Genomic DNA, 71,230 nt, shown 5'->3' on the forward strand with positions numbered 1-71,230 from the left:
TTCGTTTTTATTTACTCCCATGTCAAAGTTCAGAGTGCTCTACCATGGTAACCCCAAGCTCTGGCTATTTCTCCCATGGCACTCAGGTGGTCCAAAGGTGGAGTGACGGGCACTTTAGGTGTGCAAAGGCCATTCTGTTTACTCTAAGTGGAAAGGCAGGAACCACAACTGCCTAGTGGCTTTTAATTTCATGTTATCAGTTGTTTAAATTAGAACTTAATTTCCTAAGAGGAAGTTGAAGTACTAGAGTTCATTGTTTGCCCAAGAACTAGAGTTGTGCTCAAAGGAAGCCGGATAAGCAGAGCACTGGGTTTCTTCCATCATGGCTCTTACGTGGGTAGCCCTAAGGCTACTAACCCTCCCACTGACGTTGAATATTAACCATCACTCTATAAAATGATTTTGTAAACATCTCTCATGCAGGTCACTAGGAAACACCCTGTTTCTGCTATGACGCTAGAGTTACATGCACATCTTTGTGGGGGAAGGTTTATGTATCGAAAAGATAGTCTCTCTGGGTCATATAAATAGCTAAATAATGGCCTTCGATAATTTAATTAATGCGATGTATTCATGAAAGGGATTGGGATTATGCAACACGACATTACCCTCAACTGTATTGCTTTTCATTCATACAAGGGAGCATATCAGAATTGAAGGATACAAAACATTATTAATGATTTAATCCAAGTGATGGATATAAGCCTCGTACTTTTAATTTGTCTTGTTTCTGTTTTGGAGACCATCTCACTCTGTGTCCAGGCTGGTCTTAAACTTGTGGCAATCCTCCTGCCTCAGCCCCCTCATTGCTGGAATTACAGGTATGTATCACCACACCTGGCTTAAAACTTGTTCTTTGTACTAGTCTTTGTGACAAATGTATTATGCTAATTTTATTATCATTTAATTTGAGGTGTTAGACTCAATAGAAATGCAATAGTACAGTATACTAGAGTTGAATATTGAGGTGATATTGAGTCTGTTTAATCTGAAATTTTCACAGTAATAAGACGCATTAATGTAAACATGCTTTTCACCAGAAACATCTTGCTTATGCTCTATAAACTGACAACCCAGGGCAACCCTGCTTTTTAAAGAGCCTCAATACCATGCTGTGTGCATATTAAATGATAGTTTAAGGACACTAGACAACAAGGAGACTGTGACTCCCAGAGGGGAAACAGACAGGTAAGCTGAACAAAAAACATGACTTGACCAGTGAATTTAAACATTAAGGGGGAAATAATGTCACTCCACACAAACATTTTATAGGAGAAAGTCATGAGATAACACTTTAGAGCATATTTTAAAAGGCCAGGATTCCTGTGATATCAGAACTGCAAAAAAGCACAATACAAAAAGAATGTTACTGTCCCACATGGTCAGTTACTTAGATGCAAAAGCCTAGAACTGCTTACCAAGCTGTATTCAGCACCACAGGAAAAGGACAACCATCATGATTAGATGGGTTGATTACAGGATGGCTACCTTAGCAGGATTTTAAATACGAACTGAGGCGATTTAAGAAGAGAATCATGATCCATATGTTTGTCTTGATAGATGCAAGAGAAACATCTGCTAAAATTCAAACATCTTAAAAGAAGAAGAGGAGGAAGAGAAGGAGGAGAAGGAGAAGGAGAAGGAGGAAACTAGTTGGGGCTGGGTATATAGCTCAGTGCTAGAGTTCTATAGTACGCACAAGTTCCTGATTCCAATCCTTAGCACCACACAGAATGAAATGTGGACACAGAATAGACTTGTGCATAAGTGTTCCTAGCAGTGTTATTCACGCTTAATACTCCAGGAGGAAAGTTACCCTTCAAAAACCTTATCCAGCTGGGAGTATAGCTCAGTGGTAGCTGGCATGTTTAGCAAGCATGAGGCCTAGAGTCCAAATCCCAACACGCACACATGTGCACATGCACTAAATCTTTCCCCCACTTTCCAACCTTGGCCTCAATAGAAATAACTTGAATGTTCATCAGAAAAGGATTAATCACCACATGAGCATGTCTTCTCAAATGAATGTCACTGAGAAATAACATCACAGAGCCGAGAGTCCTAATGCATATAACACATGGACAGACCTCAATCTCATTATACTGAGTAAGAGAAGACAGGGAAGAGTACGTACTGTATGTTTCCATTTTTATGAGGTTCTGGGCCAGGCAAAACTATGTCAGGGAGAAGAGGAATCGAGGATAACAGTGATGTCGGGATGGGAAGAAATGGTCTAGGGAGGGTATCTTAGGAGTGACAGCACACTCCTGGCATTGTGACAGCTTGTACTCAACATGCCTATCTTAAAAACAATGTGATGAGTGGGCCTGAATGTATACGTGAGTACCACAAGGCCAAGAAGAGGGCGTTGGATCCCTGGAACTGGAGTTGCAGGTGATTGTGAGTCACCATACGGGTGCTGTGAACCAAACTTGGGTCCTTTGTGAGAGCCACAGTCACTCTTAACCATTGAGCCACCTCTCCAGCCCCTCATTATGAATATATTAGTGAGACATGTGATACACAGGTGTATGCAGTTGTTGACTCTCATTCAGCTTGTTATTTCACTGAATAGAAGTGATTTTTCAATAACAATGGGGGAACTTAAAAAGAACCCAAACAGAAATCTCTGTAATAGGTGACACATATACAAAATCGAACAGATACTAGAGTGGGCTCTCCACCTTCTTTGAGTAATCATGTGTTAATATCAGTCATTGGCAATAGATTGTTTGAGCGCATGTCACAACTTGTTCCTGCGTGTTTTGAACCAAGAAGAGTTGTGTGTTTACTTTCTAATGAAAGACTTCTCCTGTCCCTCTCAGCAGTCCACATGATGTGAGAAATGGTGCCACTTTGTCTTTCTGGGGATGTCCCTGGAATGTCACAGCCTGGCCCACGGAGGTCTACTGAAATAAAATCTGGGTCATTTTCAAATATCAGAAAGGCTTTGAGTTGTAGGGCATTTTCAATCAGTGTTGTCTTTTAGAAGGGATCACTTTGCATTGATGCAATTATTTTAAAGTCAGCTTGATGGTTTTGCTCTCCCACCAAGGAAAAAGCTACAGAGGTGGTTACTGCAACCACCCTCCATTCAGTTTGGAAGATGAATGGATAGAAAGAATGAAGCAGACGGTGGAGAAACCTACAGTTCCTAAGTACTGTGTGATCACCAATGTAGCGCCTATGTCCACAACAGCAGGCATAAGTACTTCCACCCGAGAGCCTCTTGCCATGTGCTGGGAGCTCAGGCAATGTTAGCTGACCTTCCTTGACTCTTCATCAGAAAGCAGAAGGAAGAACACTGTGCTGACTAGCTTTGTGTCAACTTGCCACAAACTAGACTCATTTGGGAAAAGGAAACCCCAAAAGAGAAAATAAAAGAGAAAATGCCCCTATCAGACTGGCCTGTGGGCAAGTCTGTTGGGGCATTTTCTTGATCAACAGTTGTTGTGTGGTGGTCCACCTCGCTGTGCAGGGCACCACCCCTGGGCTGTTGGTCTTGGGTGTATAAGAAAACAGGCCACGTTAGTTTTGAAGAGCCAGTGAGCAGTGTTCCTCCATAGCGTGCATCAGCTCCTGCCTCCAGGTCCTTGCCTCAAGTTCCTGCCTGACTCTCTGGATGATGGACTACAAGTAGTAAGATGAAATAGACACTTTCCTCTAGAAATTACTTTTGGCCAGAATATTTTGTCACAGCAATAGAAACCCAAAGACATAGGAGAGCTAAGTTACTCAGAAATCTGGTCATTCTTTTTGGAAACTGTACACATCTGTTTGAACTGCTTCAGAATGATGTGGCAATGAACTGGAGGTGAGGTTGGGAGGAGTGGGATGTTCCCATTTTTATCAAGCTAGAGCAGCGGTTCTCAACCTTCCTAATGCTGTGGTCCTTTAATACAACTCCTCATGTCGTGGTGACCCCCAACCATAACATTATTTTCATTGCTACTTCAGAACTGTAATTTTGCTGCTGTTATGAATCAAAATGTAAATCTATGATATGCAGGGTATCTGATGTGACCTCTGTGAAAGGGTTGTTCAACCCTTAAAGGATCAAGACCCACAGGTTGAAAGCCGCTGTGTTAGAGCATCATAAAGGTTTCCTAACAGCAACTGATGCAAATCTTGTCACCATTTTCTATTTTTATCATGGGCTGAGTCCTTGCAACAAGCGCTCTTAACTCCTGAATCATCCCCCCAGCCCTGTTGAAATGACACTGTTTAAAGTAAGACCACCCAGAGTGGTTGTCCACTTCTGCACCAAGCTTGCTGGTTTTCTTCCCGTGTCTCCTCCATGCTGGAGCATAGCCAAGGAGACCTTTACCAGAGCTCAAACATGTGGGACTGCTCAGTCTTGAACTTTCAGCTTTCAAATTAGAAGCTACATATATCTTTTTTTCTTTATAAAGTGCCCAGCCTTAGCTATTTTGTTATATGCCAACAAAAATAGATGAATGTAAGACCTCCTACTTCATAATGAGGAAACTGGTGCTCACAGGGCTTATGTGCTTGCTTGATCTTGTGTAGAGGGCAAGGACCAAACCCAAGCCTTGAACCCTGGCCTCTTGGCTTTTCATCTTTCTCACTGGACTGGCCATCACGATCGGACACACCTTCAATTATTTTTGTAGCATTTCAGTGAAGTGGTCCAGCAGAACAAACTTGGGTACTCTCCCCTCAAGTACAGTCTGTGGTGAAGGGAAGTGAACATGAGGGAACCAGGGCTGAGATGACACACACAAATGTCCCAGCAATGGCTTGAAGGGCAGACATTCAACATGACACTTGTGGAGTCTCTTGATTGGATCATCTTCTCTGCATCTCCTTCTATGCTTGCCTCTCATCTCTAAACTGAGAACGCCAGGGAAGAGTGGAGCGTAGAGAAAAGCAGACACGCTTTCCCTTTCTAGAGCATATCAAGAGGGCTGCTGTCTTAGTCAGGGTTTGCTATTGCTGTGAAGAGACACCATGGCCACGACAACTCTTATAAAGAAAGCATTTAACTGAGGGTGGCTTCAGCGTACAGTTTCAGAGGTTCAGTCCATTGTGATCATGAAGAGGAGCATGGCAGCATGCACACGATGGAGTGCTGGAGCTGAGTGCTATATCTTACAGGCAACAGGAAATGGATCGACAGTCACATTGAGGGAAGCTTGAGAAAAAGAGACCTCAAAGCCTGCCCTCAGAGCGACACACTTCCTCCAACAAGGCCACAATTCCTAATAGTGCCACTCCCTTTGGGGGCCGTTTTCTTTCAAACCACCACAGCCACCAATCAAAGAAGAATTTCATAAATGTACGCATAGCACATCTCCACTCCCTTCTGTCTATAGATTAAAAACTAGAGTCTAGAAACAGAGAATGGTGGGTTGCCCGTGGCTGGGGGGGTGCTGGTTACAAGAAGTGGCATGATGGCCAAAGACTATAAAATTTCAATGATGTGGGATGAATCAACTCTTGTGATCCAGTATACAGCATGATGCCTGTAGTCAGTTACATGGTACATGTCCTTGAAATTGGCTGAGAGCAGATTTTAAATATTTTCACTACAAAAACAAAAAGTAGTATCTCTGTGAGGTGATGACTATGTGAACTAGCTTAACAAGAACAATTATTCCACAGTGCAAATATAGCCAAACATTGTGGCTTATACCTTAAGAATCCTTAAGAATATACCAATTTATTTGTCAATGATATCTCAATAAAGCTGGGGAAATATAGCCGGTCTTTGCACTAAATTGAGGCATCACAGCAATGTCTAATATGAATTTACCAGAGCTTTTAAATATATTGAGATTTTAATACCCATAATTAAATGCTTCAAAGCCAGGAAAATACAGCACTATGTCCCAGTGAGCACAGGGCTCACTCAGCGTGTGTGTGTGTGTGTGTGTGTGTGTGTGTGTGTGTGTGTTCAGTGTTGACCATCAAATGCTTTCCTAAGCAGAGACATTTTTCAATAAGCATTCCCCAACATTGCCTGCTTCCTGTTCTGAACTGCCCTTCCTCTTCTCAGGCCTGTCATTACAGGCAACAGGAGAGCTAACAATCAGCAGAAAATTAACTTGGCAGGGTACATGCTTAAAGACATCAGCTTCTGAGGGAAGGAAGCTTTTTCACTTTTTGTTTTGTTTTATCTTTCCTCTATAATGTTTCTCTTGTAATGTGCCTCCTGAAGGTAGAGATTAATTTAAAAAACAGAAACCTTCTGGTTTAGGCTAATTCTATGCCAGATCAAAGCAAGGAAGTAAACAAACAAAAACAAAACAAAACAAAAACAACCAACTAACAAAACAAAACACGAAACAACCCAAATGTAAAAGGCTCTAAAACTCACAAATTTTTGAGCATCAACATCATATCACAGTGGAAAATTCCACATTTGATATCTTGTCATAGGCAAATGCATGAACATTATATGGAATTACCTTCCAGTTATATGTGCTGGTTGCGTGAGATGTAAGTGAATTTTGCATTTAATCCTGGATCTTATCCCTAAGATAGCTCAGAGATATGCAAATGTTGCAGACATGAAAAAGCTTTTCAAAATTGAAAACATTTCTGCTACCATGAATTTTGGATAAGGCACACTCATTCTATGAGGAAAAATCTTCAGTGCATACCACTGAATGGAATGTTCAACATGTGCTTATTTTCAAATAAGGGGCCTTTTTGCTTCATTTTAAATGAGCTTACAAGAATAGGAAATATGCATAAAATGAAGAAATTAATTCTTGTGAACTAGGGCTCAAGTTTAAATTCTGAGTCCTTGAACATACAGTTAATACAGGAGCCACTGACTGTTAAGTGTAAAACAATCCCATAGCCAGTGGATTCTTCCACACCCAGTGGTCACCAGAACTTGGTTTTGCACTGCAGTGAGATGCACAGGGGTGGAGCAAAAGACCCCCCCCCCCCCAGCACAGCCAAGTGCAGACCATCTCAGACACCCGCACTCAGGCCCGTGGTCCTAATCATCCTCTCTATGCAGATCTGCTGAGTGAAGCTACAAGGAACCTGAAAACGGGTTCCCACATTTAGGTTGGGGCCTGAGAATCAGCATTTTAAACCAGCTCCCAAGTGGTGCTAGTGCATTTCTGAGCACACTTGGATTCATTTATCACATTTAAACAGGAAACTCCATGAGACCTTAGGAAGGTAACAAAACTCTCAAAGTTACTCTGCTTCCATCCCAGAAATCAACCCCCACCCAGCAGAAATGGGCAAGAACTTGACATATCGCTTGACTAGTGGGCTTTTGTTCACAAGCTGGCATGCCTACTTGTGACTAAGATATCAACTACACTCAGAAGGGCAGGGATGTTAAATCAGATGAGGGTTGGGTTATGGGAAAGCATTTTTAAAATGCGATTTTCTCCGCCCCCTTTCCTACCATCCGAGTTACTCTGGGAGCTTCTTCGATGCTTCTCCCTGTTTCCATCCTTGGCAGCAGCTGGAACTGTTCTGTTCCCATCATGTCAGGGAAGGGATGATGTAGTAGAGTCAAGAGAGCAAGAAGTCTACTTCCTGCCTCTCATGCATCAGAAGGACAGGCAAACCTGCTCGTGGGTTTGTGGCCACTGTAGGTGTTGGGGGTGCCACAATAAGAAGGGGTCCCGAGCTTCGGGTGAGACCTTGCAAATCATTATGATTATATCTTTGTGTGCTTGAGAAGTCCAGTGAAACAAGGCTGTGTGGTCCAAGGGCTTTGGGCCTTGGGGCCTGTGCACTCCTGTTCCCTACTGCCTTCTATGGTGGTTTCTTTCCCACTTGCTCCCCAAATTGTTGGACTACGTGCTGTGCCAGCTTAGGCCCAGTGCTGTTGTCACCCCCACAGCACCAGGGCACTGATACATGCAAGTGCAAGAAGTCTGCCTAGGCAGAACACTGCATCATGAAGAGAGCAGTACTGGTGTGGGTGCCTTGGCTGTTCGCTGGAATTCTCCAGCCTCACCCCAGGGACTGAATGTGTTCAGCCTGGAAGTAGACTTTTCTTTGAGATTACCTGCCTGCTGTGGGCTCATTGGAAGATTTCTCAATTTTCCATTTGCTTTAGGTCTGGAAGGTCTCGACACAGGCCCAAAAGAATCCACAGAGACTCCTGCAACCAAGAGCTACAAAGAAATGATGAACTGCCCTTGATAGTTTAACAAAGGTTCACTCTCCCCAGCATTGTGTGGGAACAAAAGCTTTCTCCTAGGCACCCTACAGAAAGTCAAGAATTGAGGGGAGAGTGAGGTGGAACTGGGAATCTCAGGCCTAGGATGACATAATGGTCACTGGGGGGCGGTGGTGGCACACACCTTTAATTCCAGCACTCGGGAGGCAGAGCCAGGCAGATTTCTGTGAGTTCGAGGCCAGCCTGGTCTCCAAAGCAAGATTCAGGAAAGGTGAAAAGCTACACAGAGAAACCCTGTCTTGGAAAAACCAAATAATAATAATAATAATAATAATAATAATAATAATAATAATATAAATAATGGTCACTGGGACAAGGTCTAAAGGGGAGAGGGGTAGGGATGCCTCAGGGGAGGCCTATATAAATAAATATATGGTGACTCAGGCCGAGTGGCCTGCAACCAGGAGTGTGTGTGTGTGTGTGTGAATCTTACAGTAGTGGATTAACCTCTTGTTATTGGGTGACATGAAGGCCTAAGTAGAAAATAAGTTAGGATATCAGAAAATAAAGAATATTAAATTTGTTGTATTATTGCATTTGTAGACTGAGATTCTTGTGTGTGTGCTATAGCTCAAAAATGACGTCTTTTTGGTTGTTGTTGTTTTTTTTTTTGTGGTACAGCTAAAAAAAAGGGGGAGAGTTGGAAGGGGGTTAGACTGTTCAAGCAGTGAGAGCTGGGCAGAATGGGAGAGACTGATTTTTGTCTGGCCAGCAACTGCTTTTCAAGGATGAAGAACATTCCAAAGTCAGCTACAAGTTCTTAAGGGTCAAGACATGCAGAGACTGAGGCTGATAGAAGGTACTGAAGAAACAGCCAGGATTTGTAAGGCCCAGCTTCCCAGGGGACTCTCCAGACTGTGTTTTCAAGACGTTTGTTTTTATCCTAGTACGGTGGAATAGGCCTGTAGTACCAGCCAGCCCTCAGGAGGCTAAGGCAGAAGTTCGTGAGTTTGAAGGCAGCCTGGGATATATGCTCCCATCTCACTTCCTCTCCCCCCCCACTCCTTGTACTTGAATGTTCCTTTTTATTTTATCTGGGAGAAAACTTTCTTAAAGCAACTTAGCTAGATGCTTTGCAGGGGGCAGGGATCCCACTGATTGCTAGGGTAACAATGGGATGCTGGGATTCTAGGAGTGTGCCCAGTATTGGTGAGAATTTTTTGAATGTTTCACTTTCTTTTTCTTTTTTCTTTTCTTTTCTTTTCTTTTCTTTTCTTTTCTTTTCTTTTCTTTTCTTTCCTTCTCTTCTCCTTCCTTCCTTCCTTCCTTCCTTCCTTCCTTCCTTCCTTCCTTCCTTCCTTCCTTCCTTCCTTTCTTTTTTTGAGACAGGGTTTCTCTGTGTAGTTTTGCTGCCTGTCCTGGATCTCGCTCTGTAGACCAGGCTGGCCTCGAACTCATAGAGATCTGCCTGGCTCTGCCTCCCAAGTGCTAGGATTAAAGGTGTGCGCCACTGCCACCCGGCCCACTTTCTTTTTCTTTATTCATTCATCTAATTTTCCTACAACACATACACTTAGCCTGTATAATTATTTCATACTTTTTTTTTTTTTGCAGTGAAGGGTAACTCAAGGTGTCTATGGCAAAGATGAATTTATGACTATAATCCTCCTTCCATGTTTTTGGAGGGGAGAAAAGATAGAGGAATTTAAAAACAAAGCAATCCAAACAAACAAAAAAACTATAGACAGGACCATTCTTTTCCCCATCAGGTGAATCCGGCTACAAAAGAAAGGACGAACATTCTCATTTGAGTAACCAGAAGCAAAGCAGGGGTTCCTGGAGGAGAGCAGGTCTTCAGAGGACCAAAGCTGTCCCAGAGCCCTACTCACAGAATAAACCACAGCAGGCTACTGTGGTGTCCAGGACAGACTCTGTGACTAAACTCCTGCCTTTCCAGTGAAAATTCTTGCATAACTAAATAAGTTCCACGTTGCAGTAATAGATAATGCATAGAAGCATTGGAGCGAATGCTCCTGGGCCATCAGTACCTGGACGCTTTTTTGGAGCTCCTGGGACCTGGATTTGAGTCATGGAAGATTTTTAGCTTCTCTGTGTATCGTCAAAGCTGCTGGGGGAGAGAACTGCTCAGGATTGATGCAACTCACCTTGGTAATAAACCAAGATAGAACATGCTATTCACGAGGCTGAATCGTCCAGGGAGCCAAAGGGACAATGAGAGCCTGATGACTAAGGATAGATAACTGCTCTTTCAGAATTAGACAAAGTTGGGAAAGCTTCTTTAGAAGGGGTCACATCCCCGACGGTTAGAAGACTACTTGGCCGCATGCCTTCTGCATTGATGGAGCCGCTGCGCAAATTCAACTGGATCTGTTCGCAGAAGCTCACGTTTCCTCTGTGTCGGGGATCCTCTTTAGCTCTTGATGGGGATTTTGTCTTTACCGGCATCATTGTTCAAAATCCACCACAAAATCAAAGAAGAAGAATCCCTTTGGGGTGTTTTATATCAGGACTCAGCGGGCCCTTCTCCTCTCCCAGGAATCTCATCCTCACACAGCAGTCCCGATGGCCCCCACGGTCCTCATAAGGACCAAACTGGGGGGTGAAGAGATGAGCTGGAGTCTGTCCTGTGTTCTGATGCAGTCACAGGGCAGAGCCACTTAGCACTAAGGAGGCAGAAATGAACGAGCTTGCTGTTCAAACACGTGGGGCTTTCAGCATGCAAGCTGGAAGTGGATCCCGCAATTTATGTGCAGACCACTGAGGGGAAGCAGACAGTGGCCTTTTGAAACGCACGGTTCATCCTGTTTGGGTGGTAGCTATAAACTAAAGGAAGGGCTTGTGTCAAGAAGTTTTGTCGATTTTGTTTTGTTTCATTTTAATCTGCAAATACGGAAGGGAGGGACAGAGTTTAAGAAAGCATAATCAAACTCAGGTGATCTAAACTTTCTAGAGACATAGAAACTTTGGGATTTTGTAAGGTTTACCTGACTTAGGGCTGGAGAAATGGCTCAGAGGTTAAGAACACTTGCTGCTCTTCTAGAGAGCCCAAGCTCGATTCCCAGCATCCACACGGTGGTTCACACCCATCTGCAGCTCCAGTTTCAGGGCATCTGAAGCCTGCTTCTGGCCTCCATGGGGACCAGGCACATAAGGGGTGCATACACATGCAGGCAAAGCACTCACACACATAAAAATTTTAAAATTAAAATAGCAGTGCCAAGAGGACTGACTGCGAGAGATTGTGGTTCTGTGGGAATGTTAAGCCAGAGTACATACCCTTGTTTTTCCCTCTGATCCTGTCATGAGATTGTACGAAAAGGGAACAGTAGCAGATCGATCAGGAAAAGACTAGAATTCAACTGCTATTTTCCTGGTGTGGTATTGTATTCCCCCAAATATTGTGCATGCTAATAAACTTATCTGGGGTCAGAGACAGAACAGCCACAATATTAAACATAAAGGATAGGCAGTGGTAGCACACTACCTAGCATTCCAGAGGCAGAAATCCAGGCATGGTGACTCATCACGCCTTTAATCCCAGGGAGTGGTGGTAGAAAGCAGAAAGGTATATAAGGTGCGAGGACCAGAAACTAAAAGCATTTGGCCTGATTAAGCATTTGGGTGGTTAAGCATTTTGGCTGGTTAAGCTTTCAGGCTTTGGAGCAGCAGTTCAGCTGAGAGCCACTGGGATGAGGACACAGAAGCTTCCAGTCTGAGAAAATTGGACCAGCTGAGAAGTTGGCCAGGTGAGGTTAGCTGTGGCTCATTCTGTTTCTCTGATCTTCCAGTTCACTCCAATACCTGGCTCAGGTTTGATTTTATTAATAAGAACTTTTAAGATTCATGATACATCCTGGTGGCAATTTTCCCACTCTTTCCCACTCTGGTGGTCCCTGGCTTGCGGGCCACGTGGCCCTTGGACGTAGGAGTGGGCACTGTCAGTCACAGAGAGCAGGGGAGACGTTAGTTCCGATATAGGCAGAGAGATGGGGGATCTTAAGTTCCTCATCTTAGTTATCCTTCCTTTTCTCTACAACAGCGCTTACCACCCTGCTTGTGATGGTCCCCAGGCACCTCAGACTCTGAGGCGTGCGGAGGGTGAAGCTCTGGTTCTAAAAGAAAGATAAAAAGTTTCTGCTTTGCTTTTGGGTTTGTCCTTACCATTAGATATAGACCTCTGTAAAAAAAAAAAAATCTGATTTCTCTCCTCCTCTGCTTCCTCCTCCTGCACCTCCTGCACCTCCTTCTCCTCCTCATCTCCCTCCCCCATTTTCCTTACTTCCTCTCCCCTCCTCCTCTTTCTCCTTTCCCCCTTCTTTCTCCCCTCTCTTCTCCTCTGCCTCCATCTCCCCTGATTCCCTTTTCTTCACCCTTCCATCCGCCTCCTTTTATGTAAAGTTTCAGATGTAATCTAGTTACCTTTGAAGGTCTTACGAAGTCCAAGCCGACCTCGCCCTCCCTGAGTCCTGAGATTCCATATGTCTGCTCCTGTGCCTGGAGGACAGTGATTCTAACTTGATGCGTGACTGCTGATAGGTTTTGGGCCCTCTCTTCTCTTCAGCCTCGTGCCTGTCCCCAGCTAATGTAGAGGTCTAGATGCTCCTGGGAGCTGGTGAAAAGTTCAAGCGTGAAGACTTGAGGCACATGCTGGGGCTCCGACCCTGCCTCACTTTTGAACCATCACAAAAGCCAAGCCACTCTCCACTCTTGGCTTCTCCAGGAGTGTTCAGATCAGCTTTCTGGGTCACTCCCATTCTACCCAGAAAGCTTGGTTGTACTCTCTCATTCACAGGGAACCCCTTTAACCTCGACATTCAAAGCAAATTGGAGTTCAGGGTTTATCATTTTCTTCAAGTGACTACAACAGCCTCAAGAGGAGAATGCATGCAGCCAGCTGGGAAATGCAGAGCACACAAGAGTGCAATAGAGAAACTTCAGTGAGTCAGAAAGAACCAAGGAGAATACAGAGAAGGAGCTGGGAAAGTTACCCACCAAGCTAAATCAGAATTTGTGCCTGTTCTCAAAGGTGGGCATGCTTGGATCTGACCATGACCATGATATAATGCTAACTGAACCTGGGAGAGACCACTGCTCACATGCCAGATGCCACTAGGTGGCATCTACATCCATCCTCAAAATAGAACTGACAGATGGAGGCCGAAAAGAGAGAGCTGGGCACGGTGACTTATATCTGCAGTTCTGGAGAGAGCTGGGCATGGCGACTTATATCTGCAGTTCTGGCATGGTCGGGGCACTGAGGCAGGTGCATTGCCTCAGATTTGAGTCCTAGTCCAACTTGGGCTACAAAATAAGACCCTACCTGACCCCCAAACCAAAATAAAATACAAAATTACAAGTAGAAGAAATAGTTGGAAGAAGAATGGAGGGACCAGCAGTTTTGGGGTGGACATGCAGGCTGGATCTGTTTCCTGGGTAAATATGAATAGTGCAGCAGCAAGCATGGGTGTGCAAGAACCTCTGTGGGATGACAGCTTAGGATTTAGAGTCCTCGGGGTATCCACGCAAGAGTATTATAGCTGGGTCCTATGAGAGTGCTGGTGTTAGGTTTTTGAGGACCCTCCCCACTGATTTCCACTGTGGATGGACAGGTTTATATTCCCACTAGCAACAAATATGACTTCTCTCCCCACATCCTCACCACTAGGTGTCATTTGTTTTCTTTCTTTTTTATTATTTAAGATTTTTTAAAAATTCATTTTACATACCAACCACAGATCCCCCTCTCATCCCTCCTCCTGCCCCCACCCCAGCCTTCCCCCTCGCCCCAGCACCCATCACTCATGCTCTCCTCCAAAAGGGTAAGGCCTCCCATGGGGAGTCAGCAGAGCCCAGGACATTCAGTTGAGGAAGGACCAAGCCCCTCCCCTTGCTTCAAGGCTGAGCAAGACATCCCACCATAAGCAATGGGCTCCAAAAAGGTAGCTCGTGCCCCAGGGACAGATTCTGCCCTCACTGCCGGGGGCCCCTCAAACAGACCCAGCCATACCACTGTCTCCTGTGTGCAGAGGGCCTCGTCTGGCCCCATGCAGGCTCCACAGCTGTCACTCTATAGTTCGTGAGTTCCCACAAGCTTGGTTCAGTTGTCTCTGTAGATTTCCCCATCATGATCTTGACACATTCCCCCCACCCCACTCATATAACCCCTCTTCCCTCCCTTTGACTGGACTCCTGGAGCTTGGCCTGGTGCTTGGCTGTGGATCTCTGCATCTGCTTCCATCAGTTACTAGATGAAGGCTCCATGATGACAGTTAGGGTATTCAACAATCTGATTACCAGGGGAGGCAGTTCATGCACCCTCTCCACTATTGCTAGTAGTCTAAGCTGGGGTCATCCCTGTGGATTTCTAGGAACTTCCCTAGCACCAGGTTTTTCCCTATCCCTATGATGTCTCCTCCCTCTATCAAGATATCTCTCTCATTACTCTCCCACTCCGCCCCTGTTCCATGTCCCCATGCTCCCATCCCCCATCCCTTACCCTCATTGTTCCCCTCACTCCCAGTTTACTCAGGAGATCTCATCTATTTCTCCTTCCCAGGGTGATTCATGCATCCCTTTTAGGGATCTCCTTGTTACCTAGCTTCGCTGGAGCTGTGGGTTGTAGTCTGGTTATCCTTTGCTTTAGTTCTAGTATTCACTTATGAGTGAGTACATACCATGTTTGCCTTTCCAAGTCTGGGTTACCTCACTCAGCATGATATTTTCTAGTTCTATCCATTTGCCTGCAAATATCATGATGCCATTTTTACTGCTGAGTAGTACTCTATTGTGTATATGTACCATATTTCCTTTATCCATTCTTTCCTTGAGGGGCATTTAGGTCAATTCCAGGTTTTGGCTATTATGAATAATGTTGCTATGAACATAGTTGAGCAAGTGTCCTTGACTTCTTTCTTTCCAATTTGTATCCCCTTGATTTCCTTTTGTTGTTTTACTGCTCTAAGCTAGAACTTTGTGTACTATATTGAATAGATATGGGGAGAGTGGACAGGATTCCATTCCTGATTTTAATGGAATCACTTTGAGTTTCTCTCCATTTAATTTGATGTTGGCTGTTGGCTTGCTGTAAATTGCCTTTATTATGTTTAGGTATGTTCCTTGCATTCCTGATCTCTCCAAGACCTGCTGTGGGATGGTATGTATGTATGTATGTATGTATGTATGTATGTATGTATGTATGTCAAATGTGTTGCTCTGATGGGTCAATAAATAAAACACTGATTGGCCAGTAGCCAGGCAGGAAGTATTGGTGCGAATAACAGAGAGAACTGAGAGAACAGGAAGGTGGAGGGAGACACTGCCAGCCGCCGCCATGACAAGCAGCATGTGAAGATGCCAGTAAGCCACAAGCCATGTGGCAAGATATAGATTTATAGAAATGGGTTAATTTAAGATTTAAGAACAGTTAGCAAGAAGCCTGCTATGGCCAAACAGTTTAATTAATATAAGCATCTGTGTGTTTATTTTACAAGTGGGCTGTCACTTATAAAGTGGATTGCCATGGTTTGATGGGACCTGGAGAGAAAATTCTCCAGCTACAAAGACCTTTATCATGAATGTGTGTTAGATTGTGTCAAAGGCTTTTTTAGCATCTAATGAGATGATCATATGTTTTTTTTTCTTTCAGTTTGTTTATATGGTGGGGTACATTGACAGATTTTCATATGTTGAACCATCCCTGAATCTCTGGGATGAAGCTGACTTGATCATAGTCAATGATTTTTTTGATGTGTTCTTGGATTCAGTTAGCCAGTATTTTATTGAGTATTTTTGCATCAATGTTAATGAGGGAGATTGGTCTATAATTCTCTTTTTTTGTTCCACTTTGTGTGGATTAGATATCAGGGTTAACTGTAGCATCACAAAAAGAGTTCAGCAATGTTCCTTGTGTTTCTAATGTGCAAAACAATTTGAGTACTGGTATTAGCTCTTCTTTGAAATTCTGGTAGAATTCTGTACTGAAACCATCTTGCCTCGGGCTTTTTTTTTTAGATGGGAGACTTTTAATGATTGCTTCTATTTCTTTAGGTGTTATAAGTCTATTTAAATTGTTTATATGGTCTTGATTTAATTTTGGTATATGGTATCTATCCAGAAAATTGTCCATTTCTTTTAGATTTTCCAATTTTGTTGAGTACAGGTTTTTGAAGTATGGACTGATGATTCTCTGGATTTACTCATTGTCTGTTGTTATGTCTCCTTTTCATTTCTGATTTTGTTAATTTGGGTGTTCTCTCTTTGCCATTTGGTTAGTTTGGATAAGGGCTTCTCTCTCTTGTTGATTTTCTCAAAGAACCAACTCTTTGTTTCATTGATTCTTTGTATTGTTCTCTTTGTTTCTATTTTATTGATTTCAGCCCTCAATTTGATTATTTCCTGGCATCTATTCCTCCTGGATGAGTTTGCTTCTTTTTGTTCTAGAGCTTTAAGGCGTGCTGTTAAATCACTAGTGTGAGATTTCTCCAACTTCTTTATGTGGGCATTTACTGCTATGAATTTTCCTCTTAGCACTACTTTCATGGTGTCCCATAAGTTTGGGTATGCTGTACATTCATTTTCATTGAATTCTAGGGAGTATTTAATTTCTTTTTTTATTTCTTCCTTAACCCAGTGGTGATTCAGTCAAGCATTATTCAGTTTCCATGAGATTGCAGGATTTCTGTAATTTTTGTTTTTGTTGAAATCTAACTTTAAGCCATAGTGGTCTGATAAAATACAGGTTATTCCATATTTTTTTTTGTATCTGTTGAGATTTGCTTTGTGACTGACCATGTGGTCAATTTCAGAGAAGGTTCCATAGAGTGCTGAGAAGAAGATATATTCTTTTGTGTTTGGGTGGAATGCTCTGTAGATATCTATTAAGTCCATTTGAGTTATAACATCTGTTAGTTCCCTTATTTTTCTGTTAAGTTTCTGTCTGGCAGACCTGTCCATTGGTGAGAGTGGGGTGTTGAAGTCTCCTACTACTAGTGTGTAGGGTTTGATGTGTGATTTAAAGTTTAGTAATGTTTCTTTTACAAATGTGGGTGCCCTTGTATTTGGGGCATAGATGTTCAGAATTGAGACTTCCAATCAGTGCAAATGGTGTCTGTGTCTCAGGGAGCCACTCTTGGCCAATGGGCACTGGCAGTGTTTGTGTCTCAGGGAGCTGCTGGGGTGTTGGGGGAATGAATGGGTTTGGAGGACAGAGTCGGACTTGTAGATCACAGGATCCAGTGGGTGGTGGTGGTAGGAAGGCCTATCCACAGGAGTCTTGCCTGCTGGCCTGCACCTGGGAGTGCAATGGGTGGAGGTGGGGTGGGGACACAGGTTGTGCCTCAGGGCCTCTCATTGTCGTCTTGATGGTAGTCACTGTGACTGTGGTAAGATATGATCTCAGAGAAGTTTCTTCACCTTTATTTTCACTGTATGCCTACAGGAGAAGGAAAGAGGTGGGTAAAATAATAGCAAGGATGTTTGAAGAAGTCATGAGTAATCATACCATTAATAATCTACTCAAAAAACCCTATCATAACATAATTCTGTGTGTAAATGTACACATATAGTTTAAATGAAATTTTCTCATCTGGACTGACATTGCTCCCTCCAAGAGCCAATGATCACCTAACAAAACCCCAGCACCAGCCATATGAAGCCCTCTTTTGAGTTGTTGATCAGGACTGTTTAAGAGACTCTCAAACAGTCAAGACTATTCATATTGCCCTTGGTTGCACCCTGGAACTGGAAGGTATGTCCCTATTGCTGAAGACACAATGCCCTTCAGACACAGAGCCCACAGGCCCCTGAGCCAGAACTAACCCGAATGCCTCCTCCATGAGGACTAGCTTTCAAGGTACCAGAAGGTGCCATGAGGCCTTCCAAAGGAGGGAAGCAACCAATAGCCCTACCTAGCTATGACACCCATGAACCACAATAACCAGCATGGAATGATACATCTAAGGGTGCAGTAATGGCACATATACCTTGATGGTAACCAGCTACTCTCTAACTTGACTTAGGAACCACTTAACAAGGGGAAACCATTCCTGGTACTGGAAACCTAGCGAACTACCCAGGGCTAGTGAAGTTTTGAGGAGAACCTACAACCATCACTTAAATAAACCAGCACCATCCCTAACCATGTATTAAATATTGGTCATGACACCCACACATAAGTGCAGTCCTTAACTTTCCTCAAAGAAAGTTCTCTTTGCAATAGATGGAGACCATTACAGGAAGCCACAGGCAATGAAAATGCAGAGTTACAGATCCTAATCCCATTGGATGCATCTACAATATAACTCCCACACCTAAGGCTTGGGGAACATTTCCAAAGAGGAGGTAGAAAGATTACAAGAGCCAGAGAGTCAGTGAGTTTGATGTGAGACCTAGTAATGTCAGAAGCAATATGAATAAAGTCTCACCAACATGACTTCCTCAACATGAGCTGAACCAAGACAACAACAGATATGGCAAAACGGACTGAGGAAAAGACCACAAGGTCTCAACCCTACACAAAACACTACAGGCAACTAAGAAATGCTCAAATTGGGAGAAATAGTCTTCTCCAGGGAAGACCAATTGGTTATCAAATACCAGTGGTCAGTCCTGAAAACATAAATAGAAGTAACATTACACAGACTGAGCAGGTTATATTTAGGAATATGTCTGTACACACACACACACACACACACACACACACACACACACACGCACGCACGCACGCACGCACGCATGCGCGTAACAACAATCAATGAACTTGAAAAAGATCAAGAATGGGTATACACAAGGGCTTTAAAGGGGGAAAGGAAAGGAGAATATGATGTAATTATACTATAATCTAATCTCAAAAATAAAAGAAAAAAATAAAAAGAAAAAGATTTGGGGTTGGAAGAGTTGCCTCAGAGGTAAAGAGAATTTGGTGCTCTTTCCCACCATGTTGGAATGTTGACTAGATTGATCTTGGGCAGGCAAACACATCTGTTGTGTGTTCATGAGTATAGTGGTCCTGTCATGTCCAGAAAACACTGATTTCTTTCTCATTGGGTTCATTATTGGTAAATAAAATCTACGGGTTTTTTGTAGGGTGACTTTGTTGAAAAAAAATGTGTATCATGTATAAGAGTTTTTGGTGGAGTCTTAAGGATTTGGGGGGTCTTAAAGTATAGCCTCATGCCATTTGCAAAAAGAGATAGTCTGATTTCTTTATGGTTTTAGTCTTCTCATCTTTTTTTGTATTGCTTCAGCTGAGAGTTTGAATACTACATTGAATAAGAACACAGAGTGAACATCCTTTTCTTACTCTTGATTTTAAAGGAACTTGAACAAGTGTACAAACAGTCTTGATATTATTTTTCTAGCCTCGTGTGAATCTGCAAATGTCATAATATAGAAAGATTAATTTAGAAAATGCCTCTCATGCCTGGATTTTTCTCTATCCCAACTAAATTATAAAGTCTGGAGCAGGGAGCCAGGCATTAGTACTTTCCAATGTGATTCCCTGGATGATTGGGAATCGTTGAAATCATTGAATGAGGCAGCATAGAACCAAGAAGATCTTTGAGAAGATGAAGAAAAAGAAGAAGGAAGAGAGAGGGTGGGGGGAGATAAAAGAAAAGAAAGGAAGAAAGGAAGAAAGAAAGAAAGAAAGAAAGAAGGAAAGAAGGAAAGAGAGAAAGAAAGAAAGAAAGAAAGAAAGAAAGAAAGAAAGAAAGAAAGAAAGAAAGAAAGAAAGAAAGAGAGAAAGAAAGAAAGAAAGAGATAGGAGGAGGAGCAGGAGAAGGAAGAGGAAGAGACCCTAAAGTATAGGGTCACTTTGATTTGGCCACATCCCCAGTCACAATGAGGGACATCCCATGGACATTCCTTGTTTATTTTAAGGTTCATAGGCTTAAAACATCATCATTTGAGAACTTAACCCTAAAAGCCAACATTATTAATGGCTTCATGACTGGAATAACTTACCAAAATGTTTTCAAAAGTCCTTTCATGAAAACCAATTTCTTTCTCTTCATCCTTATCCTAATGCTTATTATTTATTTATTTTAAAAGATTTTTTCTTTTTAATTTTGTGCACGCATGTATGCCTGAGTGCCTCTGTATGCACGTGTGCACACAGGTGCTCTCAGAGTTCAGAAGAGGTTATCAGATCCATGGGGGCTAGAGTCTCAGGTGGTTGTTAGGTCTCAAAGAAACCTGGAAACCTCTCCCTCCTAGGACCTGGGCTTCATCTTCCTGTCCCCCAGCTTGATCCCAATATAATTCAGCCATTTTGGCTATACTGGTCTCTTGATCTCTTAGCTTGGGCTGCCCCTCCTGCTCAGTGGTTCCTCCCTTGCTCTCCCTCCCCATCTCTCTGCCCAGGGTCCAGTTTAGTCTGTCAGCCATGTTGAGCCTGGACTCTTCCCCCTGGCTGCTTTCTCCCTTCTATCTATCCATACTTGAGGAGCAGCCCTGTCCTCCTCCTTTTATTTCCTTTTTATTCAGCTGTGAGCCTCCTGACGTGGGTGCAGGGAACCAAACTCGGGTCCTCCGGAAGACCAGGGCATGCTCTTCACCCCTGCGCCATCTCTCCAGCCTCTCTAACTCTCTAAGACTAGCCTCAGCTGCCGCAATTTCTGTGAGGTATGCCAGAGCCCGCCTAAGGTGTCGCAGCTGTGTTAATTCCACAACACACCTGGCCAGCATTTCCGATGCCTTGAACATCCACGTCCCTTCTTTCCAAGAAACTTCTCAGAGATCCCACTTCAACCTGTTACGACAAGCAGCAGCCTGTTATGCCACACCATAAAAGTAAAGGAGAGGGGACCGGTGGGATCTCCCCTCTCATTAAACACATGCCAGACTGGACCTCAGTAGGTAACTCCTGTTGCATCACCGAGAGATGGGTGCTTCTAGACATTGTTTCTTTCTTTTTACTGTCCCCCAAGCTTTCCCTTGGGACTCCTCCTTTTAGATTAAAAACATTGCTCAATGCACTAGAGGAAAACTGTAGGGAGGAGAAGCAGCCTTGTCAGAGACAATTGTATGCTTTTCCTTAAGGATGCCAATTTTATTGCAGCAAGAAGACTTAGCTCAAAAAGGCTTGAGGGAGAAATATAGACTAATACATCAGGTTTTCTTGCTCACCGTCCAGTTTTCTGTTTGATGTTTGTATTCTGGGAGTCACATGTAGAACCGCAGCTCTGTGGAGACTCACAGACCAGGGAATTTGAGTTATCTTTAGTGTCTCTCTTTTATTTTCAAGAAATTTATTTTAAATAAGATGGAGTTATGCCACCCACGTGTGCTAGTGAATAAATGTAATCCATTAGCCATGGAGAAGAACATAATTCTTTTGCTTTTTAAAGTTAATTGCATTGATTATGACTATGTATGATGGTGCGCATGTGTGGGTATATTCATGCCATGGTGTACCTGTGGAGGTCAGAGGACACCTTTGTGGAGTCTCAATTTTCACCCTTATGTGAGTTCTAGAACAAAACTCGGGTTATTAGGTCGCACAGCAACATCTTCATCCGCTGATCCATCTTTCCGGCCCCTTCTCTTACTGTTAAACAAAAGAGGGAGGGGTCATTTAAGACAGATGCTCTCCGGGACTTGTATGTGCCCAGACATATAGAGCATTGAGTTCAGTTAATGACAACCAATGAGAAGCAAGCTGCACACAGAAATTACCTTTCACCCCACGATGTGAGTTTTCCACTCAGCAACATCTGGAGACGGCAAAGTCCGGATGACTTAAGCAGTTGACTCAAGGGGAGGAAACCACGCTGAGCCAAGGCCCTTGTGAATGTGAATGCAGCTTGTTGCTGAATCAGTTCACTCGGCTTCTAATTCGCAGTTCGGCAGCGGTGAGTACTCCGTTTGTTTTCACCAGGGACAGAGTCCTTTCCCCACCAACCTCTTGGCTCAACCCATTCCAGGTCTCCAGTATGAGGTTCCAATATGTGGTCCAACTGGCTCCTTGCCCGTTGGCTCCCTCTCAGACTTCAAGTTTCAATTAACATGATATTCCTGCCCATGTTCCTTACGCCACAGTTCGTGAATTGGCATCCTGTTCTATTCCAGAGCTAGTAGGAAAATATCTGGGAAATTAATTATGAACCCTCAAAATCAGCAACTAGGTGCTTTCTTTGGCCAAAATGTAGGCATCATGCTATTGCTCTAGTGAATTATAATGAAGAAGATATTTTTAGTCAAACACCCACAAGCATATGATGATCACATGTGGCAGTGCATTATGATGAGAATAGTTCTTACATTTTAAAAGACTGGGATTTTTTGTTGGACTCCGCAGATAAAGTTAACAATACATTTTGAGGTTACTTAGGACTGCTCTCCTACTGTGTACTCAGCCTATTTGTTTAGCCCGTTTTAGGGGAATCAATCTTCCTTGCCTTGGCTTTGCAGTGTAATCCCCTCTCACAACCTAAGCTAGTATATACAGCTGTAGTCTTAATTTATGTACCGTCCATCCCTGACCTAGAACAAGGCATGCCTGTTCTGATAATCATTTGCTGAAGGCAGCAAAAACAGAAGTTGAAAGCAATCTTATGAAATGAATATCCACCATAAATTCCAAACACAGCATGCGGATATTGCCTGATAAACAACGATGTTTGTTACCTGGGTCATTTGGAATCAGATGGAGTCAGTGATTTAATCCCTTGTAAAATTCCAGTCAAGGTTTCTGTGAACTGTCCCTCGTTCTTTCCTCATGTGATGTTTTTCTGTGATGCTCAGTAACTACAGAGTAAAACACTTTCTTAGGAACAGTCACCCAGACAGACACACATCCACACTTTCCACAGACAGACACATTCACATGGACAGACAGGCACAGGGTCAGACTCACAAGACAGCCTTCAGGCAGGCACAGATTCAGACTCATACAGCAGACAGACAAGAAGGTGGAAGACACGGGAAGCCTGAAGTACGGAAATAAAATCTGGGTTCATTCTTGGTGAAATGGCCAAGGGAAAGCGCTCTGATTTTGCTCCTTAATGTCATTGGACCAACGCATTATTGGTAACATGGAGTTAATTATTAATGTGTTCAAATCAACTGAATTTTGGTGCCTCGTGAGGATTTTTTAATGCCTTTAATCTAGGCAATCAAACATTCAGATTGTGTATCACAGCCACTTAGAATCAGAAATTGCTCTCTGTTAGTGGCATGGAGGCTTCTCCTGTAAAATTTTAAACAGCCAGCTATGACCCAGGCCTGCCATTCCCTCTGTACATCGTTTCCTTCACTGGAAATACTGATGTGCATCTCTTACATGTTAGTTTGATTGACCAACTGATTAATTCATTCATTTGGTATCTCTCACACATTATTAATTTTGCCAAGCTCCTTACCTTAGATATTAAGCTCCTAGAGGACACATATCACTCACTGTATTAATAACAATAGCAAATACTACTGTGTATTTCCTACTGTGTATTGCGAATGGTCGGTCCGTGCTTTCCTTTGTAGGAATGTGTGAGCAGCACAAGGTGAGCTCTGTGGAATGACCACGAAGTCTCCTAAACCTGGATCTGACGCATCTTTGCATTTGCTGCTTGTAGTGGCATCTACCTCAGGGGGTGGCTGTGAAAAGGACAGTGATATCTGTAAAATAATTAAAGTGACTGGCCCGTAGAAGATGCTCATGATCATCAGCGGTTCTTATACCATTATTGCTTACTGGAACGTTCTCTGTTTCCTGAGAAAATCTTTATCCCCAGTGTTAACCTGAAAGGACCCACAGCCTTGGCTAAAGTTCATTATGAGTCAAGATGGCTGGCTGAGGAGAGGGTCAGGCTGTGTTCAGGTCATTGCCCACTGCTCTGCTTAAAGTTCCATCTTATAGCCTGTCATTTTTTTTCCTTGTACAGAATTTCAGGAAGTTGTATTCCTTAAACAGGATGCAGTGAAGAAATCGCGCACCACCCCCCTCCGCCCCTTTTCTATTGCATAGTCTTCCACACAGACTATTAGACAAAGGCAGCACCTTGCTCTACGAGGCACCGCTCTCTACTGCCCCCTGCTGCCTATCAGTGGGAAATGCAGCTGAATGAGAAAAGCTTCACTAGTTACCATATTTGATTCATGAGGTCCTATACTACAAATGCCATGCAAATGTACTAAACCGGAAATTAGGTTTAAAATCTTTGCCTGGTCTCTCCGATTTGATTTTTTTTTCCTTTGCAAAATTTGGGTTTTCCTTAATCGGGCCTTTTTCGTGTAACTTTTTTTCTCTTGATTTTCGGCTGTTTTGCTTTGATTATTTCAAATTTTGTCTTATGCTTGTCTCTTTCTCAGTTTGGCAAAGCCCAACAAGGTATATGACGCAGCAAATGACCACGTCCAGGGCGTCTCCAAGGAAAGAGGGGACAAGTGGCCCTCCTGGATCACCCACAGGACAGTGACTCAACTGGATGTCAAGACTCAACTGGATGTAAAGCAGGTGATTGCTGTGGATGGTGCTACACTGTGTGTTGGGCAGACTGAACTGACCAGAGACCTTTGGGCCACCAGGATTCGCCTCCTCTTGGGACTAATAAACTCAGCACAAACTGCCCCAGAACCCAGAACCAAGCTGCCCTTGGCTGGAGATGGCGCCTCCGAATGCTGGGAACGGTGGACGAGAGGCTCTGTGGCAGGGCTGTGGCGGGAGATCCACCTGGGTCAGCTGTATGGCAGGAGCAGGAGCACAATACTGACCCACCAAGAATCTGCATGGAGTGGCCGAGATAGGCTACCTGCCTGTGGGGGCTAATGGTACCTCACCTGAGGCCAGAAAGTGGAGGCCCAACAGGTGACCAGCTGCAGGGTCCGAGAGGAACGTCTCAGAGACGCAGTATTGTGGGGTGGAATCTGGCATGATTCTGGAGCCTCCGGAATGAAAGGACTAGTGGACTGACCTAGAGGGAGCCTAGGCAGGTGGGATCTGGGTCCCCAAAGCCTCTGCATCCCTCCAGCCCTCCCCCAATTTGCCCTTCCCGCCCTTCAGTTGGGTACCTAATCCCTGTCAAACCCCAGTCTCCAGAAGGCATTTCTCTGGGGGCCACTTCTGGAATTCCCAGGAAACCAAGGAACCAGCGCAAGCCTGTTTTTGCAACAGGTTTTCAGATTAACTTCCAGTGTGCCCAGGGCCAGCACTACGGATAGCCTCTTTCCTTGCTCTCTGGAAACAAGACAAGTGCTGTGGTCTTTGTCAGGAAGAACTATTAAGATTTGTGAGTATCTTCCATAGGTAAAGTCTTTATCAACTTGCTAGCTAGTTTTTTTTTTTTTTTTTTTGTTTTTTTTTTTTTTTTTTTTTTTTTTTGGTTTTTCGAGACAGGGTTTCTCTGCGTAGCTTTGCGCCTTTCCTGGAACTCACTTGGTAGCCCAGGCTGGCCTCGAACTCACAGAGATCCGCCTGCCTCTGCCTCCCGAGTGCTGGGATTAAAGGCGTGCGCCACCACCGCCCGGCTTTTTTTTTTTTTTTTTTTTTTTTTTTGGGCTAGCTAGTTTTATATAAGTCCACTCGACAGAAGTTAGAGTCATTTGAGAAGAGGGACTCTCAACTGAGAAAATGCTCCCGTAAGATCGGTCTGTAGGCAAGTCTCTAGGACATTTTCTTAACTAGTAATTGATGTGGGAGGACCTAGCTAATTGTGGGTGCCTCCCCAGGGCTTGTGGTGCTGGGTGCTATAAGAAAGCAGGCTGAGCAAGCCTTGGGGAGTAAGCCAGTAGGCAGCATCCCTCCATAGAATCTGCAACAGCTCCTGCCTTCAGGTTCCTGTCCTGACCTCCCCCCAGTGATAGACTGAGCTGGAATGCTAGCAAAAGGGACTCAAAAGATCATTCAATCAAAGTTGGAGTTATCCCTGACTAGGTTGTCAAAATGTGGCCCCAACACTGGAAGATCAAGAAGACTGGATGGTATATTCTAGAAACAGGAAAGCAGTATAGAGAAGGACCAAGATTGGCTAGTCTGAGCTACTGATGTGATCAAGAGTACACTGGAATAAGTAGAATTTGAGGACTTGTTCCTTCAGGGTATGCTGGCTTCAGTGTCCAGGAAGAGGACACTTGGCACAAAGGACCTGTTCTTATGCCTGCTTGGGCACTATGCTGACTGGTTCACATGTGAGTCTTAAAAAGGCATTCAAACTGTACTAGTGCTATTTTCAGGGATGTGGGAATCCATTTTCAGGTTCCTAGTGGCTTTACCCAGCAGGTCCACATAGAGGATGATTAGGACCATAGGCCTGAGTGCAGGTGTCTGAGATGGTCAGCACTTGGCTGAGCTGGGGGAGGTCTTTTGCTCCACCCCTTGGCGTTTCTATAAATACCTTAGGGCAGAGACAGTCAGGGCCCATTGGAATAGGTCCCAGGCCCTCTGGAGGCTATCCTGTATTTTCTATCTCCACACTCTAAATCCTTCTCTCTAATATTTCCTGCTGCTTGCACTCAAGAAAACTCTGGGGAACCGTGGGGATGGTGGGTAGCTGCCCCACACAGGGAAAGAAACTGGTGTGTGCATTTCATGAGACATGTGAAGAAAGTTCTTCTCACCCCAGATAGGGCACTGCTTACAGATCAAAGAATGGATTCTACCAAGTTCACCTTGGTGAACCAGTGAATTTATTGGGGTCCCTTACAGGAGTAGGAATGGCTTAGAGGCAGCAGCAGCACCCTAAGTCACTATATGCGAAATGTGTTTGTGGAGCTCTTTGTATGATTTACAAGCTGCTCAACATGCTTGATATTCTCCTCTTTTGAGCAGTCCTTATTGTTTATATAACCTTGGGGAGGGAGGAATCTTTGTGAATCTGCTACATTTCAGGGATTTCCTGAGACTTGTGAGTTGCTTACTGAGTGGTGTTGAGCTTCATCCCTTTAGAATGTCTTGAGTTTTAAGGAGCCTCCCTCTCAGACGCAATGTTTCAATTCAGAGGATACTGTTATACAACACTGAACATTAGTTAAAGACGGTAAGGTATTGAAGTCACCCTCTAGTATTGTTCTAGAGCATGTCTGACTTTCTGTGTCCTTTAATGTTTGCTTATGAAATTAGGGCTCTGCTGTTTGGTGACTATATATTTATAATTGTTGTATCTTCTTGATACAATTTGTCCCCTTATTAATAATGCAGTATTTTTTTTTTTTAAATCTCTTCTAATTTTGACTTGAAGAATGCTTATGAGATGTTAGACTAGCTATGCTAACTGGTTTTTGGCCTCCAATCACTTAATAAATTATTTTCCATTCTCTGGCTCTCCGTCCATAAGTGTCTTTACCCATGAGTTGTGTTTCTTGGAGAGAGAGAGAGAGAGAGAGAGAGAGAGAGAGAGAGAGAGAGAGAGAGAGAGAGAGAGAGAATGAATTTGGTTTTTTCAAGGTGGGGTTTCTTTGTGTAGCTTTGGCTGTCCTGGAACTCACTTTATAGACCAGGCTGGCTTCGAACTCAGAGATCCACCTGCCTGTGCCTCCCGACTACTGGGATTAAAGGTGTGCACCATCACTGCCTGGCTGGATCTAGTGTTTTAAGTCCAGCCAACTAGTCTTCATGCCTTTATTGGTAAGCCAAAGTCATTTACATTTAAGGTTATTGAGAGGTATAATTTTTTGGCTGGATTATTCTTTCCTCTTTTTCTTCCCTATTCGTGTTATGGCTTTGTTGGTTTACTGTGTGGGACACAACCGATTTCACAATGGTTCCCCGTGCCGACTCAGTCTTCTCACACAATTCATCCTGTCCTGTGCTCTTTTGATTGAAACCTTCTTCCTCTTATGTGTGTAGCATTCCTGTGACTATTTTCTGCAGTGTCAGCTTGGTGGACATGAAATGCTCTAGCGTGTGCCTGCTTATCAGATTGTGAAATACAGTTGCTGGCTATGGCAGTTGGAAGTTCAGTCTGAGAAAGATCCTCCTCTCCTTATGTTTGCAAGTCTGCAGTTCCCATAATGCACAGAGATTTTTGTTGTTGTTTGAGACAGGGTTTCTCTGTGTAGCCTTGGCTGTCCTGGAACTCACTTTGTGGACCAGGCTGGTCTCGAACTCAAAGATCCACCTGCCTCTGCCTCCCGAGTGTCGGGATTTTTAAAAAATGATTTAAATAGTGTGCGACCAGTAGAAACATCATGCGCCTATCTGCAGCTTCTAAGTTTGTGGTGGCAAGGTGAAAGTGATCTTGGAGCAGCTAGTCTGAGACACATTCTCTTAGAAGGAAAATTACTCTCCCAGAGAGGAAGGCATTTATTCAGATCATGTTGTTGAAACAATGAGGGATTCTAAGAAGGTTCTCATTTTATTTGGGGTAGGCAAAGTGTTCTGTGAGTCTGAGGGGAGAGAGAAGGCTGGGGTGAGGGTGGACATGGCAGGGTGGGAAGGAGAGCCAGGAGAACTCAGAGGCAAACATCTGGATGCCACTGCCTCTAATCCCTGTGACGCGCTGCTGGTGCTCCTGTGAAAATCCCCTAGGACCGGTTTAGACTTCCCAATTCTCAAGATACATTGACATTACTTCCCCAAATACCTTCACTGTGGAAGGAATAGGTCCAGCAAATGAATGTTACAAGATCTGATGTACATGATGTTAGATTAGTTTGTGTATTCTGGGGAATTCTGTTATTCCCCACACCACAGCATCCTGGATCCTTCCTCAGTACCTGGGCTGCTGCTGTGTAACAGAGAGCAGAGGGTTCGTCCTGGTTACTATTTTCAGTTTGGAGAGCAAAACTGGAGCGGCGTGAGAATTTACCAAGAGGCACGACTTCATGCCAACTTACGGTTCTTTTCTGGGAACTGATTTCCCTGGACTCGCAAGATTCAAAACGCTTTCCAACTCTGGCATTCTGTACCATTCCTCCAGGACTTATAAGGCGGGCAGCTCTGGTCTCACAGTGTAAAAGCAGAATCTTGATGTCACGCCCACATCTGTCTGATCCTAGAGACAGTAAGCTGTAAGGGAACTCGGGCTTTAAACCAGATCAACTTGGACTCTGACCGGACATCCTACTTCACATTTTGGAACTTCAGCTCCCTCTACTAAAAATAGGAACAATTTATAGACAGTGAGTACGTTGTTTGGCATCGGGAGAGGTTCCACCAGGGTGGGTCCCCTGAAAGACAAACTTCTTTCGTGCTAAAAATCTTTCCTTCCTTCTGGGATCTAGCCGAAATGCACCTGCTGCAAGTGTCAGCCAGTCCAGCAGAAGGCAGCAGCATCCAGCCGGGATCTAGGAGCCGTTCGCTTGCACGAACTCTCTAGGTGGCTGAGCCGCACCCACGCTGCTGGGCGGGGCTGAACCTAGAGATCCGCACATGCGCGCTGCGGGGCTAACCCTGCCCGCAGGGTAAAGTGGGCCGCACCGAGGGAATGCGGCTGCGCTGAGATTGCTTCCTGAAAGAGGTACTGCGCTTGCGTGTCGCTGTCTGCCGCCGCCGTTTCTTTTTTCCCTTTAGCCTCAGTTCATCTAGGACAGCGGATGATGTATATGCATCCCACGGTGCAGACCTCCCTGCCCTGTATTTTCTTGCTAAGGTGCAGAAATAAAGAGGGCTTCGCTGTCCCTCCGCGACTGTAAACCATGGTGCCAAGACAGTTCCCGCCCATGCCACCTGCGGACAGTTTTGAATTTCTAACTTCTCACAGACCCAAATCTCCCAGCCACCCCGCCTTCCATCTTCCTGGAGCTGGGGTTTTGGTGAAGGTTGCAGGGTGAGCTCATGAATTCTGATCTTCTCAGAATCATACAGACGTCACTGGGAAATGTCTTTCAAGTCCAGGGACCTCAAGGGAACGTAATGGTTAAAGCCTTGGCATGTAGAAACGCACAAAGTTAGAGCGGTTAAAGAATATGCCTAGTTTTCACAGCTCGTAAGTGGCTGTATCAGTTTGAAGCCGATGTCGTCACTTCTCCCTGACTTGTCTTAGGCCTGGACACAGCGATCAGGGGTGGCCTCTACCATCACCAGGGGGTAGAATAAAATAAGGCCTCTTACAGGAATTCTTGTGTTAGCGAGCTGGGAAGAGAGAGGGAGCAGACAGGCGGGGGTGGGGTGAAGGGGTGGGAGGGTGGGGTCCCTTGCTCTAGTCTCTTCTCCATTTGCAACCAGAGTAGTTTTTCAAAAATCAATCTGAATATGCTTCCTTTTTTTAAAAATGGTTTTTCGAGACAGGGTTTCTCTGTGTAGCTTTGCTTGCGCCTTTCCTGGAACTCACTCTGTTGACCAGGCTGGCCTCGAACTCACAGAGATCTGCCTGCCTCTGCCTCCCGAGTGCTGGGATTAAAGGCGTGCGCCACCACTGCCTGGCTGAATATGCTTCCTTTAAAAAAAAAAAATCCTTTAAATCCCATTCCCTGTTGCCTACAGGATACTTCCTTGCACCCCTACCCATTCCCGACCACCAGCACAGTGTACCCCTTGAGTGTCGTAAGGCCATTTTGCTCCCAGGTGGGGCACATTGACTGACACTGCTTGGCAAACCTTTCTCACCTGGCCATGTTTAACTCCCCCCACCTTCCTGCTTCTCAGACAGTATTGGGCTGTCCCCTGATTCTCCACAGAGGCCTAGTGTTATGCCCAGATCTTGGGGACCCCAAAAGACCACCAGGGAGACCGAATCCCGCATGTAAAAGCAAAGAGCTTTTAATTTCAAGTGAGGGGCTTGGTCTCTCTGTCTGTCAGGTGCAGTGGAGAGCAGAGAGCCCAGGGCCCAGGCAGGGTGGGGTTTTTAATCATAGCAGAGGTTGGGGTGAGGGGATTTCGAGGGTTCAGGACCCTGATTGACTGACATTTGTCTAGGTGTACAGGGAATGTTTGGAATGTCAGGTATATTCTCTTAGATGCAGGCCCCACTGGGTGGGGTCAGCTCATGGCTTTTCCTGGGTCCAGGTGTTGCCTGCCAGAAGCTGTGTCTGGGCCTCTAAGCCTGTCATGGCAGCTGTGTGGTCAAGCTGTTTGAAGGCCACTGTGTTGTGTCCGCACCCCCGTGAGTCCAGTTGTCTCATGGCCAGCTGTGGTGGAGCACAAATAGAGATGATGCATTGTGAGCAAGAGCATGCATACAGCAAAACCCTAGGGGATGGATGGGTCTGCGCTCTGGGAATTTCTCTCGCATTCCCCTAACCTGTGTGTGACCTTGTCTCTGTTCATTCATCCATTGCTATAAAATACATTCCTTCATATCACTCAGGTGTATTCTGTGGACCTTGATCTGGTTCAAATACTAAAGTAAACTAGGAAGGGACCTTTCTGGTATAATTGAAGAAATTAGAGAGCTAAGTAGGAGGCAAAATAATGGAATTTTAAATTTTAAGAGAGTTGTATAATTATGTAGATTAATTGTGATAACATAAATAAGGTGCCGTGGTATCTGGTGCTGTTTCAAGGCAGTTCTGGAATAATAAGAGGGATACATAGGAATGTGTGTGTATGAGTTTGTTTGGCTCCTGTTGTAGATTTATAGACATTTGGTGACTCTGGGAAAATGGATACTATTATACCTGTGAAGGTCGGCAGTCCACAGGGAAGGTGTCAGTCGGTCCTCAGGCTTTGGAAGCTCTAGGAGAAAATCCTTCCTACGTCATTCTCTAAGTCACTCCTCGCCCACGCTGCTGGAAGTCACCCTACACATGGCTTCCCACACTAGTCTACTTGGTTCCCTGTGAGTGGTGCCCCAGGAAAAGTCACTGAACATACGGGATGTGGCCACATCCTTCCAGTCTGTTCTACCGCTTCACCTTGTGTGTGTCTGTCCGTCCCCTTCTTCAGGCATTTACCATTATGTTAAGGTTTGTCTGGATAATTCGGAATCTTCTTATAAGAAAGTTCCTAAGTGCATCTTCCAGGAACCTTTTTCCCAAGTAGAGTTACATTCACAGGATCCAGGGAATCCAGTGTAAACTTGTTTTAGGGGAAGGGGGCACCATTTTATCTTAAACTCCATGTGTGGAAGAAGAAAGTTGGCACAGTGATGAATAATTTTTTTAAGTTAACTTTTTTTTTTTTTTCCATTTTCTACGTATGGATGTTTTTACCTGTATCACCTGGTGCCTACAGAGGCCAGAAGAGGTTACCAGATCCCCCGGAACTGGAGTTACAAATGGCTTTGGACCACCATGTGGCTGCTGGTTCCTGGTTCTCTGGAGGAGCAGCCAGTGCTCTTAACAGCTGACCCATTTCTCTAGCCCCCTGAAGTTAACTTTTTTGTGCTGCTTCTATGGTCAGGCTATCTCCCAAACTGTTAGCACTCAGTTGGCTGGGTTCCTTTACCCTTGACCTCTTATGAAATCCTGTGCAGGTTCGAAGACTTGCCAGTACCGACCTTTGGTGGCTTTTGTGTCTTTGGTGTTGACTGTAGTGAGTATAGACAGCAGGCAGGTGGGACCGACGGCAGGCGGCGCCCTCTAGTGGTGCGACTCTTGTATAGGTCTAGGAACTCGATCGCTCTTGGCTTCTGTGCCTGAGTATTTGAGATCCTTTGCAGTTGAAAACTGGACTACTGTTTGGAGCTTTTCTAGTGGCAGGGCTTGCAGTTTTTTATTCCATGGCTCTCATAGCTCTTGTAGGCTTCCATCCTCCTTCAGCTTCTGCATTCTGGAACCCCACCCCAACCCCTGTCCCCCACCCTGCTCTCTTTTGGAGACAGGCTCTCATGTGGCCCATGCTGGCCTCGAACTTGAACTAGCCAGGGGTACCCTTGAACTTGTGATCCTGCTGCTTCTACTTCTCAAATGCTGGGATTACAAGGCATGCAAGAGCATGCCCAGTTTTATGTAGTGTTAGAGCTTGCGCACGGGGGCCACGTGTGTGCGAGATAAGCATTCTGTCAGCTGAGCTACATCCTCCGTTCTTCAAGCTCACCTTTTTGTCCTCCCTACAACTTTATTCTTGGCCTTCTGTATTCCCACCATCCCTTTTCTTGTCACCCTGGCTGTTCCCTTGAACTTAAACCTGGATTTTATTGTCATGACTTCTCTTGATTGCCGCTAAGGGAGCGTCGCTGCTGCTGCTGCTGCTGCTGCTGCTGCTGCTGCTGCTGCTCTTACAGAACAGTGGGCTGACTGCTCCCTCTCGAAGTTTCAACTGAAGCCAGAAAGAGCTCAGTTAGATTTTGCTTTGTCTGTGTGGTGGGCTTTTTCAAGAACCTGAACTGCGTGGTTTTCATGAATGCAGTACAGATTTCGGCAAATGATAAGCCTCTATTTTGCGCTCAGCTCGAAGGCAGTGTTTGTAAAAAGCAACTGTTGGCGAGCTGGAATACTTTCTTGCTACATTGCCCGGCAGGATGCGGAAGTTCAAGTCAAATAAGAACGTCAGAAAACAAATAGTAATTATCAATGTGAGTATGCCTCAATACTTACACCCGAGGGTTGTTTCTCTGAAATATACATGAACACGAATGTCCAGACTTTTTAATCCGATCTGTGTAGCTACTATTTGCATGCTTTCCCTTTTCTGCCTGGCTCACAGGACCTTCCCCGAACCTTTATAGACGTTGTTGGCTCCCAATAGTCTGTTTTACCTTCAGCCGCTATTGTATTGTATTGTATTTTCCCAACTTAGACTTCCCTTGAATTATTCTGACATTACTTATTTAATATCAGTTTCTCCCATAGATTTTGAGTTCATAGGGGCTGAGCCTTCATCTTTTGTGAGTTAAGCCCCCATAGTTTGGAGAAAGCTGTGGGACACTTGTCTCTCCCTGGGGCACGAGGCGGGTGTTAAGCATCATTAAAGTGCTGTTAAAAATAAGTAATAGGCCGGGCGGTGTGGCTCACGCCTTTAATCCCAGCACTCGGGAGGCAGAGGCAGGAGGATCTCTATGAGTTCGAGGCCAGCCTGGGCTACCAAGTGAGTTCCAGGAAAGACGCAAAGCTACACAGAGAAACCCTGTCTCGAAAAACCAAAAAAAAAAAAAAAGTTTTCCAAACATCTGGGCTTCCGAGAGCCATCCAGCCTGTTACCAGTGATGGGACTGCTTGACTGACAGTTCCCTGCTCAAGGCTGCCCAGACAGAAGATAAGGAGAGCCTGTCAAACAGCCTGCTTTATGAGTTTTAATAATTCATCAAAAGCATTGAAATTTTTCTTTATAAGAAAGACTTAAGAAAGTTGAATGTAGAACTGATATTTTTATTGACACCTAATTAGTACTTAATATTTAACAACCCTTGACAGTGCTGAACACCATCACCAGGCCCCAGGGAGAGGTGGGTGCCTATGTTCAGCCTCACGTGGGCTAGCAGGGTGTTCATGCATGAACCCATCTCCCCAGGGCTAGGGAGCTGTGACTAGCCTTTTATAACAGTTTATCAATACTATGTTTACCTTAATTCATTGTAACTTTTCAATAGCCCTCAAAATATATTATAAACTGCTTTCATAAGAGAAAAATGTGAGTCAGATATTAGACAGTCTATTGAGTATATACCCCCAAATGGAAGAGTTTCAACCTATCTATATCTCCCTTCCAACTGTTAAGTTATGACACTCTTGACCCAGTGTTTTTGAACAACCCAGAGACAGTTTTCTTAATTCTCTAGACTCATCATTGATTATATTTCTTTCAGGACAAGACTCCCCCTCTCCTTTTTGTGGTGCTAGGCAAGGGTCCTACCCCTGACCTATGGTTGTTACCACCCCCAATCCATTTTCTTTATAAAAAGATTTCTGTTTAATTATGTATGTCTATGTGGGAACATATTCATCTGTGACTCAGGAGACAGAGAGGGGCATCAGACCTCCTGGAGCTGAAGTTACACGTGGTTGTGATCCATCTGACAAGTGTGTGGGAACCAAACTCGGATTTAACAGATTTTTAAACTCTGAGCCATCTCTCCAGCTCCCCCAACTCCATTTTCTTAATTAGACAGATATAGTTATTGTATTCCTCAATTCATTCAGCAGTTTTGGGTTGTCAAAGTACCACCGTGTGGACTTCTTATTGGGTTCTTCTCCCGTCACGTGGTTGAAAGGCTGTTCACAAAAAGGCACTCAGGAATCAGCTGCTCTTCTTGCTCCCTCCCTTTTCAACCAGTTGGCTGACTGGGAAAACATGGCCGAGGGCCTTGAGGGCAGCACAGAGCTCAAGAGGGCTCCCGAGTGGAGGAGAGAAGCCCTGCCGTGGCGTTCCGTGGGAGAGCATGGGCAGGTTGGTTCTCTGTAAGGGGAGTATCAGGGGCCACTGCCATGGTAGTTGCAGAGGGAGAATTGCTCCTTGGTACTATGAAGGAGGATTGTATAGTCCACCCACAGCAAATCCTTCATCTCTCTCGGTCTCATTTTCTGTTTACCCAGCAGAACTTTATAGGAACCTTTACCCTCGTTTTGCCCTGGCCTTTGACAACCTCCTTTTCAGAAACGGCAAGGAGCATTTGGTAAAATATTCCATAAGATAAAACTTCCTTCCCCTCTGTAACATGATCGGGGATCCCTGAGCAGTATTGTGGGGGCTGAATCTCTCGGTTCTCCATCCCTAACAATTATCTGTGCCACCTCCACTACCCGATAAGAATGTACAATATACTCGATGATCTACAATGATAAGACAAGTGAGTTGTCTGTTTTTAAGTGTTTTATATGTTATAGTGGTTATAGTTTTTTTAGTTGCGCATTTTAAAATAATTGTTTTAAAATTGGATTTCTGTAATTCCAGTCACACATTTTCTTAGAAAGCCAGTATATTGCTGCTTTTATCTAAAAAAATGAACAACCTGTAAGAATTTTTCTTTAATTAAAAAAACCCTTTAACTTACAGTTGGCATGTAAAACAGTGAGTTGTGTTGTCAGATTTGCACATACATCTGCCCTTGTACTGATATTCCCCCCTCACTACACTAATCTGCCCCTCCCAACTGGCCTCTTTCCTTCTCTCAAGTAGTCCCTCTGTGCGTTTGTGTTTTGAAATCATATGTGTGTGTGTGTGTGTGTGTGTGTGTGTGTGTGTATTTAGACCTAAAGCAGGTAGATCTAAATGTTTTCTAAAAGAGCTTCAGATTGAAGAGGAGAGTGGAGCTATTTCCCCCAGGTCTCAGCTCTTGTGCTCCTGCTTTCAATGAGCCTATTCCCCATATTATCCTGATACGATTGGTTGTGTCCATGCCAGGAGCTGCTGGTTTTCGTGTTCTGATTGGTTGCTACCTCCTGTCTTCCAAGCAGTTTGAGATAGAGCAGGGACTATCAAACTGCTTTGACTGGGCTCCCTCAATATGCATATTATCATTTATAATGACTGAGCATGTACATGTATACCCATGCATGCAGGATACATATGCATGAAGCTGAGGACTCACCTCGGATTGTTTACCTGCATTCCACTATCCCCTGCTCTGTTTTTTTTTTTTTTTTTTGTTTCTTTTAGGAGTGCCACCGTATTGTGAACACCACTGTCCATGAAAGTAACTGGCTTTCAATAGAAGTGACTGTGAAATCCCAGAACTGCCTTGCATATGAGCAGGTCTCCCCAGAAACCCCAATATCTCCATCTATAAAGTAAATATACTAAAAGGAGTCCTCTTAGGTGACATTTTTAGAGTGAAATAAAGACAGACTTGTGAGAATGCCCATTGCCTATCTGATAATAAGGAGCTGTTGGGTACCTTTTGTAACATGAAGTCAACAGCATCCTTTTTGGCTTGATTATACAATGAAACTGAAGTAATAGAGGCAGGACACAGAGTCTAACGACGGTGCTAGGAGCTTGTCAGAGCCTGCAGATCAGGGGCCATCACTTTGGCAGTTAAGCTTAGCCTGCTCAGTTGAAAGGCCTAGCTTTTGCTTTCGCCAAGGCTTTGACAAGTTTCCTGGACCTTCACTGCTGTGGGTTCCACACCCTCTTTGCTTTTAGTGCTCACTGTGGATTTTCATGTCTGTTGTTGGTTTTAGCGTCATAGTACGCATTGCATTTAATGTCTTTAGCATTCAGTTTCATTAACTGCCATGTAGAGATTAATAGCATCTTCAGAAGTAAATCATGATTAATAAAGACTTAATGTATCAAGAGAGGCTATTGGGGGAATTTGGAGGTTTTCAATGCATTTGAGTTCTCTGATTCTTCCTTTTCTCACTGACTTCCACACAGGCATGACCACAAGTGCCCACCCGTTAGCCTGCCAAGAGCAGATACATTTTAACCAGTGCCGATCTGAGAGTGGCCCATCTTAGTCCACAGGTGCTGCTGTTGGAGAACAATTTGGACCAAATCCAGGAACCCATTGAACTGTCGTAGAGGAGGAAGACACTTCTTTTAGTTGGTGCTGTCTGAGTGTCTATCAGAAAATGCATTTTCACACGGTCTCTTTTATTCGTTCATGTTTAGAGAAACAAAATGACAGTCATCACGGCAAGCAAGCCCATCCTTCACTACTTCAATTCGCGGGGCCGAATGGAGTCTGTGCGCTGGCTCTTGGCTGCAGCTGGAGTGGAGGTAAGTTCTAAGAGGAGCCATCTTAAGTCGGACCTGAGGTGACTGAGGGAAACACTTTCCTCACAGAAGCCAGATGATGTTTCTCACTGAATGATTTATTAAGAGTTGAAGTGTGGCCAGGCGGTGGTGGCGCATTCCTTTAATCCCAGCACTCAGGAGGCAGAGCCAGGTGGATCTCTGTGAGTTCGAGGCCAGCCTGGACTACCAAGTGAGTCCCAGGAAAGGCGCAAAGCTACACAGAGAAACCCTTTCTCGAAAAACCAAAAAAAAAAAAAAAAAAAAGAGTTGAAGTGTGAATAAAAATTCCAATTCTTAAGAGATTGTTCAATCTTTCTTACAAAGGAGTATAAATTCAAAATAAACATAAGAAACATCACTTTTACAGACCTTGTTTTTGTTTAAACAAACTGAAAAAGAATCTGTCATTTAAGTAACAATTAGAGATGTGGGTACTGAGTGATGACGCTCAATTACTGTTTTTGTTGTGATCGTGTGTGAGAATTATTTTTCACAAAATTCCTATGCTTTAGAGAAACAAATTATTGAAGTATGAAATATGTCCATGTATTTATTAATCATGGTGGTACATTCTAAAAAATATATCACCCATAAATGTATGCAGTTTTATGCATTGTTTTATTTGTGTATGTGTATGAGTATACATATGGCATGCTGTGTGTGTGTGTGTATGTGTATGTGGTGTGTTTGTGTGTGTATGTGTGGTGTGTGTGTGTATATGTGTGTGTATTTGTGTGGTGTGTGTGTATATGTTATGTGTGTGTGTGGTGTGTGTGTGTGTGTGTATGTGTGGTGTGTGTATGTGTGGTGTGTGTATGTGTGTGGTGTGTGTGTATGTGTGGTGTGTGTGTATGTGTGTGTGTGTGGTGTGTGTGTATGTGTGGTGTGTGTGTATGTGTGTGTGTATGTGTGGTATGTGTGTGTATGTGTGGTATGTGTGTGTATGTGTATGTGTGGTGTGTGGGTGTATGTGTGTGGTGTGTATGTATGTGTGGTGTGTGTGTGTGTATATGTGTGGTATGTGTGTGTGTGTGTGTGTGTGGTGTGTGTGTATAGGTCAGATGACATCTTGTGGAAGTGTAGGTTCTGGGGCTAGAACTTGGATCATCAGCAGCACCTTCACCCAGTGAGTCTCACTGCTACTCATTCACCATCGTGGAAATTCTTAGATACAAGGCGGGGTTGTGGCCTACTACTGACCTATGCTATATAGTGTAGCTTATGTTCCTAAGATCATAAACTTGCACCGCATGCCATATACTGAACACTGTAGGCAATTATAATACAATGATATACACTTGTGTATGTAAGCAAACCTAAGCATAGAAAAGCCACGGTGAAGTTAGGATTTAAAAGACACAAAAGGTGGACATTTACATAAGCCACTTAGCAGACTAGACACTGGTCTGAGTGAGTCAGTGAATGAGGAGTAAGTGGATGTCCCTCCTAGAACATTTCTATTGGCTATAGATCGGATCAGAAATGTCCTTGAAAGGGCCATGTGGTAAAGGCTTGATCTACAGCCTGTGTATGACTGAAAAGAAGAGGAACCCTTAAGACCTTAAAATGCTCCACTACTCTCTTCACTGGGAATTTTCCAGGGGATTGTTCACTTCTGCAGTTCCTCTCTTCTCTTACTCTTCTTCGGCTGTGTATCCACTAAACAACAGGAATACGTCAGTTGTACTGCAGCCTGCTCGAGCGACCTTGAATAGACAGTCATGTTGGACGGAACATTGTAATGGCAGCCATGGCTGTGCATAGTTGCTGGGATTCCTTCAGGTTATTACAGAAGAAGGGAAGAGGGTGGGGTATGTAGAGGAAAGCCCGTTGGCTCAAGATGACTGGTGAGGGTAGATGTGGATCAGCAATATGCTTTGCTGCATATTTATACATTTTCTAAATTTCCATCATAAAATAATTAAGATGTATACTATCAGAAAAGAAATAATGACAATGAAAATACATAACACAAATGAGAGGTGGGTAGATAACAGCAGTAACTACTTGTTAACCACAGGACATATTTGCTCAGCAATTACTTGTCGCAGCATCTATTATGTGCCAATACTGTGTTTGGTACTGGGGCATACCACTGGGTGGGTCCCTGTGGTATGATAGCTTCTATATCTAGGAAGACAGGGTCAAGTGTTTGACAGGATTCCTACTGCCTGAGCAAGAACCTGGTAAGATTCTTTGGACTATGGTTCTGCCCCCTAGAGTGTCTTGGGGGAAAACAAACAAACAAACAAACAAACAAACAATTCTTGATTCAGACCAGAAGGCCCCAGCAATTGTGAGGATTTCTTGATTAGAAAGTTATTTATATTCTTAGAAGATCTTGTCATTCATAGGAGAGTAAAAGAGGAAAGTTAAGGAGTGAGGTCACATCCTTTTAGGAAAGCTTCTAGTGCCTTCCTTCATCCTCATAGCAATGAGTTTACCCAAGTCTTGTTATTATCTCTCTGTTGCTTCATGAATGCAAGGACTTTGGCCCGATCCTTTCTCGATTTCACAAAGAAATAAGCATGTGATAAACATAAACTGTAGTGCCAGTCTAGGTTGTTGTACTTCTATAAATAAGTAATCTGGCTTCAACAGTCTAGACGCCAGGTATATGGTGCAGGAATATGTTCTTATGGACAGCATAAGTTCAAAAGATTATAGTCCATGGGACTAGCCTATTGTTGCTGGATCCTAACGGCTCCCTTGGAGGGAAGGGTGAGAAGGCGTGGTGTCAATGGCTCAGACACTGGGAGTCAGTTGAAGGCAAACAGCAGACTCCTTTATTTAATAATGGGGAAGGCCTTATATACCCTCCTCCCAGCACCCAGTCTGTGTCGCAATCTGGTGGCATTGTGTGGTCGTCCCTCATTGACTGGGCACGATCAGGAACTCTGACATCAATCAGGAACTCTGAGAGAGCCTGTTGCTAGGCCCTCAGGCAGACTCCAGGTTGGCTCATAAGGAAGTATGTTATATGCATGCCTTGGCAACTGATCTGAGCCAATTTCCTCGACCCTATGGGCCTGTCCTGCTACAGCCTATGGTTTCCCATTTTTCATCCCAGTGTGCCTGAAGAAGATAATGTCCAAGACTGTCTGAAGACATTTACTTAGGTCTTCTGGGCTCTCTGTGTCTCAGTAGTGATCATTACAGCACTGTTATTCACCACCAGCCCCCCCTCCATCAACACCATACTAGTCAACTGCATCCCACCCCACCCTCCTTCTGCAATGACCAGCATGTCCCTTATGTTTTACTTGAAGGAACCTTTGATAAACTGACTGCACACATCCTCTTAGTATCTCTGTAATGTGACCTGTATGAATGTGTAGAACCATAAGATGCTGTTCTTCACAGCATGCTAGGAACCCCCAAACCCTGACTGTTCTTTATAGGGAACTCCAGAAAAACACAGCAGCCACTGCCAACACTCATATTGCTTATTGCTTGGCTTATGTGGACCTGGCCCACTATGATATATTTTGGCAACACTACATCAGTCTGTTTAAGGAAGTGCTTTGTCCCCATTTTAAAGAACAACCAAAGGCTTGCTGGTGCCAAGGGACTTCGAGGATCACATAGTCTGATTGAGGCAGTCTCATTTTAGACCAGAACACACCATCATTGAAACCCAAAGATCTTCTTGACTGTCTTGATAGTCTTTTGGATGGAGAAAGGGTCTGCCCACTGAATAATGTATGTTAAAAAAGAACTGGTTTTTATCTTGATGTTTCCTTACATGTGACCAGACAGAGACATCTCTGCTACTGGCTGCCACTCCAACCCAAGTGCCTTTGCCTCAGAACAAGGTTTAAATGATTGAATGCAGATCAAGACCAAGCTGTATCTTCACCAGCATTAGAGTGATTTAAAGAAAAATATAGGATTATATGATGAAGTAACAGCACCTGTTAAATCCAAACGCTGACTCACATCTATCTAGCACTTAGTGTAAACTTGGAACTTTCCAAAGTTAATTACACATATAGTGACTTAGTCTTTATATTAACTTAAACATTAGGTTGCTAAGTCACAAAGTTTATTACTGTGTCTAATCAATGTCACCTTACAAAGGTACCATTTCACCCTATACAGTCATCAGAAATCAAAGGTGGCTTTGTTTTTAGAGAAAAATAATGTGATAACTCTTTGATTCGTTCCTTAAATGTGGAATTCTATCTTAATGCACCCCATCTTTTCCAGGGAAGACCGTTGTATAGCAATTGTTAAAAGGTTAAAGTTATGGATCAACTAAGACCATTTTACTCACCAAACAGCCTCTTGGGAATGAAGTACTGTCAATTCCAGCAGAGGCCTCTTCCTGGCACAAAGTTAGATGTTTATGTCCTTGGCACATCCCGTGGTAGAAACACAAAAAGTTCTGTTCTCATCTCTCTCAGAAACACAGACTTTCCTGTGATGTGATTAGGAGAAATTCTCAGTCTCTTCCCTCCAATACCATTCCCCCAACGCCATGGCCTCATCACGGACATAGGTGTGGGCATGGGTGGAGGTGAACTGTAAGAATGAGCAGGTGTGTGCAGTTCCTCTGCCTTTGTTCTTTATCTCTGCAATCAGTTTCTGCATGGCTAAGACCAGCTTATCAGTGTTTCCCTCCACTCTGTGTGCAGGTGCTATCATGTGAGAAGCTCAAACACAGTGGGATGGTTAACAAGAACTCATGCACTATTTTTTTGCTTTACAGTTTGAAGAAAAATACATTAAAACACAAAAAGACTTGAAAAGGTTAAAAAATGGTAAGAATTAATGTCTGTCTTAGTTAACAAACATACCATTTTGAACATATCTGAGCCATAGAAAACTTGTTCTTCTTTTCATTTGCTTCGTCCAATAGATGGGAGTTTGATGTTCCGGCAAGTGCCCATGGTGGAGATTGACGGAATGAAGCTGGTGCAGACCAGGGCCATTCTCAACTACATCGCCTCCAAATACGACCTCTATGGGAAGGACATGAAGGAGAGAGCCCTGTATGATGAGTTTCCTGTACTTATGAACAGATAACATGAGAAGAAGGATTTAAATCCCCTCTTGAGTGAGCATAGCTGTGGGAGGGAGATCACAACCACAGGCTGGGCATTTGCACAGATATCGAGGAGGGAGACGCCTGTGGAGAGGGAATTGTAAACCTGGCTGCCCTTAGAGAACTGTAATGTAAAGCAGGGCAGAGTTCATGGGTATAGAGATCTGTGATTATACAGTAGGATCGAGCTCTTGGGTCAGGGCTTTGAAAACTCTAAGGAACTATGAAGTCAGGATGGTAGAGTCCTGTTTCCATTTGCTGAGTCTTTAGAGGCAAGGCTCTTACCAGTTTCTGCAAAGGTTAGACATGGAAGTTATTAATGATGCAGTAATTCCATGAGAAATATATCCAGGAGAAATGAGCATGCATCTTTGATTATGTTTATTTCAAAGTGTTCATACTATGGTGTTCATAATATTTAAAAAGTGAAAAATGTCCAACAGTTGAATGGATGAGGAAACACAATGATTTGTATCTGCACAGAGGGATGAACAGACTCATGGGATGGCCTTGGTATTCTGTTACATAAGAAAGATCAGATGTAATATGCCTCTATTTGTGTTTTCTTTTGTTTAAAATGTCCAGAAGACTCAAATCCATAGAGACAGAAATTAGATTAGAAGCTGTCTAGAGTTGGTTGGAGGGGTTGGGGCTTGGCTGCCCCGGCGATGGGTCTTATTATTACGCAGTGAAGTTGAAAGGTGTGAGACTGGAGAATGTTGTCTTTAGCAACTTCAGTGAATATACAGAAAAGCACTGAATAAGATGCTTGGGTGGCGATTATGGTTATGAACGTATCTCAATAGACTGAGTATTTTTAAAAAGTAGTTTATCAACTTCATTTCAAATATCATTCAATCTTTCCTGTGCTCCACACCTGTGGTCATAAAAAACAAAAATAGTATTTAGTGAGATGTTATTTTAGGTGGGGACTCAAGAAATGCCATCACGGCTACAATTAGGTGATAGGACAGGAGGGTGCAGTGGATCTGTTTTTAATGGAAAACAATTGGGAGCGCTTCTGACATTAGGTCTGTAGGGAGCCTGAGCCATGCAGTAGGATTAGGGAGGGACAGCAGAGCCTGAACAGCTGGCCGGGGACTCTGAGGGTCTGTGGGGCATAGGAAGTACCACAGCTGAGAGCAAACCCTCTTTGTAGGGTTCGTGGCTGTGAATGCCACATTCTCTCAGTACTGACTCTGGTGGATCGCTGGTGCTCTTTCTGCCTGTATTAGTTACATGGGTAGCAAAACATCACAAATGTCATCTCCCCTGTATAGCTAAGAAACCAATGTTAGCTGATGAATGAAAGTTGGAGGCCCCACTGAAGGTAGTGTCCCTTGGCTACCGTCCAAGTTGCATCCTCTTAGGTTTTTAATCAATGAATGCAAGACAGGATGGCAATATTTGAGGAAGAATTTTATCTTTCAGGATTGACATGTATACAGAAGGCACGATCGATTTGAATGAAATGATTATTCGCTATCCATTCCTTCCACCTGGGGAGAAAGATGCAAGCCTTGCCCAGATCATACGGAAAGCAGGGAAGTGTCACCTTCCCGCCTTTGAAGAGGTAAGTGGAGGCTGTGTCACCTTCAAGGGCACTGAGTGCAGAGGACATCATAGTCTAGTGAGTATCTTCTAACTTAGGGCTACTATAATAAAAATGCCATGGACTAAGTGGCTTATGCTTCACAGGTGAAGATACTTTTTCTGATAATTCTGGGGGCTGAGAAGTATAATGCTCTGGTAGATTTCTTTCTTGTAAGACCTTGCTTCTTGGTTCATGGATGCTTGACGTCTAGCTGCATCTTCACATGGCAGGTGGCTCACAGGAGCTCTCAGAGGTACCATTATCATCTCAACAGTGGGAGGCCTGGGCTGCAGCTCAGTTGGTAGAATACTTGCCTAGTATGGACAAAGCCATGGGTCCCATCTCCAGCACCACATAAATCAGATACGGTGGTACATGCCTGTAACACCAGCACACCTGTAGTCCCTGCACTCGGGAGGTGGGGGCCAGAAGAACAAGTTCAAGATCAAGATCATCCTCAGCTATGTTGGCTACATGAGGTCCCATCTCAAGGAAAGAGGAGAGAGAGAGAGAGAGAGAGAGAGAGAGAGAGAGAGAGAGAGAGAGAGAGAGAGAGAGCACTATTGTCATTAATAAGAGCATATGATTATTTCTCAAATGTTCCACCTAAAAACTGTGTCATATCATGAGTTAGAATCTTAGTGTATGAACTTTGGGGGATCACAGGCATTCAGTTCAACAAAGACAGGAGGAAAATGGCACCTGGTGTTGCCAGAACACTGACCTTCCTTTACAAAGGACTTCTATGAGGATTAGTCTAGCACCCCAATTCTGAAGGTATTGTGTAGAGGCATTGCTCTAGTTATGTCAGAGATCACTAGTTTCAGAAAAATTGACTTTACTAGAATTTTCAGTATGGTATAACTTCATGGTCACAATTAGAGCTGGACTGTGTGAAGGTCTGAGCCACATTACAGGTTAGACTACATCTTGGAGAGCACCGTAATATTGACTACATTAGAGGTTGGATAGATCATGCAGGGCACCATGATGTTGACTACATTAGAGGTTGGAATAGATCATGCAGAGTACTGTGATGTTGACTGCATTAGAGGTTGGAATAGATCTTGCAGGGCACTGTGATGCTGACTCAGAATCATCAGGATGAAAGCAACACATTAGATGATCATCTGACACCAAGGGCCAGGAGACCTGAGACCAGCTGCCCATCTGGAAAATACATATCTCTGAAAAAAATATTTCAGAGACAGGAAGTTTATACACTGACATATAAAATAAAGAAATGAAATTATATTTTTAAAAATCTCCAGAATTTAGGGATATTTTCCTGATATTGTATCTAGTACCTGCCTTACTAAGACTTCTCTCTGTATGTGAGATAAATATTTTAAGATGGAAATCACCTGAAGTCAGGCTGAATAAGATCATGAGTCAAAAACTGGGCACAAACAATACAGACTTGTAAATAAATAAAGGAATTATTGCTTAAGTTGTGGAGCATTAGATCATTCATTCATCCATCCAACCAATGTTAAGTTATTGCTTGTGTGCTGGGTCCAAGGTAAGCAGCTGCCAGCCTATGATCAGATCTCCTACCCCGCTCTTTGTGATACTGATAGTGTAAGGCACGTCACGTGATGATCATCTCCACAGCCGTTCCTAACACTTCAGTCACCTATACTATGAAATAAAAGTATTCCATGCCGGGCGGTGGTGGAGCACACCTTTAATCCCAGCACTCGGGAGGCAGAGCCAGGCGGATCTCTGTGAGTTCGAGGCTAGCCTGGTCTAAGAGCGAGATCCAGGACAGGCACCAAAGCTGCACTGAGAAACCCTGTCTCAAAACAACAACAACAACAACAACAACAAAGTATTCCTTGAGTGTAATCGCATAGTGTAAATTACATGGGCTGAAAAGATGGTTTGGTGGGTGAAGGTGCTTGCTCCCAAACCCGATGACCTGAGTTTGATCCCCGGGACCCACGTCATAGAGGGAGAAAACCCATTCCCTTGGGTTGGCCTCTGACCTCCACACAGGTGCTGTGGCAGGTGGACACACAGACACAGCAGACATAGACAGACAGACAGACAGACAGACACACACACACACACACACACACTCACACAAACAGATATAATAAGTGTAAAAAATACGTTGTGCTTTGTTTTTATACCAAGCAATCATTCATACTTCTTTTTGTATTTATTCTCTCCCAATATGTTTATCGGGACATAAAGACAAATATCTTTAACAGGTAGTTCCGTGTGTCTTTGTTTTTTTTTCTCTTATTCATGGATCTTAAATATCATGTATTATTCCTCCCCAGTTGTCATCTAATTTTCATACAATGAAAAAAGCTGAGAGATGTTCTAGAGGCCACATGACACTCACCATGGATGTAGAGGGTTGGACATCCCATGGGGTTGTCTTCATCATATCTGTCCATCTCTCCATCCCACTCTCCACCAGTGAAACAAGTTCTTAGGTACAGGCCTAAGTTCAGTTACCCTCCACACTCCAGCTTGCCAATTACGCCACAGTGTTAAGAATGAAAGCCGTTGTTGCCAAGATGGTGGTTCAAATTGTCTTTATTAATTTCATTGTGAGCACATGAGCATGAGTGACGTTTTTGTACGTGGTGTGTGTGCATGTGCACTCAGGTGGAGGTCCCAGGCTGATATCAATTATCTTTCCTCAATCATTTTCCACCTTTATTTTAAAATGCAAGCTAAAGCTCATCATTCTGCTAGGCTGGCAGGCCGATGAGCTTCAGGTGCTCGCCTGCTTTTGCTACATCTCCCAAGGTACAGGCATGTGCCAGCACTGAGCTGGGTGGTGATGGTGTATGCCTTTAGTTCCAGCACCAGGGATCGAGGGACAGGTAGAGCTCTGTGAGTTTGAGTCCAGCCTGGTCTACAGAGTGAGTTCCAGGGTAGCCATGGCCACACAGAGAAACCCTGTCTGGAAAATAAAAACAAAACAAAACAAAAATACACGCATGTATCATCATGTCCCACTTTTTAAAAAAAATCATTTATTGATTTTATGTATATGGGGTGGGTTTTTTTTTGTCTATATGTAGATGCACTCCAGAAGAGAGCCTCCAATCCCATGTTATAGACAGTTGTGAACCACCAAGTGGGTGCTGGGAATTGAACCCAGGACCTCTAGAAGAGCAGCCAGTACTCTTAACTGCTGAGCCATTGGTCCAGCCCCCTGTCCCATTTTTAAAAGTGGATTCTGGGGATCTGAAATCAGGTCCTTGCGCTTTCTTACCAGACACTTTACCAACTAAGCTATTGCCTCAGTCTCTCAAGTTGACTTTCGATCCCAGAGACATCTAAAAGATGAGGAAAACAGACAAGAGGAGAACTGTAGACACAAAAATGGCCTACTCATGGATGAAGGGTCCTGCTGTGAAAGTTGAGCAACTTTTCATTGTGTATAGAGAGAGCTGAGGGGGGAAACTGCCAGTTTTAGGATGGTGTGAACAGGGAGAAACCACAGCAGGAGGTAAGCCCTTGACAATGGGTAAAATGCAGGAACAGGCGGGTGATGTGAATATCATGTGGGATGAAAATGAAGGGATCCTTTTGGCTTTAATGGAGGCGATAGCAGACCTCATGTCTCCCCATTCTTCATGTCAGGGTCCGAGAGAGAGGTCCAGGACTCTACACTTCCTCCAGGAGTCTCCAGAAGGAGATTTGGACTGAATGGGTCAGGGAAATACTGGTGTTCCACCTGACTGTTTATGTTCACGGGTCAATTTCCTAAATTCTGCAGGTGCTGAAGGGCCATGGGCAAGACTACCTTGTTGGGAACCGGCTGAGCAGGGCTGACATTCATGTGGTCGAACTTCTCTACCACGTGGAGGAGCTGAATGACAGCATTGTGGCCAGCTTCCCCCTGCTTCAGGTGAGATAGCTCAGTCCCTCACAGTCAGCCCTCCGCTCGTGGCCCAAGTCTTTGCATACTGTGGGGCAGCTGGCATTTAGCCATATCCAATCTTGAGTCCCCCTCCACCAACCGGAAAATGGTCTTCCAGGCCTGTTTCTGGAGTGTGAAGAGAGTCCTGTTGGACCAGGAAATTTGGCCTAGACACTACCTCAACAAGTATAATTTGACCTTGTACAGTGAGAAAATGCCAGCACCCAGCTCTCTCCCCAAGCTCCCTTTCCACTGCGGGTTCAGATCCTGATTTCTCTGGGATTCTCCTGATCCCAGATGCCCATATCATTGTACACCAAGTCTATTCTTAGCAGCTCTCTTCCTATCTGGTTTCTGTCTCTCAGATCCAGCCCCCATTAGCAGACAATGTATTTCTCTCAGCGTGGGCACATACTCCTCAAACACAGAAACCCCTCTTCCCCATCTCTCACTGTGATAAATCCATTAAGTCTGGACTCTGGTTTTCCCGCTCTATATTGTCATCATTCCTACTCAGTATCTTGATTTCACCTGTGTGAGGGTTTCTCAGTCTTGACATCTGACCGACATTTCTCTTCCTTTTCCTTTCCACTGGGGGCAGCGCTGTATGGTTCAAGAGCAAGAAGGGAGGTGGGGATGACTAAAGTCTTCGGGGTGCACCAGAAGGTAGGGCTGTTCAGCCTTACTTCCCGCTCTTTGCCTCTATGATCTGTTCCCCAGGCTCTTCCTTCATGTTGCTGAAGGGAGTTATTTGGTTTTCGTTGAGGAGGGGGCTCAGATTCTTTGGGATATACTGCTTTGGGCCTCACTTTGAGGTTTTTATATTGCAGGCCCTGAGAACCAGAGTCAGCAACCTGCCCACAGTGAAGAAGTTTCTCCAGCCCGGCAGCCAGAGGAAGCCTTTTGAGGATGAGAAATTTGTAGAAGAGCTTAAGAAGACCTTCTTTTAAAGGAGACTGGACAGGATAGTGCATAGGTTCCCTGTCTTCCAAGTTTTCCAGCACTGAGGTGCCCAGGGCTGGTCCTAATTCTCATGGAGCCAACGAAGGTTTCCAACCATTATGTGCTGATCTTGTTAGACATAAAATGTGAATATAGTTGTCGTATCATCTGTTGGGTTTTGAACAAATTTGAAATCATGATCACCTCCTAAGATGTCCCTTTGAATTTAAACAATCAGAGGAAGATGTTTAAACTCAGATCTATTAAAAAACAACTTTGTCATTTATTTAAAATTTAAAAATTTTAAAAATTAAGCAGAATTTTTTTATCTGGTGCTTTGGCTTATGCAAAAATAATCTTTTCTGATGTGTTTTGATAACTTCCTGAATAACACAATTGTTTTTAAAGAATTCTGTTCCTTCAAATAATATTTTTCTCATTCACTCATTCATTTGCACACTTATATCCAGTGTTGAGCATCTGTTGCTCCTGGAGCTGGGTAAATGATGAATGAGTCAGAAATAGTGTCAGCTTTGTGAAGATTTCTGAGAAATGATAGAACAAGATGATTCTAATTCAACTAGGTTTTCTCCAAGAATCATATTTCTAAGGCTGCTCTGACAATATGGCACAGACTTTGCACCTTAAGATAATAAAAACTTACTCTCTCAGCATTCCGAATGGTGTGCATTTGAAATCAGTTCTGTTGTGCTCCAGGCTCCAGCTGATGGCATCAGGGAAGGATCCTTCTTAGCTTGTTCCTATGTTAGAGTGTTCTTGGGTTGATACACTACCCTAAACTCTGCCTTCATGTTCATTTGTGTGTGTGTGTGTGTGTGTGTGTGTGTGTGTGTGTGTGTGTGTGTGTATACATACACATTTCCCCTTTCTGATAAGGACATGAATTATCACATTTGGGAACACCCTTACAGGTATGACCTCAGCTTGATTACATCTGTAGGGACCTTCTTTTCAGAAGACATCACATTGACAGGTGTCCTGAGTTAAAAAACATCTCTTTAGGAGACAGAATTTAGCCAATAGCGCTATGCTAGAGGTAAGTTAATGCTGAGTGGGAGGTCAAAGGGGGGCCTCTGAGGATGCTGTCTACGGGCTCATAAGACACTGTGCTAAACTTTAGTGACTTAAAACAATGAACACTTACTACCTCTCACAGTTTATGAAAAGAAATGTAGCATCCAGGGGCTGGAGAGATGGCTCAGTGACTAAGAGCACTGACTGCTCTCCCAGAGGACCTGGGTTCAATTCCCAGCACCCACATGGTAGCTCACAACTAACTGTCTATAACGCCAGTTTCAGGGTACCTGACCCATGGCAAAACACCAATGTACATAAAATAGAAATAAAGAAATTTATAAGATAGTTAAAAAAGAAAGAAAGAAATATAGCACCCAAGAGACAGGAACCACAGTGTCTCTTAAGACTTCCGGAGCTAGCAATCAACTGAGTGATCTCCTGATCACCAAGAGTGAGGCAGGAAGATGGAGGGAGAGAGGGCAATTGAGTGAGGCTCGCCAAAGAATCTGAGGATGAGGGGGCAGTGTGCGGGGGAGATCCGGGGAACCATGGCAGCATGTTGTCAGCGAGGAGCTTGAAGTGTGAGGCTTGGATGGGAGCATGGAAGCCAGTGGTGACCTGGGGAGGTGCAGCTGTGGTGGGGACAATACCTGACTGGAGTGGGTTGAAGAGAAAATGGAAAAAATGAGGAAGCAGATGGCTTCTAGAAGGTTCTGGAGTCTTGCTCTAGAGCAGGGCAACTGTGAGATCATGGACTTTACTGGGATGTAGAAAAGGAAAGAGGCTGAGGGGGCTGGCTCGGTGTCTTTGATGAAGTCACCTGAGGTTGACTGAGGTCCCGTGCTAGGTCAGGGGGCTTGTTTCAGCCCCCGGGAAGTTACTTCGCTCTGGAAAGTGCGCCCTCTGGTGTTCAAGCGTGGAGTCACGGTCCCACAAACTTAGCAGAGTCTGCGCAGTTTGTTGCAAAAAAGAAATCCCTTTTCTTTGGGATTTAAGTATAAAATAAACTGCCGGGATCTAACAAATATGGGCAGACAGGAGGAATCGAGACATTCTCCATTCCCCTTATCACCTTCCAGTTAGCCCACTTCTGTTCTTAGTCACCAAGGATTCCCGTCACAAAAGGATTCCCATCACGAGCTAGGAGAGAGATGTGAAAAAGAGTCTTCCTGGTAGAGGAGAGAGAGGAAGAGACAGAAGGAAAAAAGGAAAAAAGGGGAAGGAGAGAGAGAGAGAGAGAGAGAGAGAGAGAGAGAGAGAGAGAGAGAGAGAGAGAGAGAGAGAGAGAGAATGCTGACACTTTGATTTTTAGACTTCTGCCTCTAGAACTTGTAGGAATAAGTTTGCTGTGAGGCCAGCCGATTAGTTGCACTTTAATACTGTGGAAACTATTCAAAACCAAAGGAAAATGAAATCTAAGCAGGCAGTTACATTTGCCAAAGTTTACTTGAGAAAAAATGGCTACCCCTCCTCTTGCCCACCTTCTGGCGTCCACGCCTAGAAGACTGCGGGCCCTTTACCCCATTGTGGTATACAAGGCTATGGTCTGATCTTACAAGAAAAGAGTGAAGAGGCGGCATTTCCTTTGACATTGCAATACTGTGACTACAGTTTGGCAGTCCCTTACCTCCAGTGACATCCACCCTTATGTCATGGACATAGGCAGAGCAGCAGTGAACTCTCAGTGAGCTAAAAGAGCAGCTTTATGGTGTAGACCATACCCTTCTCTTTTACTGGACTCTGTAAATTTCATAACAGCTCCAATCACACTCTATGAGCTCTTTTCCATATGCACAGACGTGATTCCTTCAAGTCAAAACCAATAATGATGAAGAGTAAGCAACCAGAATTGATTTCCTAACCAGGCATTGGAGTGCATGCTTGTAATTCCAGCACTTGAAAAGCAGAGACAGGAGGATCGGGAATTCAAGCTTATCCTCAACTACATAGTGAGACAGAAGCCCTCCCCACCCCATCCCCTCTCTCTTACACACACACACATACACACACACACACACACACACACACACACACACACACACACAGAGAGAGAGAGAGAGAGAGAGAGAGAGAGAGAGAGAGAGAGAGAGAGAGCAAAATAAATCTCAAACCTCACTTTTCTGTTTCTGCTTATAGATTTTTTTCACTCATTGGGAATAAACCTACCAAAAATATTTACTAAGAATAAATCAGGGGCTCCAAAAATGGCTCAGTGGTTAAGAGCACTGATTGCTCTGCTCTTCCAAAGGACCCAGGTTTAATTCCCAGCACCCACATGATGGAACCATCTGTAACTCCACTCCCAGGGGAACTGACCACCTCTTCTAAACTTCTTGGGCACACACATGTGGTGCACAAATAGACATGTAGGCAAAACACCTACACACACAAAAAAAATTAAAAAATAAAAATTAAATGAAGAAATTAAATAAATAAATAAAGTTCAAACTATGACATTGAACATCCTGAGTCAGGGTAGAAAACTGGTAATGAACGAGCCGGCGTGTGTAACACAAGCTCATATTTATTGAATGTATTCAGGCACTGGCTTTGACAAAGCATTTAAAATACACTTACCATATATCGGTTCACTAGATCCCCAGGGCAGTCCTATGAGGCCAGAGTGCTCATTCCCTGAGGCAACATAGTGTGAGGGGGTTAAGTCATATAAGCAAGGTCAGCTCAGCCAGGGTCACTATCATGGGGTTTCAGCTGCTCACCCACTCACTGTTCATGTTTCTTGTCGTTTCCCAACTCTGTGTTTTGTTCTGGTGTAACTCGAACCACCCCAGCTTTGTGAATGGTGAAGGGAAGGGGAACAGACCGAGAAGTCAGAATTCATCCAGCTGTTCATTCAACAAACAACTTCAGCTTCTAGTTGGGAGGGACCTGTGTAGAAACTCAACAAGACACGCATAAGTTAAGAAATTGAAACACCAAGCCGCCAAATGGCCCCAGTGATGATGCCCTACAGATGGCGTCAGTGGTATCGGGCAACGCTGGTGTGTTGATAAGGGTGGGAGTGGAGGATGATGGAGAGGTGGGGTGTGAAGATGTAAGAGCTGAGGCTCTCTGAGTGGCTCTGGCAACTTTCAGGAGATGAAAAGGGTAAGATGGATCTGACCGTTTGCTAAGGTGTCATCCCCTGTGCCCTGGGAACGGCCTCTGCTTGTTCTCTTGCTCAGCAATGTGAGTCTCATGTTGTTCGCCAGCCAAGAACACACAGCGATGTGAATCAGATGAACCGGGAAGGAACTGACAAGTATCTTCGGGGCTTTTATTTTTGGCTTCTGATGAATATGTATTTTAGCAATACTAAAATTGCTTGCAGGAATACGGAACAGCCCCTCTGCATAGGAACTTCTCAGAGAACCTTCCTTAAACAGCATGAGACTTAGCTTAGGAACGTCCTCGGTAAAAATGTGATCTGGCTGATGGCCCTGTCCCATTTCCCCCACGCCCACTTCCTAAGAAAAGAAGCAAAAACTTCAAAAGACCTGGATAAGAAACAAAAACGTCAATGAAGTGAGCTAAAAATCAAAAGGAAGATTGGCAAGTAAAAGAGGGATTAGACGTGACAGATACTGGGCTTCATTTGAACCGTAACCAAGATTATGCTGGCTTCTCCTATATCTTCAGTCATTTCAACAACTTCTTTCCCTCAAGGAGTAAGAACAACTGATAATTCATTTCTTCTGTTCTTTCAAGAGATGAGATTTTGATGTTTCAGCAAGAGCTCCTGGGGGAGATGAATAGGACGAAGCTGGACAGACCAGAGTCATTAGCAGGAAATACACATGCTATGAGAAGGCACAAGGCTAAACTCTGCGTAGTTTAGCTCCATTTCTTCATCAACAGATAAGATGGGAAGGCTTGAGGTGGAGCACAGGCCAGAGGAAGGCTGGAATTTGGACTTACATACTAAGCTACCATACGTTCAAGTTTCATTAGAATGTAGGAAGCAGAGACTTAGGTTAAAACTGTAAACAGCTGTGGGCAAAAGACAATGTGCCTAGGCATCTACAACAGAAGACCTGAAATGTTCCAGAGGAACTGATTCTCAAGGCTTTGAAAGACCCCCAGGGGAGATGTTCCTCCGGGAGAGACCCCAAACCCGAGGAACACACCGAAACCACAAATCAGATGCAAACAGCAAGAGGGTTTATTAGATGCACAGGTACCCGGGGCCAAGTCTCTCGGAGGACTTGCGCGCCTTCCTAGGGCAAAGGGGACTTTTTATGGGATTTCAGGGGCAGAGGCTCGGTTACAGAAGCGAGAAGCATAGTTACAGGGTCCCTATTGGCTGTTTTACAGAAGGCCAGGGTGAACTTGGGGTCGCGTTCTTTAATTATCAGAAGTTTGATGTGTGGCTGACTTGGCCTTGTACATCGTATAGTGGGTGTTTTTCCAGCCCAGCTGCTTGTTCTCCAAGGCCAGGGGCCCGCCATAAAATATCCTCAACTGTCTTACTCCCAAGGCCGCTGACCCAATTATCCCCTATCTTAGGCCGGATGGCTGGCCACAGTTATCTCTTTCTTCCAAGGCCGGCTGGCTAGTTAGTCACAGCTGTGAACTCCTGTTTTTCTGATTCCTGCAGAATGGCGTTTCTAAGGCCAAGTTATTGGGGGGGGCATTACATCGGCCCAACGCCCCATGTCCTCATAATGGAGTGGGGGTCTTTCATTCCCCCATTTTCTTTTCTCAGGGAATGGAATCCTCCATTCATGGGGAAGAATAGGGATGTGGCTCCATTTCCACCTGGTTGAGTCGTTGGTATTGTTGGGTCAATACCAAGGTCTGAACAATAGAAACACGTTCCCTGATAAATTGGACAAGTCTGTTTAGGATGCAGGGCCCGAGCGTCAGAAGGAGCAATAAAATCAGAAGGGGCCCTATAAGGGTGGAGATGAGGGTGGTGAGCCAGGGGGACCTTCCGAACCATCCTTCAAACCATCCCTGCTGTTCTTTAAAGAGTTTTTGTCTTTGTTCTAATCTCTTTCTTAATTTAGCCATGCTATCTCTCACCATCCCAGTATGATCCGCATAGAAGCAACATTCTTCTCTAAGGGCAGCACATAACCCCCCTTCCTGCAGGAAGAGGAGGTCTAATCCCCTCCGGTTCTGCAGAACTACCTCAGACAGGGAGGTGAGTGACTTTTCCAAGGCACTCACGGATTCCTCCAGTGCCTGGATATCAGTATGCATGGCAACCTGGAGTTGTCTGAACTGGTTGGTTTCCATGAGGGCAGTGGTACCTGTGCCTATTCCGGTGGCGATTCCTCCCATAGTTAATCCACCTAGTATTAGGGCCAGGGTTAGCGAGACTGGCTCTCTTTTTATACGGGGGACCCCTGTTTCATATCAGGCATAGATATCTTCAGGTGTATGGTAGACTATCCTGGGGTACAGTTCTATGAGCACACAATAATCGGCCATGTTAGCTAGTATTGAGGGGGAGAGGCATGGTGTAAGTCCAGTGCTACAGGCCCAGTAAGTTCCGCTGGGAGCCACGAGATAATGGGGTCCTGGAACAAGTACCTGGGTGCAATTACACAGGTGTTGGTGGGTGTAGGGTACTGTCCCCAGACATAGTCCTTGTCCTGACACCTCGGAGATTGTGAGCTTATGCTGAGGTGTCGAGGCACATCCTGATGGGGGTGAAGAAGAGTTGGTGAAGCTTCCGACTACGGCCACCCCCTCATAATAGGGAGGTGCGGAAACTAGGCATAACCAGCACTCCTGAGTCCGATTTGGGTTGGTAACATTGAGGGCTGAGTAAGCGCCCTCTATAAGATTCAATAGCCGGTCTCCCGTACCGGGTCTGGGTGGCTGGAGGGTGGCTGGGGTTACAGTGGCATTCGGAGCCGTGTTTGGGCGAATGGCCGAATTGGGTCGGGGGGTAGCCCTCCGGGGTGTCGGAGCGGGTAAAGAGGGACGCTTTTGGTCAGAGAGAACCTGGTTGGGACCTATAAAGGCGGAGGGCTCCGTGATTTTAAGCTTAATCGTAAACACGACTCCCTGGTCCCGTCTTATCATGTAAAGTCTGAGTCCCCATGTTTTACCTTTAATCCAGTCTTGTGTGATCTCCCTTCCCTTCTGAGTGAAAGATATATTCAGGGGGTTGAAGGTGAAATTTACACAGGGACCCTCCCCCTTCCAGTAAGTGTTATCTCTTCCTGACGCGACAGTTCCCCAACAATGTCCTTGGGTAAGGGGACGCCATGAGTGGCTTTTTTCTTGGGTAGCCCTTTTTACCCTAATGAGGTCCCAAGTGGATGAAGGCTTCCAATAGGTATTACCAGTTGTTTCACATCCCCATGTTTTACAGAAGTAACTTTCATAACCCCCACATTGGCTAATCATCTTTCTGTCCCTACCATCCCGGGGGCAGACGTAGAAGGATAGTTGTGACAGGGCTGCCCTGGCTTCAGGGTGACCACATCCGTATCCCCCGTCACTACATTTGCAAGTTCCCTTACCATCCTGACAGACGTCTGGTGCTCTGGGGTTCATGGGGTCAGTGGTAGGGATGTCCCAGTCCTCTGACCCTGCTGCTAATTGGCAGAGATCTGGATGCAAGTTAGGCCACCATGTAAAGGGGGTGTGAAGGGCGGTCGTTTGCCAGACCGTCTCCCCAGTTTGTGAGATGACCTGCCAGGTAATTTTCTTAACCAGGTAGGGGATCTCTGGTGATGCCCCTCCTAATGTCAGGAGGAGGACTATTAGGGGGATCAAGGGGACCCCCGAGTGAGTCTTATCTTGAGTGGGTTCGAAGAGCGTTGAACTTTCCATGTTGATGTCTCGGTGCTCTCAGCTTCGTCGGGTTCCTTGGCAGCCTTCACATGCGATGCGTGGACCCAAGCCGCTATCCTGTCAACCTTGAGTGCGGTGGGAGTAGTTAACAGGACGGTGTATGGTCCTTTCCACCTCGGCTCTAGGTTCTTGGATTGATGGCGTCGGACCCAGACAGAGTCCCCAATCTTGAATGGGTGAGGCACCACCGGGCGATTCAGTTGCTCCCGGTAGGCATCCGCCAGGGGTTTCCACACCGTCTTTTGCACCAGCTGGAGGGCTTGGAGGTGTGCCTCTAGGGTAGGGCTAGTGGCAAAAGAGGAGATGTCAGGGTGAAGGAAATTTACAATTGGTGGGGGAGCCCCGTACATAATCTCGAACGGGGTTAGGCCATGAGGCCCAGGAGTGTTCCGGGCTCGGTAAAGGGCTAGGGGGAGCAGGAGCACCCAATCTCTAGTGCCAGTTGCAAGCGTTAATTTGGTTAAAGTCTCCTTAATGGTTCTATTTGCACGTTCTACCTGTCCTGAGCTCTGGGGGCTGTATGCACAATGAAGTTTCCAATCAATCCCCAGTAGCCTGGCCACCTTCTGACTTACCTGGGAGACAAAGGCGGGCCCATTGTCTGACCCCAATATCTGGGGCATTCCATACCTGGGAAAAATTTCTTCCAGGAGCTTCTTGGTTACCACGTTAGCGGTCTCCTTCTTGGTAGGGAAGATCTCCATCCACCCTGAAAATGTGTCTACAAAAATCAGAAGGTATTTATATCCATATAGTCCGGGTTTTACCTCGGTGAAGTCAAGTTCCCAATGGACTCCTGGGCGGTGACCTCGCAGGCGGCTCCCTCTGCTCAGATGGGTTTTTCCTGGATTAACTTGGGCACAAGCAGGGCAGCTGGAAGTCACCTGTTGGAGGACCTGTTCCTGATTCAATAATACAGTGCCCGAAGCCTCATCAGCCAGAAGGGCCCTCATCTTGTTTTTGCTCAAATGGGTTAACGCGTGGAGGAACTTGAGCATGTATTTGGTATGGGAGGTTGGCATAACTAATTTGTTATCCATTATATAAGCTTGTCGCTCGGTGCTCCATTTCGCCCCCATTTTCTTCGCTAGTTCCTGGTCCTCCGGGCTGTAAGACATGGGGTCTCTATTTGGCTGTTGGTCCTGCAAGACCAACAGCTGGTCGCCCCTTGGGGATTGTAAGGCGACTGTCCGGGCTGTCAGATCAGCCAGCCGATTTCCCCGTGCTACGACAGAGTCATCTTTTTGGTGCCCCGGACAATGTATGATGCTGAGCTGATGCGGGAGGAACAATGCCTTTAAGAGGTCTAAAATTTCTTTTTTGTTTTTAATTTCCTTACCCTCCGAGGTCAAGAGGCCTCTTCTTCTGTAGATTTCTCCATGTACATGAGCAGTGGCGAAGGCATATCTGCTGTCGGTATAAACCATGAGTCTCTTACCTTCCGCCATCCGGAGGGCCTGGGTCAGGGCGATCAGCTCTGCTCTTTGGGCCGATGGTCCAGGCGGCAGCGGTGAGGCCCAAACTACCTCTGATTCGGTGGTAACGGCTGCTCCGGCCCTCCGTTCTCCTTCTTGGTGGAAGCTGCTCCCATCCGTGAACCAGATAAAATCTGGGTTCGACAGCGGTTGATCTGTTAGGTCAGAGCAGGTGCCATGGACCTCCGCCAGAATCTGGAGGCAATTGTGCTCCTCGGATGGGTCTGGCAAGGGCAGCAGGGTTGCGGGGTTGAGGGAGACAACTGGTCCGAACACCACTCAGTCTGTGTCTAGCAACAGAGCCTGGTAGTGGGTCATCCTGGAATTTGAGAGCCACCTGTCTGGGGGCTGCTGGACCAGAGCTTCCACCGCATGGGAGGATAACACAGTTAATGGCTGTCCCAAAGTCAGTTTCCCTGCATCCTTGAGCAAAACAGCAATGGCGGCTACCATGCACAGACAAGGGGGCCATCCTGCAGCTACCGAGTCTAATTTCTTGGATAGATAAGCTACAGGTCTCTTCCATGGCCCCAATCTCTGTACCAGTACTCCTTTTGCAAAGCCTGAGTTCTCGTCCACGAACAGTTCAAAAGGCTTGGTCAGATCTGGTAGGCCAAGGGCTGGTGACTCAAGTAAGGTGTTCTTAATTCGTTGAAAGGCCTGTTGCTGCTCCTCTCCCCAGTGGAACATGGCCCTGGGCTTGGTGAGAGGATACAGGGGGGCAGCCATTTCAGCAAAACCTGGGATCCAGAGGCGGCAGTAGCCGGCTGTACCTAGGAACTCCCGCACCTGGCGGGGGTTCCTTGGAGGAGATATGGAGAGTATGGCCTCCTTCCGTGCTCTCGTGAGCCATCTCTGTCCTCCCTCTAGGGCATAACCCAGGTAAATGACTTTGTTTTGACAAATCTGAGCCTTCTTAGCCGAAGCCCGATAGCCCTTCTGTCCCAGTTTAGCCAAAAGGGCCCGAGTGCCTCTTAAACATTCAGCCTGGGTTCTGGCCGCTAGGAGGAGGTCATCCACATATTGGAGCAAGATTAAGGCCGGGTGTTCAACCCGGAATTCGGCTAGGTCTGAGTGTAAGGCTTCATCAAAGAGAGTCGGGCTGTTTTTAAACCCCTGGGGGAGCCGAGTCCAGGTCAACTGTCCTGAAAGTCCCATCTCTGGGTCTCTCCATTCAAAAGCAAACAGCAGTTGGCTCTGGGGGTGCAATCTCAAACAGAAGAAGGCATCCTTTAAGTCCAGTATCGTATACCAAACGTGGGTTGGTGGAAGAGTGCTGAGGAGGTTGTAAGGGTTTGGTACCGTGGGGTGTATGTCTTCAACCCGTTTATTAACCTCCCTCAGGTCTTGAACCAGTCTGTAATCCCCTGTCCCAGGTTTTTTTACAGGCAGGAGGGGGGTATTCCAAGGTGATCGACAGGGCACAAGTACTCCCTGATCCAAAAGCCTCCGGATGTGTGGTTTAATGCCCTCGTGGGCTTCCCGGGACATAGGATACTGTTTGATTGAAACAGGAGTGGCGGAGGCTTTTAACTGAATAACAAGTGGGGGTTGGTCGTGAGCCAGCCCCAAGCCGCCAGTCTCTGCCCATGCTGAGGGAAATTCCCTCAACCAGTCCTGCATTTCTTGTGGTGGCCCCTTAGAGGGCTCAGATTCAAACAGGCGGTATTCCTCTTCCAATTTTAGGGCCAGGACTTGTAGGGGGGTCCCTTTGGGTCCTGTAACGGTCGACCCCTTATCATCAAAATATATCTGAGCCTTGAGCTTAGTCAACAGGTCTCGGCCCAATAATGGGTGAGGGCAGTCGGGTATATGCAAAAAAGAGTGGGTTACCTGTCCAGATGCCAGCTGAACCTTTCTCTCGGTGGTCCATCGATACCTCTTGCTACCTGTGGCCCCCTGGACCAAAGCTGTGCGGTCACTGAGAGAGCCTCCGGTGTGGGTCAGGACTGAATGTTGAGCCCCGGTGTCCAACAGGAAGGTCACTGGCTGCCCCCCAATCTTGAGAGTTATCCTAGGCTCAGGGGGGGGGGCTCCTGGCCTTGACCTCCCTAATCCTCCAGATTGAGGAGGTCCGTGGCCCTTGACTTAGGTCTCCGAGACCCTTGAGGCTTCTTTGGGCAGTCACAAGCCCAATGTCCTCTCTCTTTACAGTAAGCACACTGGTCTTTGTCAAGCGGTGTCCTTCTCCGATCTCTCGTCCTAACTCCCTCGCTGACCTGTCCCTGAGACACTGCAGTGGCCAGGACTTTAGTTATTTCCCTATGACGCTTTTTATCTCTCTCTTCCTGCCTCTGCCATAATCTCTCTTCCCGCTCTTTGGGAGTTTCTCTCTTATTAAACACTTTTTCTGCCTCTCTCAATAAATCTGACAAACTGAGTGAATGCAATCCTTCTAGTCTCTGTAACTTGGCCCTTATATCTGGATTTGACTGATAGATGAAAGACAGTATGACACCCGGCGCCTGTCCTGGATCTTCTGGATCGTACGGGGTATACATTCTATATGCCTCTCTAAGCCTTTCTAAGAACGCTGCCGGCGTTTCCTCCTTTCCCTGGGTTACATTTCTAACCTGGGCCAGATTGGTAGGGCGTCTAGCCGCCCCTCGGAGACCCGCCAAGAGCAACTGGCGATAGAGACGTAGGTGCTCCCTACCTTCTGGGGTCGCGAAGTCCCAGTTCGGGCGGGTGAGGGGAAAGGCTGCGTCAATGATATTAGGCAATTGGGTGGGTCTTCCATCGTCTCCTGGAACCCGCTTCCGAGCCTCCAGGAAGACCCGCTGCTTTTCCTCCACCGTCAGGAGGGTCTGCAGTAACTGCTGACAATCTTCCCAAGTGGGCTTGTGGGTCACTAAAATGGACTCAATCAGGTTAGTCAAGGCAACAGGGTCCTTAGAGAAAGGAGGATTATGTTGTTTCCAGTTGTAGAGGTCAGAGGCTGAGAACGGCCAGTATTGGAGCTGGTGGTTAGGACCTTCCCTAAGGGGAAAGGCTCTGGACTCCTTGGCTGGCTCGTCGCGCTTTCCTCGTAGGCGACCGGCAATTGGGGAGGGAGCCGGAGTCTCATCTTCCCTCTCTCTCCTTAGAGGCTGTTCAGGCACCTCCGCGGGGGCCGTCGGTCCCTCCGGTGCCCGATTCCCTGGGTATGGTGGTGGGTCCTCTGTTAGGAGGTCAATAAGAGGTGAATTGGGGTCTGGGGGGAGGACAGGAGCCTTAGGGGAATCCTTTCGTGGGAGAACAGGGTAAAGGGAGGAGGAAGGAGGGGCGGGAGGGAGCGGTGGTTTGGCGCCCGCGAGTGGCGCCGTCCCTCCTGAGCCCCCTTCTCCAAATCGGGGCTCCCCAGTCGTCCCAGAGCCAGTCCCAGCACACTGCCACAGTGGAGGAAGTGCACTCGGTAGTGGCCCTTCGCCGGTCGGGGAGCAGTCTCCCGCCGATCCCATCCCCGGCCCCGCCTGAGCGCCGGCGCCATAACCTGCGGCCGCCTGCACGCCCGCCTGCGCGTTCCCACATCCCACGCCCGCCTGCAAGCCTGCCTGCGCGTTCCCATCTCCCGCACCCGCCTGCAAGCCTGCCTGCGCGCCCGCCTGCGCCGGAGCGGCGGGCCCGCGGGGAGAGGAAAAGACTTGCTGGTGTGGGGTTAGGGAGGAACAGGGAGTGGGAGGGATCCGCCGATCTGGCTTCCTCGGCCCCGGGATACGGCGAGCGCTGCTGCTGCCGGGGGGCTGAGGGGAAGAGAAACGGCTTAACCCACGGGGGAGGTTCTGTTGTCAGGAGTCTCCACATGGCAATGTATGGGACCTGGTCCGGGTGGCCATGGGGACTGGAAGCAAAAACTTTTCCCTCCACCTGTGAAATAAGACTGAGATTAAAGGTTCCCTGACGAGGCCATCCTACATCCATTCTGACCCAATCGGCCTCGCAAAGAGTGATCCATTTTTTCTTCTTAATTACGACTCCTTCGTTGTTGGCTCGTGTCTTTACGTCTGACCAGTGGTCAAGCGTGAGGCTCAAGGGGGTGGTGACAGTCTGTCCCATTGCTGTTTCTAGGAGGAGAACGGTTAAACAGAAAACAAGGAACGACAAACCAATACAAATAAGACTAACACGCGCTGCGCAGCTTCGGTTCCAAACCGAAAGCAAAACCTCAGAAGAAGACTGCGAGGGTCCAGCCCCCTCTTCTCCAACCAACACAACGTATCCCTCGGATACGTGAGTGGCCCCAAAAAACCGTGCCCCAGAGGGGACTTCAGACCGTGCCCCAGAGGGGTCTTCAAACCGTGCCCCAGAGGGGTCTTCAAACCGTGCCCCAGAGGGGTCTTCAAACCGTGGAACGTCTTCCAGGTTCGCAGTGGCGAAGTCCGGGCCCGTCGGCCCCCCCTTTCAGATCCACTGACACAGACAGATTACCAGGCGCAGGCGCGCAGACAAACAAACAACATTCAACATTCAGACAAACAGACAACACTCAGACAGGACAGGGATGACATAAACCAAGGCCGGCCGGCTTACCTCCTGATGGTGGGTCGATGGTCCCAGGGAGGGGTCTCAATCCCCGTACGGGCCACCAAATGAAAGACCCCCAGGGGAGATCTTCCTCCGGGAGAGACCCCAAACCCGAGGAACACACCGAAACCACAGATCAGATGCAAACAGCAAGAGGGTTTATTAGATGCACAGGTACCCGGGGCCAAGTCTCTCGGAGGACTTGCGCGCCTTCCTAGGGCAAAGGGGACTTTTTATGGGATTTCAGGGGCAGAGGCTCGGTTACAGAAGCGAGAAGCATAGTTACAGGGTCCCTATTGGCTGTTTTACAGAAGGCCAGGGTGAACTTGGGGTCGCGTTCTTTAATTATCAGAAGTTTGATGTGTGGCTGACTTGGCCTTGTACATCGTATAGTGGGTGTTTTTTCTAGCCCAGCCGCTTGTTCTCCAAGGCCAGGGGCCCGCCATAAAATATCCTCAACTGTCTTACTCCCAAGGCCGCTGACCCAATTATCCCCTATCTTAGGCCGGATGGCTGGCCACAGTTATCTCTTTCTTCCAAGGCCGGCTGGCTAGTTAGTCACAGCTGTGAACTCCTGTTTTTCTGATTCCTGCAGAATGGCGTTTCTAAGGCCAAGTTATTGGGGGGGGCATTACATCGGCCCAACGCCCCATGTCCTCATAATGGAGTGGGGGTCTTTCAGCTTAAAACAGTCGAAAATTCTGCTAAGGGATATAAGTTGTCTGTCGGCCCCTTGTGAGGACTGTCCCACCTAACTGGTTACCAGAGGCGGATAACTGTGAATGAAGGCTGCCTGAAATCCCTCCTGCAGTACTGATGCATTAAAGACCGATTCAACAATACTAAAGCTGAGGCTATCCTCTGATTTTGGGGAAACTGAATGAAATAAAATCTCCCAGGGAACTAGAAAGTGCAGTTCCTCAGAAAGGGCAACACGGGAGTGTTATCAGTAACCCAGCCTTTCCATTACTAACTAGGTATGTGAGATCGATTGATGGAGAAACATCAGCAGTAATATTTGCATGAAATAGTCACAGCAGGATCATTCATAAGACCCAAAAAGGAGACTGGCCCGAACACCCATCGATGGATGAATGGAAGAACAAAAAGTGCTGTGGTGGTTTGAGTGAAAATGGCCGCCATAGGCTCACAGGGAGTGGCACTATTGGGAGGTGTGGCCTTGTTGGAGGAGGTGTGGCCTTGTTGGAGGAGGTGTGTCACCAGGGGTGGGCTTGGAGGTTTCAAATGCTCAACCCAGGACCACTGTCTCCCTCTCCCTGTTGCCTGCGATTCCGGATGCAGAACTCTCAGCTACCTCTCCAGCACCATGTCTGTCTGTGTGCTGCTATGCTTCCCGCCATGCTGATAATGGACTGAACCTCTGAACCTGTAAGCCAGCCTCAATTAAATGGTTTCCTTTATAGAGTAGCTGTGGTCATGGTGTCTCTTCACAGCAATAGAAACCCTAACGGAGACAGGTGCTGTAGTCAGACAGTGAAGTATTATCTGGCCTTGAAAACGAGCAAAGTTTTGATTCATTGTACAATTAGCTGAACCTTAAGATATTACCTTGCATGAATGAAACCAAACCCCAAATGCCACATATTTTCTGATTCCTTTAATATGACCTGTCCTGAGCAATTGCATCCACAGAGACAGGAAGTAGAGCGTGGTTGTCAGTGTTCGGGGAGGTGAGGACTAGAAAAAAAAGCACACAGCTTTATTTCTTCTCAGGGCAACAAAAATATCCTGGAAGTAGAGAACGTTGATAATTTCAGATTTTTGTGCATTGATTAAACTATAAATTTATACTTTTTAAAAAACCGACATTAGGGGCTGGAGAGATGGCTCAGTGGTTAAGAGCACTTCCTGCTATCTCAGAGAACTCCTATCAGTCAGCTCATGACCACCTATAGCTCTAGTTCCAGAGGATCTGACACCTCCTTCTGGCTTCCACGAGCATACACGTGGTGCCAATTACATATATAAGGTACTCACAGATATTTGTAAAATAAATAGAAATAAGTCTTTAAAAATAAATTTTACAATGCAAGAGGTGATGTGATGGGGTCATCAGAAGCGCAAATATGGCTAGAGCTGAGCAATGTTTCATAGCCTTGGTAGTGAATCCTCTATGGCACACGGAAAATTATTGAAAGAACAAGTCGTGTGGAGTTTAAAATGAGGGAGGGAGAAACATGCTTGAGGTGCAGTTGCTGTGCTGGGGACTTCATTTGGAGTTTAACTGGGAGGCAAGCCTTCATTGTGCATGAACCATATATTTTTTTAAAAAACTATATTTTTGTGAGTATTCATGTTTTGACTATATGTATAACTGAGCACTGTGTGCATACAGTGCCAGCAGAGACCAGAAGAGAGCACCAGATTCTAAGGAACTGGAGTTACAGATGGTTGTGAGCCATTGTATGAATGCTAGGAACTGAATCCAGGTCCTCTCCTGCTGGGAGAGCAGCCCAGCCAGTGCTCTTAACTGCTGAACCATCTCTCCAAGCCCCAGAGTCATAAGGCTTCTACACAGAACAAACCACAGCAGAGACATCAAACCCTAATAATTGTGTCAACGTTTGCTAGTAGCAGTTCTAGCAATTTCTACCTTAGTTGTGGTTTGAAGATCATAATAATCTTCACACTTGGGTTTTTGCTAGGGACATAACCTTTTTTTTTTTTTAACATTCATTATCCCAGTGGATTTCTAAGGATTAACTGTACAATATAACACACAAAAATCACATATATATTAGCATTCAGTAACAGTGAACTCTCTTCCAAGGATACAAGGTTTATGGGAGATTGGTTGTTTCTATCTCTAGGGAATAATATATAAGCAGAGGATGTGGCATGTTTGAGAGGTTTGGTTGTTTTTCTACCAGTTTGACCATTGGACAAAAGAAGCCATGCTTACTTTGATCAGAGAGGATGATTTATCATTTTTCTGCCTTTGAAACTGTTAGTGATGCTGTGAACGGTTTTTGAGAAGTCCGTCTACAAGACAGTAGTATAATGCTCACTTCTCCATGGGGCATTAGCTGCATCAGTGAGCCTCAGTGAATACTAGTGCAATACCCTGTAGATGTAACCAACTATCTTATTAAATAAGAAACAGAGCCAATGCAAAGACAAAAGCCAAGAGATCAGAGCTAAGAGCCTTACCCGCCTGCTGCAGCTAGCCTCTTAAGCCAAGAGACCTCTCCGAAAAAGAGACCTACTTCCTGTCTGTTTGTCTTTATATACACTTTCTGTTCTGCCTTCTCATTGGTTGTAAAACCAACCACATGACTGCCTCGTCACTGTCTGTTGTACAGCCCTCTAGGTCTTCTATGGTATTGAGATTAAAGGCATGTGTCTCCAATGCTGGCTGTATCCTTGAACACACAGAGATCTACCTAGCTCTGCCTACCAAATTCTGGGATTAAAGGCGTGCGCCACGAATGCCCAGCTCTGCTATGGCTTGCTATTAGCCCTGACCCCCAGGCAACTTTATTTATTAGCATACAAATAAAATCACATTTCAGTACAAATAAAATATCACCATAATACCCTAAAACCTCATCACACAGAAGAAGACAATGAAGAACACTTGTCCCATTTATAATTTATTTTTAAAGTTGCAACAAAATCTCTAGCCTAGAGTCTCTCCACCTTACTTTTTGAGGCAGGGTCTCTTACTGATCCCAAAGTTCGTTGATTGGCTGTACTGACTCATCAGAGAATCCACAGGACCCCGTCCTCTGATCTCTGTAGGTGCTACACACACATGAGGTACAGACATGCGTAAAGGGAAAGAACTAATATACATAAAAATAAGAACACACTCTTGGGCTAGAGAGTTTGAATCAGTGGTTAATAGCATTGGCTGCTCTTACAGAGGATCCAGGTTCAATTACTAGCACCCACATGGAGGCTAACAACTGTCTATAACTCCATGCTTTTTTTTTCTAAGACCCGTTCTACCACATCCATGGTACAGGATAGAGTTCATCTTCAGAAATCTCAGGTACAAACAGAAAAAACCTTTCTTATGGGTTCTCCTGCCTTTCTGAATGGTGGCATGATGAAATTTTCTCTTTTGCACGGGGAGTCATTTTTCTTTGTGATAAAAATTGGCTCTTATGGGTGAGTTTTGGGAAAGCTATGATATCTGCTACAGACTCTTCAGTATTCTGAGGAGGGGGGTAAGAAATAAGAGATAGTCCTGCTGTCCTCTCCTCACAGGTGACTCTGCCCCTGACAGTGGGTGTGTGGGCATGTGCCCACGACTTCCTCACATCCATCTTTAAGAATTCCCTCCCTACTTGTTTGCGTACCCTCTGCTGGAATGGATCTGCTTTCATTGGCTCATTTCTAAGACACATATTTTAGAGGGGCCAATAGCAAGAAAGGGGACAAGTGAAGGACCTCTGCAGCCAGCTGTTCACTGGTATGGTTTACAAAAAAAAAAAAAAAAAAGCCCCCAAAAGAAGTGGCATCATTAGGAGGTGTGGCCTTGTTGGAGTAGGTGTGGTCATGTTGGAGGAAGTGTATCACTGTGGAGGTAGGATTTGAGGTCTCATATATGCTCAAGCCAGACCAGTGAGACAGTCCATTTCCTGTTGCCTGCAAGATGTAGGACTCTCAGCTGCTTCTCCAGCACCATGTCTGCCTGCACACTGCCATGTCCCACCATGACAATAATGGACTGAACCTTTGAACTGTAAGCAAGCCAGCACAGTCAAATAATGTTTTCCTGATAAGATTGCCATAGTCATGGTGTCTCTTCACAGCAATAGAAACCCTAACTAAGACTACTGGGTTCCGTTTGGGACAGAAAGAAGACCAGCCTAGGCCAAAAGCTGGGAAGAATGACAGTATGCCTGAGGGTATGGCGAGGGAACGGGGTGAGTAACCCTCTCCTTAGCCAGCTATGTACCTCTCAACCCGAGAGACCGCTCCTTGGGAGCTGCTGCTCACAGTCATCACGGAGCTTGCCCAGTCTTGCCTCCAGGGAGTATGAATTTTCAGCACCCCTTCTTAAGCAGCTGTCTGCACTTGCTCCATCAGGAGCCTTTCCACCCTGTCCCTCCGAGTTTTCTGACTTAATGAATTCCTCCGGGTTTCTCCAGTGTCCATTCTCAAGTACGTTTACTCATGTGACCCAGGGTCCCCCAGCCTCATGTTCACACAGGATGCTCAAAGGCTTTGTGTGGACATTGTTTGAAACTTGCTACAAGTGATTTGCCTTTAAGAAAATCTTTAGAGACAACAGAAGGAATAGGCGTGCTGAATAGTGGTCAAAATTAAGCGAGAACGTGTTTTTGGTGTGGTAGAAGAGTTTGGCTTTGTGTGGGAGTCATTCAGATTTCAGTTCCAGGTAATATACTAGACACTTTTCTTGCCTCCGTGGCACACAACTGGTGGACACAAAGTACAGAGTGGAGAGAAGGTTTGTCTTGACTCATGGTTCGGTGGCTTTCGCTCATTCCAGAGGCAGGACAGCCAGAGTGGCTTGGTCTGGCAGTGGGAGCTTGCTGGAGGGCTTGCTGACATCCTGGTGACCAGGAATCAGAGAACTCAGGCTAGAAGCAGGGCCAGGCTGGGACTTTCAAACGTCTGCACCACACAGCCAGAATTCCACCACCTCCCTGGGCAGCACCACCAGCAGGAGAATGAGGGTTCAGATACATGAACTGGTGGAGACTTTTCATAATCAGACTGTAACACGTATTCAAAGAATGAGGTGGGCTCTGGAATTTGCTTCGTCTTAAGCCGGAGGGGTGCGGGAGACGAAGGCAGACTGAGTGTGATTTAGTTTCACTGGTGGCTACAAACTCCAAACTGTTTGGAGATCTTCTGACAGTTTAATTTGTGCACTCAAGGTGATAAAAAGGGAAGAAAACCCGACCAAAGAAACTGATGTTTAAAATAAAAGAAAATAGCGAGTCAACTGATGCATCCCCCAAAGTAGTTCTCAGATTGCATGGTAACAAGCTCTCTCAGAGGAACCTTCGTTAGGTCTCAAATCCCGGACAAAGGCTAACTAAAGTGTGTATTTAAGATATCAAAGCAGACCTGACTGCCAGGTTCTCCCATCATCCCTTAACTGTTACAGGGTAAGACGGCATACCCCGCCCCCTACCCTAAACTTCTCCAGCCCAGGGGCTGGGTTGCCCTTCTCAGAGCTGCCCTTCCCTATATAATCTGGCCATTTTGGTTACCTGGCTCTTTCATCCACCCTTCACTCTCCCGGCTTCCCTCCTTCCCCCTCACACGGCCCAGCTCTGGGTCATGTTCACTCCAGACTCTCCCTGATGCCCCTGCCTCTGGTAATGCTCTCCCTTTTATCCAACAGTAAACCTTCATCTCCACCATACACTGTAGCAGTCATGTTTATTTTATTCTCTCTCCACCTGAGCTCTGCTCTTCTGGCAGTCAGTTGCTGTTCCCGACTTTGAATATATGCGTCCAGGGATGGGGACCAAGCTCAGCGGCACAGTGCTTGCCTACCATGTGCAAACGACTGGGCTCCATCCCAGCACTGTAAGAAATAAAAATAAAGCAAATACCTGGAAATTCAGACAGTCTCTAAATTCCTTTCCTTAGAAGATGGCTTTGAGCTGGGCGGTGGTGGCTCACACCTTTGATTCCAACGCAAAGACGGAGGAGGCAGGCTGAGTTCGAGGTCAACCTCATTGGCTCCAGAAGGGTGGGCAACAACTGTGTTTTGTTTCTGTTTGTATGTTACCTGCTTTATGGACAGAGCTAAAATGAACCAAATGCTCAAAACCAGAAGCAAATCTAAAATTAAAAGGCCCCCTTGATATACTCACTGACTCTTTGAAATCTGAGCAAAGAACATCTTAAGGTACCTTTGTTAGCATATTTTGTCTCATTTGCCAAACTCAAGTATTAAATTTTGAATTATGGGACCTGAGATATTACTGTAAGTTTTATAGACAACAGCATAAAACCTGGTTCTGTCTATGAATTTGTGTCTATGTATATGTGTGTTTTATAATAAATTCATAACTTTTTAATTTACTTAGATGAATTAGGCACTAAGAAAATAAAAATCAGATGGTGTGGTGGCACACACCTTTAGTTCCCATACCCTGTTGCAGAGGCAAAGGATCTCTGTGAGTTTGAAGCTAGACTGGTCTACATACCAAATTCTAGGCAAGTGAGACCCACTTACCAAATAGGCAAGTCAGGCCTACAAAACATAAGACTTTGTTCCACTGACATACAATACAATAAAATAACCATCTTAAAATTATACTTAATAATTAATCCATACAACATTTTGTGTGACTTAATAAGCCCCTAGTAAATAAAGCTAGTTTTTAAAAGAATTGGTAAAGTGAATACTTCTTTACAATTATCAGCATCTTTGCTTGGATTTGCTCGTCTCGCAGGTTGTGTGGGCTCTGACAGACACTTAGATGTAAAAATCCTGCTGCTCCTTCGATACTTTGACGGTTGCTTGACTTGGCTCTGAGCTAACACGTGAGGGTGGCTGCCAGGCTCCCCAAGCCATGTGTACTTACTGTGAATCTATGTGGTTTCTGTTTCAGGCCTCTGGATTCTAAGATCTGGGAAGGGGTTTATGGCAGAACCTGGGAACCGCTGTGTGTGTATCCACAGCACAAGGACAGTGGCTGTAAAAGCAAACCCGCTATGGTTCATTGTCCCTGGGCCAGTCCCATGGCTGGGCATGAAGAAGGGTCAGAGCCCGCAAGTATTACCTTCAGGGCTGTCTGTGCTCTGTTTGCTTACCTGGTGTGTAAGTAAGTCACAGACCCAGACAGACCCTGCTCTTCCTAGCTACGTACATCCACGTAGGAATGTTAAACTATTCCACAGATCATGCTAAAACAAACAAACAAACAAACAAACAAAAAACACAACAGGATTCCACCCCATTTTACAGAAGAAGAAACTAAGGTTGGGTTCTAGCTGCACGATAGAGCTTATATGAGACAGAACCAAGATTAGAATCAAATCATGCCAACACAGAATCCACTAAATCTTCATCACGACCTCCTTGGATGCTACAGTTAATAGTCCTTTAAACCACAGATACTCCTTTAAATCAAGTGAAACCTGACTTTTTAGTTTGTAGTAAATTACCATTGTGGTGCACATCTGTAATCTCAACACTGGGGAGATAGAGGCAGGAAGACCAGGAGCTCAAGGCTAGTCCTGGTTATATATTGAGTGTGTGGCCAGCCTGGGTTACATGAGCTCTGTCTCAAACAAGCAATTAAACAAAACCCCCAAATATGAAAATGAACTAAAACCACAAAGAAATAAGGAACTCACAACATATCAGGATGGGGTGTTAAACATTAATGAACTAATAGG

The 71,230-nt window shown here is 45.3% G+C and overlaps 2 protein-coding genes across 8 annotated transcripts; one reads left to right on the forward strand and one right to left on the reverse strand.

The window, feature by feature from the left end:
* The first annotated feature begins 29,174 nt into the window (after positions 1-29,174).
* LOC102926450 (glutathione S-transferase alpha-3-like) lies at positions 29,175-49,717 on the forward strand. Of its 7 annotated transcripts, none has more exons than XM_076557907.1 (8): positions 29,451-29,532; positions 35,429-35,491; positions 37,446-37,553; positions 42,283-42,334; positions 42,433-42,565; positions 44,050-44,191; positions 47,958-48,089; positions 48,932-49,717. In XM_076557907.1, the coding sequence occupies exons 3-8, from the start codon at positions 37,455-37,457 to the stop codon at positions 49,049-49,051; spliced, it is 678 nt and encodes a 225-aa protein (XP_076414022.1). In that variant the 5' UTR covers positions 29,451-29,532; positions 35,429-35,491; positions 37,446-37,454; the 3' UTR covers positions 49,052-49,717. The 7 variants fall into 7 exon arrangements, with proteins under 7 accessions (XP_076414024.1, XP_015865430.2, XP_076414022.1 ...); XM_076557908.1 differs by having other exon boundaries at positions 29,483-29,532; positions 35,426-35,491; XM_076557909.1 differs by lacking the exons at positions 29,451-29,532; positions 35,429-35,491 and adding an exon at positions 29,175-29,194.
* Positions 49,718-60,142: 10,425 nt separating this feature from the next.
* Positions 60,143-62,404, reverse strand: LOC143269967 (uncharacterized). The gene is made up of 2 exons (XM_076557911.1): positions 62,065-62,404; positions 60,143-61,649 (listed from the first exon to the last, which is right to left on the reverse strand). The coding sequence occupies exons 1-2, from the start codon at positions 62,402-62,404 to the stop codon at positions 60,421-60,423; spliced, it is 1,569 nt and encodes a 522-aa protein (XP_076414026.1). The 3' UTR covers positions 60,143-60,420.
* Positions 62,405-71,230: the final 8,826 nt, after the last annotated feature.

Source organism: Peromyscus maniculatus, chromosome 21 (assembly GCF_049852395.1).
Source record: "Peromyscus maniculatus bairdii isolate BWxNUB_F1_BW_parent chromosome 21, HU_Pman_BW_mat_3.1, whole genome shotgun sequence".
NCBI classification, from domain to species: Eukaryota; Metazoa; Chordata; class Mammalia; order Rodentia; family Cricetidae; genus Peromyscus; species Peromyscus maniculatus.

What these genes read in the sequence shown, in the direction of transcription:
- LOC102926450 (XM_076557904.1), top strand. Translation starts at nt 33,415, where the DNA reads ATGCGGAAGTTCAAGTCAAATAAGAACGTCAGAAAACAAATAGTAATT. An exon ending in CTTGAAAAGGTTAAAAAATG is followed by an intron (nt 42,335 to 42,432) that starts GTAAGAATTAAT and finishes TTCGTCCAATAG; the next exon opens with ATGGGAGTTTGATGTTCCGG. An exon ending in GACATGAAGGAGAGAGCCCT is followed by an intron (nt 42,566 to 44,049) that starts GTATGATGAGTT and finishes TTTATCTTTCAG; the next exon opens with GATTGACATGTATACAGAAG.
- LOC143269967 (XM_076557911.1), bottom strand. Translation starts at nt 62,404, where the DNA reads ATGGGACAGACTGTCACCACCCCCTTGAGCCTCACGCTTGACCACTGG. An exon ending in GCAGCAGCAGCGCTCGCCGT is followed by an intron (nt 61,650 to 62,064) that starts ATCCCGGGGCCG and finishes CGGGCGCCAAAC; the next exon opens with CACCGCTCCCTCCCGCCCCT.